The sequence below is a fragment of the Oncorhynchus mykiss genome, chromosome 22 (assembly GCF_013265735.2).
Source record: "Oncorhynchus mykiss isolate Arlee chromosome 22, USDA_OmykA_1.1, whole genome shotgun sequence".
In the NCBI taxonomy this organism is placed as follows: Eukaryota; Metazoa; Chordata; class Actinopteri; order Salmoniformes; family Salmonidae; genus Oncorhynchus; species Oncorhynchus mykiss.
Window position 1 is genome coordinate 47,681,235 of NC_048586.1, and position 72,089 is coordinate 47,753,323.

The window sequence follows — 72,089 nt, forward strand, 5'->3', positions numbered from 1 at the left end:
GGAGGCTCTACGGCGGAGGAGAGAGGAAATGAGGAGGCTCTACAGAGAGAGGAGCGAGGAAATGAGGAGGCTCTACAGAGAGAGGAGAGAGGAAATGAGGAGGCTCTACAGAGAGAGGAGAGAGGAAATGAGGAGGGTCTACAGAGAGAGGAGAGAGGAAATGAGGAGGCTCTACAGAGAGAGGAGAGAGGAAATGAGGAGGCTCTACAGAGAGGGGAGAGAGGAAATGAGGAGGCTCTACAGAGAGAGGGGAGAGGAAATGAGGAGGCTCTACAGAGAGAGGAGAGAGGAAATGAGGAGGCTCTACAGAGAGAGGAGGCTTGGGTTTTGAGCGAAATGGAAAACGAGCAATTGTTACTGGGAAATGACTTCTAAATTAGAAGCTCAGCGGGAATTCACAGAGGTTCTCATCTGTCGTTTCATGACGGTCATGTAGCCTACATCACGGAGTCTTATTGTGACCATGTGTCCTGTTGGCGCTTTCAAGACACACTAGGAACTCTGGGGAAAAAGGTCAAAAGTGGAAGTTCTAGAGCAGGGTTTCCTAAACACGGCACATGTCTCTATTATTCCGGTTGTGCATAATATATCCGCACGTAATAGGTACATGTAGGTAGTGGCGAAGTAGTTATGCACAGATAATAAACAGAGAGTAGCAGAAGCAGAAAAAAAGGGGAGCGGGGGGGGGGGGGGGGGGGGGGGGGGGGTCAATGAAAATAGTCCGGGAAGTAGCCTGTTGATTAGCTGTTCAGCAGTCTGATGGCTTGGGGATAGAAGCTGTTCAGCAGTCTGATGGATTGGGGATAGAAGGTGTTCAGCAGTCTGATGGCTTGGGGGTAGAAGCTGTTCAGCAGTCTGATGGCTTGAGGGTAGAAGCTGTTCAGCAGTCTGATGGCTTGGGGATAGAAGTTGTTCAGCAGTCTGATGGCTTGGGGGTAGAAGCTGTTCAGCAGTCTGATGGCTTGAGGATAGAAGGTGTTCAGCAGTCTGATGGCTTGGGGGTAGAAGTTGTTCAGCAGTCTGATGGCTTGGGGGTAGAAGTTGTTCAGCAGTCTGATGGCTTGGGGGTTGAAGCTGTTCAGCAGTCTGATGGCTTGGGGATAGAAGCTGTTCAGCAGTCTGATGGCTTGGGGATAGAAGGTGTTCAGCAGTCTGATGGCTTGGGGGTAGAAGTTGTTCAGCAGTCTGATGGCTTGGGGGTAGAAGTTGTTCAGCAGTCTGATGGCTTGGGGGTTGAAGCTGTTCAGCAGTCTGATGGCTTGGGGATAGAAGCTGTTCAGCAGTCTGATGGCTTGGGGTAGAAGCTGTTCAGCAGTCTGATGGCTTGGGGTAGAAGCTGTTCAGCAGTCTGATGGCTTGGGGATATAAGGTGTTCAGCAGTCTGATGGCTTGGGGATAGAAGGTGTTCAGCAGTCTGATGGCTTGGGGATAGAAGCTGTTCAGCAGTCTGATGGCTTGGGGGTAGAAGCTGTTCAGCAGTCTGATGGCTTGGGGATAGAAGCTGTTCAGCAGTCTGATGGCTTGGGGGTAGAAGCTGTTCAGCAGTCTGATGGCTTGGGGGTAGAAGCTGTTCAGCAGTCTGATGGCTTGGGGATATAAGGTGTTCAGCAGTCTGATGGCTTGGGGATAGAAGGTGTTCAGCAGTCTGATGGCTTGGGGATAGAAGGTGTTCAGCAGTCTGATGGCTTGGGGGTAGAAACTGTTCAGCAGTCTGATGGCTTGGGGGTAGAAGCTGTTCAGCAGTCTGATGGCTTGGGGGTAGAAGCTGTTCAGCAGTCTGATGGCTTGGGGGTAGAAGCTGTTCAGCAGTCTGATGGCTTGGGGGTAGAAGCTGTTCAGCAGTCTGATGGCTTGGGACCTAGACTCGGCACTCCGGTACTGCTTACCGTGCGGTAACAAGAGAGAACAGTCTATGACCAGGGTGGCTGGAGTCTTTGACAAATTGTAGGGCCTTCCTCTGACACCGCCTGGTATAGAGGGCCTGGATGGTAAGAAGCTTGGCCCCAGTGATGTACTGGGCCGTACGCACAACCCTCTGTAGATCCTTGCGAATGGAGGCCTGAGCATTCGCTATATCCGCCGAGTGTCAGAGAGGGATTTTTTTCTCGTCTGGTAGGCTTGCGTCAGAGCCAGTGTAGTAGGCGTAGATGTTAGTCCTGTATTGATGCTTTACCTGTTTGATGGTTCGTCGGAGGGTATAGCGGGATTTCTGATAAGTAACTTTTTTTGTAGTATATTCTACCTGGTTTTCCTATACATTGGCAGAACAGAACGGCAGTAAACTTAAGGGGGGAGGGTTTCTCTTTGTTAACAAGCCCTGAATGCTGATTGGTTGACACCCGTGGTATATCAGACCGTATACCACGGGTATGACAAAACATTAGTTTTTATGGTTCTAATTACGTTGGTAACCAGTTTATAATAGCAATAAGGCACCTTGGGGGTTTGTTGTATACGGCCAATATACCATGGCTAAGGTCCTTATTTCTTGATTATGTTCCTGCCCCCAACAATCCGCCGAAGAAAAAAATTGGCCCGCGGCTGAATCTAGTTACCAAGAGAGTTTTAATCTATATTTTTAGGTTGTTGCCTATTTATAACCACAAACCAAATGCTAGCACTAAGACCGGACTCAACCAGCTGTATAAGGCCATAAGCAAACAAGAAAACACTAATTCATAGGCGGCGCTCCTAGTGGCCAGCGATTTTAATGAAGGAAAATGTAAATCCTTCTTACCTAATGTCACCTGTGCAACTAGAGACAAAAAAAACTCTAGATCATCTGTATTCCACACACAGAGACACAGTCAAAGCTCTCCCTCACCCTCCATTTGTCAAATCTGACCATAACTCTATCCTCCTCATTCCTGCTTACAAAAAAAAATAAAACTCAAACAGGAAGTACCAGTGAAGCGCTCAATACTGGAAACTGGAAACACTTATCTCCCTCACCAGCTTTAAGCACCCGCTGTCAAAGCAGCTCACAGATTACTGCACCTGTACATAGCCCACCTATAATTTAGCCCAAACAACTACCTCTTTCCCTACTGTATTTATTCATTTATTTTGCTCCTTTGCACCCCCATTATTTCTATCTCTACTTTGCACATTCTTCCACTGCAAATCTACCATTCCAATGCTTATCATTATTATTAACTTGCTATATTGTATTTACTTTGTCACCGTGGCCTTTTTTTGCCTTTACCTCCCTTATCTCACCTCATTTGCTCACATTGTATATATACTTATTTTTCTACTGTATTATTGACTGTATGTTTGTTTTACTCCATGTGTAACTCTGTGTCGTTGTATGTGTTGAACTGCTTTGCTTTATCTTGGCCAGGTCGCAATTGTAAATGAGAACTTGTTCTCAACTGGCCTACCTGGTTAAATAAAGGTCAACTGGCCTACCTGGTTAAATGAAGGTCAACTGGCCTACCTGGTTAAATAAAGGTCAACTGGCCTACCTGGTTAAATAAAGGTCAACTGGCCTACCTGGTTAAATAAAGGTCAACTGGCCTACCTGGTTAAATAAAGGTCAACTGGCCTACCTGGTTAAATGAAGGTCAACTGGCCTACCTGGTTAAATGAAGGTCAACTGGCCTACCTGGTTAAATAAAGGTCAACTGGCCTACCTGGTTAAATAAAGGTCAACTGGCCTACCTGGTTAAATAAAGGTCAACTGGCCTACCTGGTTAAATAAAGGTCAACTGGCCTACCTGGTTAAATGAAGGTCAACTGGCCTACCTGGTTAAATAAAGGTCAACTGGCCTACCTGGTTAAATAAAGGTCAACTGGCCTACCTGGTTAAATAAAGGTCAACTGGCCTACCTGGTTAAATGAAGGTCAACTAGCCTACCTGGTTAAATGAAGGTCAACTGGCCTACCTGGTTAAATGAAGGTCAACTAGCCTACCTGGTTAAATGAAGGTCAACTGGCCTACCTGGTTAAATGAAGGTCAACTGGCCTACCTGGTTAAATGAAGGTCAACTAGCCTACCTGGTTAAATGAAGGTCAACTGGCCTACCTGGTTAAATGAAGGTCAACTGGCCTACCTGGTTAAATAAAGGTCAACTGGCCTACCTGGTTAAATAAAGGTCAACTGGCCTACCTGGTTAAATGAAGGTCAACTGGCCTACCTGGTTAAATAAAGGTCAACTGGCCTACCTGGTTAAATAAAGGTCAACTGGCCTACCTGGTTAAATGAAGGTCAACTGGCCTACCTGGTTAAATAAAGGTCAACTAGCCTATCTGGTTAAATGAAGAAAAAAAAAGAAAAAAAATACAGAAGTGGTCCAATGAAACAGATGCTAAGCAACAGGACTGTTTCCCTAGCACAGACTCGAATATATTACGGGGACTCTTTTTTTAAAAAAAATTTAAATTTTTTATTTCACCTTTATTTAACCAGGTAGGCTAGTTGAGAACAAGTTCTCATTTGCAACTGCGACCTGGCCAAGATAAAGCATAGCAGTGTGAACAGACAACACAGAGTTACACATGGAGTAAACAATTAACAAGTCAATAACACAGTAGAAAAAAGGGGAGTCTATATATACATTGTGTGCAAAAGGCATGAGAAGGTAGGCAAATAATTACAATTATGCAGATTAACACTGGAGTGATAAATGATCAGATGGTTATGTACAGGTAGAGATATTGGTGTGCAAAAGAGCAGAAAAATAAATAAATAAAAACAGTATGGGGATGAGGTAGGTGAAAATGGGTGGGCTATTTACCAATAGACTATGTACAGCTGCAGCGATCGGTTAGCTCCTCAGATAGCAGATGTTTGAAGTTGGTGAGGGAGATAAAAGTCTCCAACTTCAGCGATTTTTGCAATTCGTTCCAGTCACAGGCTTTAGTGACAAAACGGATGGCACAGTGATAAACTGCATCCAGTTTGCTGAGTAGAGTGTTGGAAGCAATTTTGTAGATGACATCGCCGAAGTCGAGGATCGGTAGGATAGTCAGTTTTACTAGGGTAAGTTTGGCGGCGTGAGTGAAGGAGGCTTTGTTGCGGAATAGAAAGCCGACTCTTGATTTGATTTTCGATTTTTTTTTCATCCAATGGGATTGAGGAGTTTACCACATCAGTCACTAGCTTCATTAAGTGCATCGAAAACGTTGTCCCCACAGTGACCAGTGACCAAACGTACATATCCCAACCAGAAGCCATTGATTACAAGCAACACTCGCACTGAGCTAAATGCTAGTGCAATCACTAACGGGCTACCACCTGGTTACTCAACCCTGAACCTTAAATGCTGCAGCCCCATGTACATAGACATGGAATCACTTTAATAATGGAACACTGGTCACTTTAATAATGGAACGCTGGTCACTTTAATAATGGAACACTGGTCACTTTAATAATGGATCACTGGTCACTTTAATAATGGAACCCTGGTCACTTTAATAATGGAACACTGGTCACTTTAATAATGGAACACTGGTCACTTTAATAATGGAACACTGGTCACTTTAATAATGGAACACTGGTCACTTTAATAATGGAACACTGGCCACTTTAATAATGGAACACTGGTCACCTTAATAATGGAACACTGGCCACTTTAATAATGGAACACTAGTCACTTTAATAATGGAACACTGGCCACTTTAATAATGGAACACTGGTCACTTTAATAATGGAACACTGGTCACTTTAATAATGGAACACTGGTCACTTTAATAATGGAACACTGGTCACTTTAATAATGGAACACTGGTCACTTTAATAATGGAACACTGGTCACTTTAATAATGGAACACTGGTCACTTTACTAATGAAACACTGGTCACTTTAATAATGGAACACTGGTCACTTTAATAATGGAACACTGGTCACTTTAATAATGGAACACTGGTCACTTTAATAATGGAACACTGGTCACTTTACTAATGAAACACTGGTCACTTTAATAATGGAACACTGGTCACTTTAATAATGGAACACTGGTCACTTTACTAATGAAACACTGGTCACTTTAATAATGGAACACTGGTCACTTTAATAATGGAACACTGGTCACTTTAATAATGGAACACTGGTCACTTTAATAATGGAACACTGGTCACTTTAATAATGGAACACTGGTCACTTTAATAATGGAACACTGGTCACTTTAATAATGGAACACTGGTCACTTTAATAATGGAACACTGGTCACTTTAATAATGGAACACTGGTCACTTTAATAATGGAACACTGGTCACTTTAATAATGGAACACTGGTCACTTTAATAATGGAACACTGGTCACTTTAATAATGGAACACTGGTCACTTTAATAATGGAACACGGGTCACTTTAATAATGGAACACTGGTCACTTTAATAATGGAACACTGGTCACTTTAATAATGGAACACGGGTCACTTTAATAATGGAACACTGGTCACTTTAATAATGGAACACTGGTCACTTTAATAATGTTTACATACTGCTTTACTCATCTCATCTGTATATACTGTATTCTATTCTACTGTATTTACTCATCTCATCTGTATATACTGTATTCTGTTCTACTGTATTTACTCATCTCATATGTATATACTGTATTCTGTTCTACTGTATTTACTCATCTCATATGTATATACTGTATTCTGTTCTACTGTATTTACTCATCTCATATGTATATACTGTATTCTGTTCTACTGTATTTACTCATCTCATATGTTATACTGTATTCTATTCTACTGTATTTACTCATCTCATATGTATATACTGTATTCTATTCTACTGTATTTACTCATCTCATATGTATATACTGTATTCTATTCTACTGTATTTACTCATCTCATCTGTATATACTGTATTCTGTTCTACTGTATTTACTCATCTCATATGTATATACTGTATTCTGTGCTACTGTATTTACTCATCTCATATGTATATACTGTATTCTGTTCTACTGTATTTACTCATCTCATATGTATATACTGTATTCTGTTCTACTGTATTTTAGTCTACACCAATAGTCTACGACAATGCTCATCCTAATATTTATATATTTCTAAATTTAATTCGTTTACTTTTAGATGTGTGTATTGTTGTAAAATGTTAGATATTACTGCACTGTTGGAGCTAGGAACACAAGCATTTAGCTACACCCACAATAACATCTGTTAAATATGTGTATGTGACCAAAACAGTTTGATTTGATTTAGAGCTGCCTGCTTTTAAGGATAAGGTTCTGGAAGTGTTTTACTTTGACCCGCTACATAGCTCCAATAAACCATTGAACAAAACCTTTTTTATATATAGCTTAATGGTTTATGGAAGCACATATGGCTAGCTGTACATTCATTTCAAACCACTATAAATACACTCTAGTCTAAAATGAAAGCGATCATGTTCATCACAATGCAACAGGCGTACAGGGAAGGGCGACTGCCGTTCCAGAACACTGACATGTTCTAGATCTTCTCAGTCTTCCCTCTCTCCGCCTCAGCTGTTTGTGACGTGGTCACTGGGACGTAAGACAAGAAATAAGCAAACTGTAGAAGTAAAGGTGATTGCGGAGTTATGGTGCCGGTAGCAGGGCACCGAGAAAAACGGGCAACTCATAACGTTAAATAAATATATAATAGCCCTTTAGGTATACCGAATTATATTATTCCGTGGACCAGCTGTCACGAACTGCATTCCAGAAGCTCTCCACAATAATTCATTTCCATTTTAAGAAGAGACAGAGACGGAAAGCATTCGCTGTTACTCCTAAAAAAAGGTACAGTAGTTTATTCATTAATACCCATTATCCATTTATGCGTAGGTCTATTTTTGTTGCTTTGGACATTCCGCCAAATGATATTGACTACCAACAGCAGTGGACTTTGTCTTTCGGTTCAGTCCAAAACACAACGTTGCCATTCCAATGCCGTAGCCCGTAGCATGCTTACCATATTAGGCAATATTTAGTTACAATGTGTCCACGGCTTAAAACATTGTGTCTAGTCTGAAACACACTCCGGCTGGCTGCCATGTGTGTTGGTGGCAGTTGTCGGAAGTCAGGTTTCGGGAGATCGAGTTGGAAATAACCAAATAATATTGTATCCGGCTTCCAGAGAGCTCAGAGGATATGGCCAATATCAGTGGGGTTATACCCGTGGACGGGCCAACATTACCTTACAGTCCCCGCGGTCCGGGGTTTCTTTTGTTGGTGCTGAATAGATTGACCGGGCTACAGGACGCTCCATTCTCAATGTTATCCTTAGTCATTGTCAATTAATACATGACTTCATGAGTCATATCCCACCCGTTGAAGGCAAAACATTAACAGTGTACGGCAATACAACTAGACTAGTGGCCCACTAACAGTGTATTAATAGGGTAATACAACTAGACTAGTGGCCCACTAACAGTATACTGTAATGAAACAGGCAGGGAGTAGGTCTTTAACCCTCGACCTTCTAGCCCAAAGTCCAGCGCGCTATCGACTCTGCCCCAAAAGCATGCTCGTTCGGCAGCGTCGATATCCGCGCTTATAAACCCAGGGTCGTTACAGTATTAATACGGTAATACAACTAGACTAGTGGCCCACTAACAGTGTATTAACACGGTAATACAACTAGATTGCAGCTAACTAAGCCCATAAGGCATTGTTTAAAAAAAAACAAGAATGTAATGGTTGATTTGGAATGACCATTGAACAGCAGTAATCATCACTGATTGTGCCATTAACAAGTTATCCTGTTTTACACAACATGTCCAGCAGTATGTGGACACTCCTTCCAATTAGTGGATTCAGCTATTTCAGCCACACTCGTTGCTGACAGGTGTATACAATCAAGCACACAGCCATGCAATCTCCATAGACAAACACTGGCAGTAGAATGGCACATACTGAAGAGCTCAGTGACTTTCAACGTGGCACCGTCAAATTTCTGCCTTGCTGGAGCTGCCCCGGTCAACTGTAAGTGCTGTTATTGGAAGTGGAAACATCTAGGAGCAACAACAGCTCCACCGCGAAGTGGTAGGCCACACAAGCTCACAAAACTGGACCACCTAGTGCTGAAGCACATAGCTTGTAAAAATGGTCTGTCCTCGGTTAAAACACTCACTACCGAGTTCCAAACTGCCTCTAGAAACAGAGCACAATAACTGTTCGTAAGGAGCTTCATAAAATTAGTTTCCATGGCCGAGCAACCTCACACAAGACTAAGATCACCATGCGTGATGCCAAGTGTCGGCTGGAATGGTTTAAAACTCAGTCATTGGACTCTGGAGCAGTGGAAACTCGTTCTCTGGAGTGATGAATCACGCTTCACCATCTGGCAGTCCGACGGACAAATCTGGGTTTGCCGGATGCTAGGAGAACACTACCTTCCCGAATGCATAGTGCCGACTGTAAAGTTTGGTGGAGGAGGAATAATGTTCTGGGGCTGTTTTTCATGGTTTGGGCCCCTTAGTTCCAGTGAAGGGAAATCTTAACGCTAACAATGACATTCTAGCCGTTTCTGTGCTTTCAACTTTGTGGCAACAGTTTGGGGAAGGCCCTTTCCTGTTTCAGCTTGACAATGCCCCCGTGCACAAAGCGAGTTCCATACAGAAATGGTTTGTTGAGATTGGTGTGGAAGAACTTGGCTGGCCTGCACAGAGCCCTGAACTCAACCCCATCGAACAACCTTTGGAATGAATTGGAACGCCAACTGCGAGCCAGGCCTAATCACCCAACATTAGTGCTCGAACTCAGTTATGCTCTTGTGGCTGAATGGAAGCAAGTCCCCTGCAGCAATGTTCCAACATCTATTGGAAAGCCTTCCCAGAAGAGTAGAGGCTGTTATAGCATCAATGTTCCAACATCTAGTGGAAAGCCTTCCCAGAAGAGTAGAGGCTGTTATAGCATCAATGTTCCAACATCTAGTGGAAAGCCTTCCCAGAAGAGTGGAGGCTGTTATAGCAGCAATGTTCCATCATCTAGTGGAAAGCCTTCCCAGAAGAGTAGAGGCTGTTATAGCAGCAAAGGGGGGACCAACTCCATATTAATGCCCATGATTTTGGAATGAGATGTTTGACGAGCAGGTGTCCACATACTTTTGGTCATGTAGTGTATATCTTAGGGTATTAGGTCAGAGAGAAAAACTGTGAATGACGAATATTAAATGATCTTATGTAGTTTCTTGCAATAGAACTCTCTCATTTGAAAGAATATTTCTCTCAAAACTGATTCCTAAAAAAAAAAAAAATCTTGAGATTTGGTGAACTCTATTCAGATTTGTCTAAAATCCTAAATGAATCAGGAATTAGCAGGGTCAGCTATACCATAAGGACCACTTCTTCGTGACCTCATTACACGTAGTGAAACAAGACCACTCACGGTCTGGAAAGTTCTCTACTTTTGATAGATTTAAACAAAAGTATTGAAATCACCATGGTCACAATCATAAACTGTCACCTCCATCTCCCTGATAGATTAAGATAGGATATGTTTATTTTAATTATGGTTTAGATTTTCATGAAGCAACTGAGGAAAAACAAAATTGTAATTTTATATACCACTTGAATGAGAAAGGAAAATTATATTTTTGTCAAAACAACCCCCCCCCAAAAAAACATAAACTCCCTCAGATTTTTTTGTCTAACATCATCTCTGTCAGAGTGCTGAAAGATCTTTATTAGAATGTTTGTTTTTATTGGGGATTTTCAAATGAATCGTATATTTTTACAAATGTTTGTAATGAACTTTTATTTTAAGAGGAAAAAATATGTACGTTTTGAGTATTTGTTATGAACTCCGTCAGTGGCTTGTCAACTCCTTAAGATCGATATTATAAACACATATTTATCCCTGTTCTGCAACATATGAAGAGTTTATTTCCAAAATGCTATATATCCACCAATTTTTCACATTTGTGTTTTTTACTAGAAATTATTCTGTATTTTTTTTAAATTGACCTTTATTTAACCAGGCCAGTCAGTTAAGAACAAATTCTTATTTTCAATGACGGCCTAGGGTTAACTGCCTGTTCAGGGGCAGAACGACAGATGTACCTTGTCAGCTCTGGGATTTGAACTTGCAACCTTTCCGGTTACCGGCCCAATGCTCTAACCACTAGGCTACCCTGCCGCCCAATGTATGTGTCACGCCCTGATCTTAGAGAGCCTTTTTATGTCTCTATTTGGTTTGGTCAAGGTGTGATTTGGGTGGGCATTCTATGTTTTGATTTCTATGTTTTTGTATGTCTATGTTTTGGCCTGGGTGTGGTTCTCAATCAGGGACAGCTGTCTATCGTTGTCTCTGATTGGGAATCATACTTAGGCAGCCTTTCCCTTTGATCATTGTGGGAAGTTATCTTTGATCGGGGCACTATAGCCCTGTTAAGCGTCACGGTCGTTTCCTCATTTCGTGTTTTGTTGGCGTCATTTTATAAATAAAGGAAAATGTACGCTCACCACGCTGCACCTTGGTCTCAATCCGACGACGGCCGCGACAGTATGGGTATCATGTACGTGTAAAATATTACTGTACTCAGATTTTTTCTGCATAGATTTTAGCTGTGTATTTATTACATATTTTATAACTGTCTCTTTAACTCTATATATCCATTGGTTAGCTGTGTATTACATATTTAATAAATGTCTCTTTAACTCTATATATATCCATTGGTTAGCTGTGTATTACATATTTAATAAATGTCTCTTTAACTCTATATATCCATTGGTTAGCTGTGTATTACATATTTTATAATTGTCTCTTTAACTCTATATATCCATTGGTTAGCTGGAAGGGAATGTTCCTATCCTGTATCTTTGATTGTAAATCCCTCCAGATAAGAGCATTTCATATTACTGTATTGATTCATTCATTTAATTACATTTATTTTGTGTCGATGTCACAAATGTATAATTTGTACAGTTCTTTAATTAAATAGGTTGTAGTTTGATGCATTTGACATTGTAAATTGAAATAACCGAGGCCTTAACACTTGTTGAACGATAAATGTACAAATGAAATGCCTTTTATGTTGTCGGACGGACTTGACATCCATCCACTTAGATTACATCCATCCACTTAGATTACATCCATCCACTTAGATTACATCCATCCACTTAGATTACATCCATCCACTTAGATTACATCCATCCACTTAGATTACATCCATCCACTTAGATTACATCCATCCATGTAGATTACATCCATCCACTTAGATTACATCCATCCACTTAGATTACATCCATCCACTTAGATTACATCCATCCACTTAGATTACATCCATCCACTTAGATTACATCCATCCATGTAGATTACATCCATCCACTTAGATTACATCCATCCACTTAGATTACATCCATCCACTTAGATTACATCCATCCATGTAGATTACATCCATCCACTTAGATTACATCCATCCACTTAGATTACATCCATCCACTTAGATTACATCCATCCATGTAGATTACATCCATCCACTTAGATTACATCCATCCACTTAGATTACATCCATCCACTTAGATTACATCCATCCATGTAGATTACATCCATCCACTTAGATTACATCCATCCACTTAGATTACATCCATCCACTTAGATTACATCCATCCACTTAGATTACATCCATCCATGTAGATTACATCCATCCACTTAGATTACATCCATCCATGTAGATTACATCCATCCACTTAGATTACATCCATCCACTTAGATTACATCCATCCACTTAGATTACATCCATCCATGTAGATTACATCCATCCACTTAGATTACATCCATCCACTTAGATTACATCCATCCACTTAGATTACATCCATCCACTTAGATTACATCCATCCACTTAGATTACATCCATCCATGTAGATTACATCCATCCACTTAGATTACATCCATCCACTTAGATTACATCCATCCACTTAGATTACATCCATCCATGTAGATTACATCCATCCACTTAGATTACATCCATCCACTTAGATTACATCCATCCACTTAGATTACATCCATCCACTTAGATTACATCCATCCATGTAGATTACATCCATCCACTTAGATTACATCCATCCACTTAGATTACATCCATCCACTTAGATTACATCCATCCATGTAGATTACATCCATCCACTTAGATTACATCCATCCACTTAGATTACATCCATCCACTTAGATTACATCCATCCATGTAGATTACATCCATCCACTTAGATTACATCCATCCACTTAGATTACATCCATCCACTTAGATTACATCCATCCACTTAGATTACATCCATCTAGTTAGATTACATCCATCCACTTAGATTACATCCATCCACTTAGATTACATCCATCCACTTAGATTACATCCATCCATGTAGATTACATCCATCCATGTAGATTACATCCATCCATGGAGATTACATCCATCCACTTAGATTACATCCATCTAGTTAGATTACATCCATCCACTTAGATTACATCCATCCACTTAGATTACATCCATCCATGTAGATTACATCCATCCATGTAGATTACATCCATCCACTTAGATTACATCCATCCACTTAGATTACATCCATCCACTTAGATTACATCCATCCACTTAGATTACATCCATCCACTTAGATTACATCCATCCACTTAGATTACATCCATCCACTTAGATTACATCCATCCACTTAGATTACATCCATCCACTTAGATTACATCCATCCACTTAGATTACATCCATCCATGTAGATTACATCCATCCATGTAGATTACATCCATCCATGTAGATTACATTCATCCACTTAGATTACATCCATCCATGTAGATTACATCCATCCACTTAGATTACATCCATCCATGTAGATTACATCCATCCACTTAGATTACATCCATCCATGTAGATTACATCCATCCATGTAGATTACATCCATCCACTTAGATTACATCCATCCATGTAGATTACATCCATCCATGTAGATTACATCCATCCACTTAGATTACATCCATCCATGTAGATTACATCCATCCATGTAGATTACATCCATCCACTTAGATTACATCCATCCATGTAGATTACATCCATCCACTTAGATTACATCCATCTAGTTAGATGACATCCATCTAGTTAGATGACATCCATCCACTTAGATTACATCCATCTAGTTAGATTACATCCATCTAGTTAGATGACATCCATCTAGTTAGATGACATCCATCTAGTTAGATGACATCCATCTAGTTAGATGACATCCATCCACTTAGATGACATCCATCCACTTAGATTACATCCATCTAGTTAGATGACATCCATCTAGTTAGATGACATCCATCTAGTTAGATGACATCCATCTAGTTAGTTCTCAACTCATAGATAGATAGATATCATAGATATCATCCTAACCAACTTGCCCTCTAAATACACCTCTGCTGTCTTCAACCAAGATCTCAGCGATCACTGCCTCATTGCCTGCATCCGTAATGGGTCAGCGGTCAAACGACCTCCACTCATCACTGTCAAACGCTCCCTGAAACACTTCAGCGAGCAGGCCTTTCTAATCGACCTGGCCGGGGTATCCTGGAAGGATATTGATCTCATCCCGTCAGTAGAGGATGCCTGGATATTTTAAAAAAATGCCTTCCTAACCATCTTAAATAAACATGCCCCATTCAAGAAATTTAGAACCAGGAACAGATATAGCCCTTGGTTCTCCCCAGACCTGACTGCCCTTAACCAACACAAAAACATCCTATGGCGTTTTTGGTCTGTCAAAATATATATTTCAAATGTTAATATTTAGAAAAATACTTTTGAAAAACACACACCAATACATTTGTGAAGAGGGCACGACAACACATTTTCCCCCTCAGGAGACTGAAAAGATTTGGCAATGGGTCCCCAGATCCTCAAACTTCTACAGTTGCACCATCGAGAGCATCCTGACCAGTTGCATCACTGCCTGGTATGGCAACTGCTCGGCATCGTAAGGACATAAGGCCTTATCATATTGTTGTTATTATATTGTTGTTATCGTGTTATCATGTTGTTGTCATGTTATTATGATATTGTTGTTATCGTGTTGTTGTTATATTGTTATCATGTTGTTGTTATCATGTTGTTATCATATTGTTGTTATCATGTTGTTGTTATCATATTGTTGTTATCATGTTGTTGTTATTATGTTGTTGTTATCATGCTGTTGTTCTCATAGGGCTGGGCGATATGCCCTAAAATTCCCAATATATATAGTATATGTATTTTTTTTTATATAGTGAAATAAAAATCTAATATATTTTTTATTTATTTACAAAGACAAAAAAAATTGTCAACAACTACAATAAACAGTATGATTATAGAACCACAAATCCTGGGTTATGATAGGGTTAACACAGTTCTACTAAACTAATAAAGCAGTTTGATTGGTTAATCGATTATGCCACAAGATAAGATGCCATGAGGCTTCAAAAAGATCCATCCGTTGAGAAGTATTGTTGTGTATCTCCCATTGATGAGATGTGTGTTGTTGTTGTTGTCAACAGTTGCCGTGACGTCAGTGAAGAAGACATGATGGATTATTATGATGTTCTGGGCGTGTCACGAAGCGCCTCTCCGGAGGACATTAAGAAGGCGTAAGTACAGGACCGGTGACAAGCACTCACCCTACGCTATAATCTGTCTCTTTCCACTCCAAAATAGGCCTATGTAGGGCTTCATGAGACATAATCTCCCAGGCTAACTATTAGCCCTGTGTGGTTCATCTGTGTACCTCTACAGTAGCTATTGAAAGCTCAACCACACTGACTGATAGAGGTACTGGACTTACGCTGAGTGATAAAAACATTAAGAACACTTTTCTAATATTGAGTTGGAACCCCTTTTGCCCTCAGAACAGCCTCAATTCGTCGGGGCGTGGACTCTACAAGGTGTTGAAAGCGTTCCACAGGGATGCTGGTCCATGTGGACTCTGATGCTTCCCACAGTTGTTTCAAGTTGGCTGGATATCCTTTGGGTGGTGGACCATTCTTGATACAATAGTGTTCTATAGTCTTCCATAGTTTTATATAGTCTTCTATAGTCTTATATAGTCTTCTGTAGTCTTCTATGGTGTTCTATAGTCTTCTATAGTCTTCTATAGTCTTCTATAGTTTTATATAGTCTTCTATAGTCTTCTATAGTTTTATATAGTATTCTATAGTCTTCTATAGTGTTCTATAGTTTTATATAGTCTTCTGTAGTTTTCTATAGTCTTCTATAGTCTTCTGTAGTCTTCTATAGTCTTCTATAGTCTTATATATATTTTAGTTTTCTATGGTTTTCTATGGTCTTATATAGTCTTCTATAGTTTTCTATGGTCTTATATAGTCTTCTATAGTTTTCTATGGTTTTCTATAGTCTCCTATAGTTTTCTATGGTTTTCTATAGTCTTATATAGTCTTCTGTAGTCTTCTATGGTGTTCTATAGTCTTCTATAGACTTCTATAGTTTTTATATAGTCTTCTATAGTTTTATATAGTCTTCTATAGTCTTCTATAGTCTTCTATAGTCTTCTATAGTGTTCTATAGTCTTCTATGGTGTTCTATAGTTTTCTATAGTCTTCTATAGTGTCCTATAGTCTTCTATAGTCTTCTATGGTTTTCTATAGTCTCCTATAGTTTTCTATGGTTTTCTATAGTCTTATATAGTCTTCTGTAGTCTTCTATGGTGTTCTATAGTCTTCTATAGACTTCTATAGTTTTTATATAGTCTTCTATAGTTTTATATAGTCTTCTATAGTCTTCTATAGTCTTCTATAGTCTTCTATAGTGTTCTATAGTCTTCTATGGTGTTCTATAGTTTTCTATAGTCTTCTATAGTGTCCTATAGTCTTCTATGGTGTTCTATAGTCTTCTATAGACTTCTATAGTTTTTATATAGTCTTCTATAGTTTTATATAGTCTTCTATAGTTTTATATAGTCTTCTATAGTCTTCTATAGTCTTCTATAGTCTTCTATAGTGTTCTATAGTCTTCTATGGTGTTCTATAGTTTTCTATAGTCTTCTATAGTCTTCTATAGTGTTCTATAGTCTTCTATAGTCTTCTATGGTGTTCTATAGTTTTCTATAGTCTTCTATAGTGTTCTATAGTCTTCTATAGTTTTATATAGTATTCTATAGTCTTCTATAGTGTTCTATAGTCTTCTATAGTCTTCTATAGTGTTCTATAGTCTTCTATAGTCTTCTATGGTTTTCTATAGTCTTCTATAGTTTTCTATGGTGTTCTATGGTCTTATATAGTCTTATATAGTCTTCTATAGTTTTATATTGTCTTATATAGTCTCCTATAGTTTTCTATGGTTTTCTATGGTCTTATATAGTCTTCTATAGTTTTCTATGGTTTTCTATAGTCTTCTATAGTCTCCTATAGTTTTCTATGGTTTTCTATAGTCTTCTATAGTCTCCTATAGTTTTCTATAGTCTTCTATAGTCTCCTATAGTTTTCTATAGTCTTCTATAGTCTCCTATAGTTTTCTATAGTCTTATATAGTCTCCTATAGTTTTCTATAGTCTTCTATAGTCTCCTATAGTTTTCTATAGTCTTATATAGTCTCCTATAGTTTTCTATAGTCTTATATAGTCTCCTATAGTTTTCTATAGTCTCCTATAGTTTTCTATAGTCTTATATAGTCTCCTATGGTTTTCTATAGTCTTCTATAGTCTCCTATAGTTTTCTATGGTTTTCTATAGTCTTCTATAGTCTCCTATAGTTTTCTATAGTCTTATATAGTCTCCTATAGTTTTCTATAGTCTTATATAGTCTCCTATAGTTTTCTATAGTCTTATATAGTCTCCTATAGTTTTCTATGGTTTTCTATATATTTTAGTTTTCTATAGTCTTCTGTAGTCTTCTATAGTCTATTTTAGTTTTCTATAGTCTTCTATAGTCTTCTATAGTCTTCTATGGTGTTCTATAGTCTTCTATAGTCTTCTATGGGGTGGGGTGGGGTGGGGTGGGGTGGTTGTCTTCTGTCTTTGTGTCTATGCACCAGATAGGACTGGTTCGGTTTTTCACATTTATTGTTTTTGTATTTTGTGTTCATGTTGAGTTTTTCTTATTAAAACATGGACACTTACCACGCCGCATCTTGGTCCGATCCTTGCTTACACCTCTTCAAAGGAAGAAATCAGCCGTTACAATTCTACAGTTTTCTATAGTCTATAGTATTCTTTGTTTACATTTTTTGTTTGTTTTCTTTAGTCTTTATTTTCTGTAGTCTTCACGTCACTTGTCCTCTGCTCGCTGTCCCTTCCAAAAAGGAATCGTGTTGTTGTCGAACTTTGCCTCTTGAAATAAGAGGATGCAGACAATTACAGTACATGTACATGTAGCCCAATCCTGCAGTCAAATGACTTAGTGGCCTCAGGGGTGGAATGTTATTGATATTTTTCATAATCTCATAATTAGAATAACAAATTAAAAAAAATACGCAGACAATCTGGTGTTTCTATGTGAAACGGTTGTTTTATTTCAGTCTTCTGTGATGTTTATAAAGTGTAATATTGGGAAGCAAACTCAAAATGTAATACATTTCAACTCCATATCTAACATAGTACAAGTGTCTTCTGTTATTTAAGCCCATAATCATGTGTGTGAGGTGTATACTTTTGTTTCAAAGTAGATTTGTTTAAGACGACCAAGAAACACTCTATGTGACCCTGATTTAGCCCACTGCAGTAGAAGGTTTAAGGCAGCTAATATAAGTTTTGTCAACAGTATTGAAGATGTTGCTGTGTGGGAAAGTTATTGAATGAGATAATAAACTGTATCTATCTTCAAACTCTAATGTGAAGGTACAGGAAGCAGGCTCTGCGATGGCACCCGGACAAGAACCCAGACAACAAGGAGGAGGCGGAGAGGAAGTTTAAGGAGCTGGCTGAGGCCTATGAAGTTCTGTCAGACCGTAAGAGATACCACCACCTGTTAAATCTGTTAATAACTTAATTATTGCCCTTTCTCTACTCTTCCTTGGACTTTAAACCTCTTAAGGCTCCGCCCCTTTTTTCATTTTTTTTTTGCCTCGATTGACCCAAATCTAACTGCCTGTAGCTCAGGCCCTGAAGCAAGGATATGCATATTCTTGGTACCATTTGAAAGGAAACACGTTGACATTTGTGGAACTGTGAAAGGAATGTTGGAGAATATAAGACAATAGATCAGATACAAGATAATACAAAGAAAAAACCAACCGTTCTTTTGTATTTTATTTTTGTTCCATTATCTTTGAAATGCAAGAGAAAGGCCATAATGTATTATTCCAGCCCACGTGCAATTTGGATTTTGGCCACTAGATGGCAGCAGTGTATGTGCAAAGTTTTAGGCTGATCCAATGAACCATTGCGTTTATGTTCAAAATTTTGTATCAAGACTTCCCAAATGTGCCTAATTTGTTTATTAATAACTTTTCATGTTCTAATTTGTGCACTCTCTTTGTGCACTCTCTTCAAACAATAGCATTCTTTCCCTGTAATAGCTACTGTCAATCGGACAGTGTAGTTAGATTATTAACTTGTTGACACTACCCATCCTGGTAGCGTGATAATTGTCATCAGCAACCACTGAATAGCATAGCGCCAAATTCAAATAATATTACTAAAAAATATTCATATTCATGAAATCACAAGTGCAATATTGCAAAACACAGCTTAGCCTTTTGTTAATCCACCTGTCGTCTCAGATTTTGAAATTATGCTTTACAGCGAAAGCAATCCAAAGTTTATAGCCTAGCATAACATCAAGTACACTTAGCATCAGGAAGCTTGGTCACGAAAATCAGAAAAGCAATCAAATTAATCGTTTACCTTTGATGATCTTCGGATGTTTTCACTCACGAGACTCCCAGTGACACAACAAATGTTCCTTTTGTTCCATAAAGATTATTTTTATATCCAAAATACCTCCGTTTGTTTGGCGCGTTATGTTCAGAAATCCACAGGAAAGAGCGTCACGACAACGCAGACAAATTCCAAATAGTTTCCGTAATGTCCACAGAAACATGTCAAACGTTTTTTATAATCAATCCTCAGGTTGTTTTTAAAATATATATTCGATAATATATCAAACGAGTGTGTAGGTTTTTCAATAACAGCGGGAGGAACAATGGCCGCTTTACTCTGTAGCGCAAAAACTCACTCTGAGATCCCCCACCTATCCACTTACGCAATGTGATCTTTCACGCTCATTTTTCAAAATAAAAGCATGAAACTATGTCTAAAGACTGTTGACACCTTAGGGAAGCCATAGAAACACGAATCTGGTTGATATCCCTTTAAATTGAGGATAGGCATGCATAGAAACAGAGAGGTTTCAAAATAAGAGGCACTTTCTGATTGGATTTTCCTCAGGCTTTCGCCTGCAATATCAGTTCTGTTAAACTCTCAGACAATATTTTGACAGTTTTGGAAACTTTAGAGTGTTTTCTATCCTAATCTGACAAGTATATGCATATTCTAGTGTCTGGGGCGGAGAAATGGGCAGTTTCAAATGGGCATGTTTTTTAGCCAAAAACGAAAATACTGCCCCCTACACGCAAAAGATTAACAATAATTTAAGCTTTCTGCTAATATCAGATATGTCTATGTCCTGGGAAATGTTCTTTGTTACTTACAACCTCATGCTAATCGCATTAGCCTACGTTAGCTCAACCGTTGCGTGGAAGGGACACCGATCCCGAAGAAGTTTGTGATAACAGTCAGACAATATGGCCTTATCTTTACAGGAAGCAAGTCAAAGGCGTACGATACCTATGGCAAAGACAGAATGCCCAACAACACAGGTGAAGTAGTCTCTCTGTTCTATCTCTTGGGGTTTTGTGTTCTATTCTGTTTTTGATCAGCCATGTTGGTAGTGTCTATGTTTATCAATCAACATGTATTTACTTATCCCTCCCTCCAGGCTCAAGTAGTCATCCTGCTCCGGAAGATTTCCCAGGGTTCACCTTCACATTCCGCAGTCCTGAGGAAGTGTTTCAGGAATTCTTCAGAGGCCAGGATCCTTTCGCCAATTTCTTCGGTGGGGCTGACCAATAAACTACGGTCCTAGTATCCTAGTATCCTATGTCTTCATGTGCTTCTTAGTCAAGGCTAACTCTGACCCGGGGAAACCAGTCTGTCTGGGAATCTCAGCAGTTCATACACTTCTTCTTCCTGTCTCACTACCTCCTTGTTTTGACTCCCAGACGACGTTGCCTTTGGAAGAGGGATGCACAGTGGCTTCCATGGACATCCTGGCACTTCCAGGCTCGGCCCCAGTCGGTTCTCCTCCTTCCCCTCCACTGGAGGTCAGTAATAAACAATGTTTGTGTCCCCAAAAATGGCACTGTGTAAGCTATGTAGTGCACTACTTTCAACCAGGGCACATACTAGTGCACTATATAAGTGAACAGGATGTCATTTGAGTCACGACCGATAACAACATGGTAATAATACATTTATATCAGCTCCATTCACTGATTAGTTTGTTAGTTCCATTCTGACCGGTCCTCCCCTCCCCTCGTCTTTCACAGTGCATGACTTCACCTCTTTCTCGTCCTCCATGGGTGGAATGAATGGGATGGACCGTATTGGAGGAAGGATGGGGAATTTCAAGTCTGTCTCCACTTCTACGCGCGTCATCAACGGCAAAAGCACCACCACCAAGAAGTCAGTTCTCTGTTCTCTCTCTTTCTCTGTTTTCTGTATGGCCGCTGAAGTGTTTTAGGGAATCTTCTCTTTACTTGCTTCCCAAAATGTGATGATAATGTGGATGATCACATTATCATACAGGATCAAAGAAAACGGTCAGGAGAGAACAGAGATCGTGGAAGACGGGGTCTTGAAGACGGTGCTCATCAATGGTAATCCATCCACTCTGTATCGATCCCTTCCCTCATCCAGTCCCCTTCCAACTGTTCTGACAGGAATGTGTCTGTGTTGTTCTCCCTCCTGACCCCTTCATGACCCCCTTTGTTCCCCTCTTGTTCCCCTCCTGACCCCCTTCTGTTCCCCTCCTGACCCCCTTCTTTACCCCTCATGTCCCCCTCTTGACCCCCTTCTTTACCACTCCTGCCCCCCTCCTGACCCCATCCTGACCCCCTCCTGTCCCCCTCCTGTTCCCCTTCTGTTCCCCTCCTGACCCCCTCCTGTCCCCCTCCTTTTCCCCTCCTGTCCCCCTCCTGTAACCCTCCTGTTCCCCTCCTGTCCTGACCCCCTCCTGTCCCCCTTATTTATCCCTCCTGTCCCCCTCCTGACCCCCTCCTGACCCCCTCCTGTCCCCCTGCTGTTCCCCTAATGTTCCCTTCTTGACCCCCTCCTGACCCCTCCTGTCCCCCTCCTGTTCCCCTCCTGTCCCCCTCCTGACCCCTCCTGTCCCCCTCCTGACCCCCTCCTGTCCCCCTCCTGTTCATCTGCTGTTCCCCTCCTGACCCCCTCCTGTACCCCTCCTGTTCCCCTCCTGTACCCCTCCTGTCCCCCTCCTGTACCCCCTCCTGACCCCCTCCTGTACCCCGCCTGACCCCCTTCTTTACCCCTCTTGTCCCCCTCCTGACCCCCTCCTGACCCCCTCCTGTACCCCTCCTGACCCCCTTCTTTACCCCTCCTGTCCCCCTCCTGACCCCCTCCTGTTCCCCTCCTGACCCCCTGCTGTCCCCCTCCTGTGCCCCTCCTGACACCCTTTTTTACCCCTCCTGTCCCCCTCCTGACCCCCTTCTTTACCACTCCTGTTCCCCTCCTGACCCCTCCTATGCCCCTCCTGACCCCCTCCTGTCGCCGTCCGGTCCCCCTCCTGCCCCCTTCACTACCCCTCCTGTTCCCCTCCTGACCCCCTCCTGTCCCCCTCCTGTTCCCCTCCTGTTCCCCTCCTGTCCCCCTTCTGTACCCCTCCTGTTCCCCTCCTGTCCCCCTCCTGACCCCCTCCTGTCCCCCTTATTTATCCCTCCTGACCCCCTCCTGACCCCCTCCTGTCCCCCTGCTGTTCCCCTAATGTTCCCTTCTTGACCCCCTCCTGACCCCTCCTGTCCCCCTCCTGACCCCACCTTGACCCCCTCCTGTCCCCCTCCTGTTCCCCTTCTGTTCCCCTCCTGACCCCCTCCTGTCCCACTCCTGTCCCCCTTATTTACCCCTCCTGTCCCCCTCCTGTCCCCCTGCTGTTCCCCTGCTGTTCCCCTCCTGACCCCCTCTTGTCCCCCTCCTTTTCCCCTCCTGTCCCCCTCCTGTAACCCTCCTGTTCCCCTCCTGTCCCCCTCCTGACCCCCTCCTGTCCCCCTTATTTATCCCTCCTGTCCCCCTCCTGACCCCCTCCTGACCCCCTCCTGTCCCCCTGCTGTTCCCCTAATGTTCCCTTCTTGACCCCCTCCTGACCCCTCCTGTCCCCCTCCTGTTCCCCTCCTGTCCCCCTCCTGACCCCTACTGTCCCCTCCTGACCCCCTCCTGTCCCCCTCCTGTTCATCTGCTGTTCCCCTCCTGACCCCCTCCTGTAACCCTCCTGTTCCCCTCCTGTACCCCTCCTGTCCCCCTCCTGTACCCCCTCCTGACCCCCTCCTGTACCCCGCCTGACCCCCTTCTTTACCCCTCTTGTCCCCCTCCTGACCCCCTCCTGACCCCCTCCTGTACCCCTCCTGACCCCCTTCTTTACCCCTCCTGTCCCCCTCCTGACCCCCTCCTGTTCCCCTCCTGACCCCCTGCTGTCCTCCTCCTGTGCCCCTCCTGACACCCTTTTTTACCCCTCCTGTCCCCCTCCTGACCCCCTTCTTTACCCCTCCTGTTCCCCTCCTGACCCCCTCCTATGCCCCTCCTGACCCCCTCCTGTCGCCGTCCGGTCCCCCTCCTGCCCCCTTCACTACCCCTCCTGTTCCCCTCCTGACCCCCTCCTGTCCCCCTCCTGTTCCCCTCCTGTCCCCCTTCTGTACCCCTCCTGTTCCCCTCCTGTCCCCCTCCTGACCCCCTCCTGTCCCCCTTATTTATCCCTCCTGACCCCCTCCTGACCCCCTCCTGTCCCCCTGCTGTTCCCCTAATGTTCCCTTCTTGACCCCCTCCTGACCCCTCCTGTCCCCCTCCTGACCCCCTCCTGTCCCCCTCCTGTTCATCTGCTGTTCCCCTCCTGACCCCCTCTTGTCCCCCTCCTGTTCCACTCCTGTACCCCTCCTGTCCCCCTCCTGTACCCCCTCCTGACCCCCTCCTGTACCCCGCCTGACCCCCTTCTTTACCCCTCCTGACCCCCTCCTGACCCCCTCCTGTACCCCTCCTGACCCCCTTCTTTACCCCTCCTGTCCCCCTCCTGACCCCCTCCTGTTCCCCTCCTGACCCCCTGCTGTCCCCCTCCTGTGCCCCTCCTGACACCCTTTTTTACCCCTCCTGTCCCCCTCCTGACCCCCTTCTTTACCCCTCCTGTTCCCCTCCTGACCCCCTCCTATGCCCCTCCTGACCCCCTCCTGTCGCCCTCCGGTCCCCCTCCTGCCCCCTTCTTTACCCCTCCTGTTCCCCTCCTGTTCCCCTTCTGTCCCCCTTCTGTACCCCTCCTGACCCCCTCCTGTTCCCCTCCTGTACCCCTCCTGACCCCATCCTGTCCCCCTCCTGACCCCCTCCTGTACCCCTCCTGTCCCCCTTCTTTACCCCTCCTGTCCCCCTCTTGCCCCCTCCTGTTCCCTTCCTGCCCCCCTTCTTTACCCCTCCCTTTCCCCTCCTGTTCCCCTCCTGTCCCCCTTCTTTACCCCTCCTGTCCCCCTCCTGACCCCCTCCTGTCCCCCTTCCTTACCCCTCCTGTCCCCCTTCTTTACCCCTCCTGCCCCCCTTCCTTACCCCTCCTGTCCCCCTCCTGTCCCCCTTCTTCACCCCTCTTGACCCCCTCCTGTTCCCCTCCTGCCCCCCTTCTTTACCCCTCCCTTTCGCCTCCTGTCCCCCTCTTGACCCCCTCCTGTACCCCTCCTGTCCCCCTCCTGTTCCCCTCCTGTCCCCCTTCTTTACCCCTCCTGTTCCCCTCCTGTCCCCCTCCTGACCCGCTCCTGTCCCCCTCCTTTTCCCCTCCTGTTCCCCTCCTGCCCCCCTTCCTTACCCCTCCTGTACCCCTCCTGTCCCCCTTCTTTACCCCTCCTGTCCCCCTCCTGTTCCCCTCCTGCCCCCCTTCTTTACCCCTCCTGTTCCCCTCCTGTTCCCCTCCTGTCCGCCTCCTGCCCCCCTTCCTTACCCCTCCTGTCCCCCTCTTGTCCCCCTCCTGTCCCCCTCCTGCCCCACTTCCTTACCCCTCCTGTTCCCCTCCTGTCCCCCTCCTGGGCCCCTTCTTTACCCCTCCTGTCCCCCTCCTTTTCCCCTCCTGTTCCCCTCCTGACCCCCTTCCTTACCCCTCCTGTCCCCCTCCTGCCCCCCTTCCTTACCCCTCCTGTTCCCCTCCTGCCCCCCTTCCTTACCCCTCCTGTCCCCCTCCTGCCCCCCTTCCTTACCCCTCCTGTCCCCCTCCTGTCCCCCTCCTACCCCCCTTCCTTACCCCTCCTGTTCCCCTCCTGTCCCCCTCCTGTCCCCCTCCTGTCCCCTTCTTTACCCCTCCTGTTCCCCTCCTGTCCCCCTCTTGTCCCCCTCTTGTCCCCCTCCTTTTCCCCTCCTGTTCCCCTCCTGTCCCCCTCCTGCCCCCCTTCCTTACACCTCCTGTCCCCCTCCTGTCCCCCTCCTGCCCCCCTTCCTTACCCCTCCTGCCCCCCTCCTGTCCCCTCCTGTTCCCCTCCTGTCCCCCTCCTGTCCCCCTCCTGCCCCCCTTCTTTACCCCTCCTGTCCCCCTCCTTTTCCCCTCCTGTTCCCCTCCTGCCCCCTTTCCTTACCCCTCCTGTCCCCCTCCTGTCCCCCTCCTGCCCCCCTTCCTTACCCCTCCTGTACCCCTCCTGTCCCCCCCCGTCCCCCTCCTGCCCCCTTCTTTACCCCTCCTGTCCCCCTCCTGTCCCCCTCCTGTCCCCCTCTTGTCCCCCTCTTGTCCTCCTCCTTTTCCCCTCCTGTTCCCCTTCTTTACCCCTCCTGTTCCCCTCCTGTCCCCCTCCTTTTCCCCTCCTGTTCCCCTCCTGCCCCCCTTCTTTACCCCTCCTGTCCCCCTCCTGTTCCCCTCCTGCCCCCCTTCTTTACCCCTCCTGTTCCCCTCCTGTTCCCCTCCTGTTCCCCTCCTGACCCCCTCCTGTTCCCCTCCTGTACCCCTCCTGACCCCCTCCTGTCCCCCTCCTGACCCCCTCCTGTTCCCCTTCTTTACCCCTCCTGTCCCCCTTCTTTACCCCTCCTGTCCCCCTCTTGTCCCCCTCCTGTTCCCCTCCTGCCCCCCTTCTTTACCCCTCCCATTCCCCTCCTGTTCCCCTCCTGTTCCCCTCCTGTTCCCCTCTTGTCCCCCTCTTGTCCCCCTCCTTTTCCCCTCCTGTTCCCCTCCTGCCCCCCTTCTTTACCCCTCCTGTCCCCCTCTTGTGTCCCTCCTGTTCCCCTCCTGCCCCCTTTCTTTACCCCTCCTGTTCCCCTCCTGTTCCCCTCCTGTCCCCCTTCTGTACCCCTCCTGACCCCCTCCTGTCCCCCTCCTGTTCCCCTCCTGTCCCCCTTCTTTACCCCTCCTGTCCCCCTCCTGCCCCCCTTCTGTACCCCTCCCGACCCCCTCCTGTCCCCCTTCTTTACCCCTCCTGTTCCCCTCCTGTCCCCCTTCTTTACCCCTCCTGTTCCCCTCCTGTCCCCCTTCTTTACCCCTCCTGTCCCCCTCCTGCCCCCCTCCCGACCCCCTCCTGTCCCCCTTCTATACTCCTCCCGACTCCCTCCTGTCCCCCTTCTTTACCCCTCCTGTCCCCCTCCTGTTCCCCTCCTGTCCCCCTTCTTTACCCTTCCTGTTCCCCTCCTGACCCCCTTCTGTACCCCTCCCGACCCCCTCCTGTCCCCCTCCTGCCCCCCTTCCTTACCCCTCCTGTTCCCCTCCTGTCCCCCCCCGTCCCCCTCCTGCCCCCTTCTTTACCCCTCCTGTCCCCCTCCTGTCCCCCTCCTGTCCCCCTCTTGTCCCCCTCTTGTCCTCCTCCTTTTCCCCTCCTGTTCCCCTTCTTTACCCCTCCTGTTCCCCTCCTGTCCCCCTCCTTTTCCCCTCCTGTTCCCCTCCTGCCCCCCTTCTTTACCCCTCCTGTCCCCCTCCTGTCCCCCTTCTTTACCCCTCCTGTTCCCCTCCTGCCCCCCTTCTTTACCCCTCCTGTTCCCCTCCTGTTCCCCTCCTGTTCCCCTCCTGACCCCCTCCTGTTCCCCTCCTGTACCCCTCCTGACCCCCTCCTGTCCCCCTCCTGACCCCCTCCTGTTCCCCTTCTTTACCCCTCCTGTCCCCCTTCTTTACCCCTCCTGTCCCCCTCTTGTCCCCCTCCTGTTCCCCTCCTGCCCCCCTTCTTTACCCCTCCCATTCCCCTCCTGTTCCCCTCCTGTTCCCCTCTTGTCCCCCTCTTGTCCCCCTCCTTTTCCCCTCCTGTTCCCCTCCTGCCCCCCTTCTTTACCCCTCCTGTCCCCCTCTTGTGTCCCTCCTGTTCCCCTCCTGCCCCCTTTCTTTACCCCTCCTGTTCCCCTCCTGTTCCCCTCCTGTCCCCCTTCTGTACCCCTCCTGACCCCCTCCTGTCCCCCTCCTGTTCCCCTCCTGTCCCCCTTCTTTACCCCTCCTGTCCCCCTCCTGCCCCCCTTCTGTACCCCTCCCGACCCCCTCCTGTCCCCCTTCTTTACCCCTCCTGTTCCCCTCCTGTCCCCCTTCTTTACCCCTCCTGTTCCCCTCCTGTCCCCCTTCTTTACCCCTCCTGTCCCCCTCCTGCCCCCCTCCCGACCCCCTCCTGTCCCCCTTCTATACTCCTCCCGACTCCCTCCTGTCCCCCTTCTTTACCCCTCCTGTCCCCCTCCTGTTCCCCTCCTGTCCCCCTTCTTTACCCTTCCTGTTCCCCTCCTGACCCCCTTCTGTACCCCTCCCGACCCCCTCCTGTCCCCCTTCTTTACCCCTCCCGACCCCCTCCTGTCCCCCTTCTTTACCCCTCCTGTCCCCCTCCTGTTCCCCTCCTGACCCCCTTCTTTACCCCGCCCGACCCCCTCCTGTCCCCCTTCTTTACCCCTCCTGTCCCCCTCCTGTTCCCCTCCTGACCCCCTTCTTTACCCCTCCTGTTCCCCTCCTGACCCCCTTCTTTACCCCTCCTGTCCCCCTCCTGTTCCCCTCCTGTCCCCCTCCTGTTCCCCTTCTTTACCCCTCCTGCACCCCTCCTGACCCCCTCCTGTTCCCCTCCTGTCCCCCTTCTTTACCCCTCCTGTTCCCCTCCTGACCCCCTCCTGTTCCCCTCCTGTACCCCTCCTGTTCCCCTCCTGTTCCCCTCCTGACCCCCTCCTGTACCCCTCCTGTACCCCTCCTGTTCCCCTCCTGTTCCCCTCCTGACCCCCTCCTGTTCCCTTCCTGACCCCCTCCTGCCCCCCCTGTCCCCCTCCTGACCCCCAGGTGTGGAGGATGAGTTGGCTTTGTCTCGAGAGCTCAGCAAGAGAGACCAACCGGCCCCTAGTCAACCCACAGCCAGGCAACACCTCCAGCAGCAGGCAGAGAGGATGGTACCAGTGGAGCTCCAGACCCATCCACATCGACCCAGCCCCATCTCCGGCCCCCGGTCTATGGCCCAGCGCTCCTTCAGCTCAGCCTCCTACCCTGACGTCCCCAGTGAGGAGGAGAAGGAAGATATGTCACCACACAGCAGCCCATCTCCGCTGATCCACAGGGAGCTACCAGAGGGGGTCCCAGAGCCTCCTACACACCTCCAGGAGCAGAGAGGCACAGGGGATCCTGCTGCTAAAACCACCAGCAGCAGCAATGTAAAAATGACAAATAAGTGTTGCTGTGTGGTGTGTTGAGTTTATGGTGTGTGTGTGTGTTGATTGTATAGTGTGTGTGTTTGTGTGTGTGAGTGAGTGAGTGAGTGAGTGAGTGAGTGAGTGAGTGAGTGAGTGAGTGAGTGAGTGAGTGAGTGAGTGAGTGTGATGCTCAGGGCAGAGGACAGACAGGAGACCACTGGTCTCAGTTCTAATCTGGTGTTATGCTGACAGTGACCATCATAAAGTATACTGTATATTATAAACTGGTTCGTTTTACCCCTAAATGCTGATTGGCTGACAGCCGTGGTATATCAGACCGTATACCACAGGTATAAAAAAAACTTTTTTTATTTTTTTACAAATTACGTTGGTAACCAGTTTATAATAGCAATAAGGCACCTTGGGGGTTTGTGGTATATGGCCAATATACCACGGCTAATGGCTGTATCCAGGAACTCCGCGATGCGTTGTGCTTAAGAACAGCCGTGGTATGTTGGCCATATACCATACCTCCTCGGTCCTTATTATTATTATTATTTATTTTTTTACGTTTTTACAATAAAAAATATATATATGAATATTCGAAACATACAATATACAATGGGGCAAAAAATAATTTAGTCAGCCACCAATTGTGCAAGTTCTCCCACTTAAAAAGATGAGAGAGGCCTGTAATTTTCATCATAGGTACACTTCAACTATGACAGACAAGATGAGAACAAAAAAATCCAGAAAATCACATTGTAGGATTTTTAATGAATTTATTTGCAATTTTTTTTTGCCCCACTGTACTTGCAGTGAAGCCGCTCAATAACTACATCATACCAGTCATCCAATAGGTTCCCATTCAGAGCGACACACAGAAGCATCCAAGGCCAATGCCCTGCTCAATCCCCCCCACAGTTCCCCAATAGCTGTCCCTCAACCATTCGAGACCCCTCCCAAAGTCCCCCCCCAGGAAGAATGAAACAAAAATACAATTAATTCCATTCCCCACCTTCAAGAACCCCCCCAATGCACCAACAACCAAGATAACTAAAGAGACAAAAGGAAAAGACAGAAGAAAACAACAACAGAAAAACCCCAAAAGTTTTTTATTTAAAACAAAGGACATCAAGGACAACTAAAATCATAACAGCAATGCCAACTGTATATGCTTGTGTGCATGTCTGGCACTATTACATGTATGTGTGTGTTCTTGTATGTGTTGATTTGAATGAGAGTGTGTGTATATGCATGTGTACAAACACCTGCACGGCATCAACCTCAGGAAAACTGGCATTAGTTGTAAAAACACTGCCCTCTTAGTGTCATTCAAATGTACTTTTTATTTTGTTTAGACTTTTTTGTTGTTGTACCTTTACCTTTGACCTTCATACTATCTCTCACACAGCAACTCCACTCCCACCTGTCTCCAATTCCACATCCCTCAGCTTCCCTCAGCCCATCCCATCCCAACCCTCAGCTTCCCTCAGCCCATCCCAACCCTCAGCTTCCCTCAGTCCATCCCATCCCAACCCTCAGCTTCCCTCAGTCCATCCCATCCCAACCCTCAGCTTCCCTCAGCCCATCCCATCCCAACCCTCAGCTTCCCTCAGCCCATCCCATCCCAACCCTCAGCTTCCCTCAGTCCATCCCATCCCAACCCTCAGCTTCCCTCAGTCCATCCCATCCCAACCCTCAGCTTCCCTCAGCCCATCCCATCCCAACCCTCAGCTTCCCTCAGCCCATCCCATCTATCTCTGCTGGCCACCCACTTCGTGTTTCTACACAACACATAACTTTCAACTATGCTATGATGTTTAACGTACAATTTCAATCTATCTAATCGAATAGAGCAGCTTGCGAGTTGAAGATAAACTTTTACTAAGACTATTAGTAATTGACTGACCCGGTCTCTCCTAACAGTACTATTTCTAGGGTCAATTTTAGATCAATGCTGTGCATTTTCAGCCATTCCTGAACCTGAGACCAGAAACAGGCTACCTGAGGGCAATACCAAAATAAATGGTCTATTGATTCTGTATCCTCACAATAAAATCTGCAGAGCTTCAATGATTTTATGCCCCAAATATTCAACATTTTGTTGGTGGTAAGAATTGTATATAATCATTTTTGCTGAAAAGCACGAAGTCTTGAATCTTGCGTTGTTTTATATGTCAACTCATACACCATGGAATTGGTACATCCGAAATATATTCCCAACTATTTTGCAATCTGTATGGCACAGTTGTCAACAACCTGGTCCTCAAATAAAACTGGTATACTTTCCTATTTATTTTTCCTCATTTTATTCCAGACAGACCAGTTCCCTACATCCTCCCACTGCCACCCTCCTCCTCCAATTTTGATCCTTTATATTGGGCAGACAGACTAGTTCCCTACCTCCTCCCGCTGCCACCTGCCTCCTCCATTTTTGGGGTAATGCTGAAATCAATTGGTTGTACTCTTGGATTGAGCAGACCATCCCGTACAATTCTGATAACTCCATGAAGGACATAACTCTACCATTACAATTTACAATATCATTTAAGAACAAAATACCCCTTTCAAACATCTTTCCCATAAACACAGGTATTTTATTTTATCAACCAGCACATTTGAGTTCAGCCATAATATTTGTTTTAATATTTGTTCTATCTTTTCAGGGGGATGAAATTTAAATTGTAGCTGCAATGCTTGTTTGAAAAAGAGAGATACTCTGAAAAAAGTATCATTTTCAATTTTCAATTAATCGAAAATGAGACATGGCAATCTGTACAAAGGCAAAAAGGCCATTTTTATTAAACAATGGATGAGCTTTTCTTAGTAATCTACTTGAGAACCATTCAGGGTTCAAATAAAACTTTTGAATGAGTGAAGCCTTCAGAGAGAGGTTTAGTGCTTTTATATTTTATAATCTCAACCCACCCAGTTCATATTCATTATATAGATAGGCTCGTTTTATTTTGTCTGGTTTAGCGTCCCAGATAAAGTGAAATATTTTTTGCTCATATGATTTGAAAAACAAATCATCAGGTGTAGGCAGCGCCATAAGTAAGTGAGTAAACTGAGAAATGACTAAGGAGTTAATCAGGACAATTTTTCTATAAATAGACAGGTATTTACCTCTCCATGGTTGCAGGATATTGTCTATTTTTACAAGTTTTCCATTGAAATTCATTGTGGAGAGCTTATTTATATATTTTGTCTTAATCATCAGCCCATTTTATAGGTAAACTACAGGGTAATGTAAAATATGTATTTTTTTTAAGGATCCAATACGTAATATTGTACACTTATCATAATTAGGTTTTAGTCCAGAGAGTACAGAAAAGTTATCTAGATCTTTAATGAGACATTGCAGGGATCTAGCTTGTGGACTTAATATAAAACTTGAGTCATCGGCATACATGGACACCTTTGTTTTTAAGCCTTGGATTTCTAATCCTCTAATGTTGTTATTGGATCTGATTTTAATAGCTAGCATTTCGATGTCCATAACAAATAGATATGGTGACAGAGGACACCCTTGTTTAACCCTTTTTGACAATTCAAAACTCTCTGAGAGGTAGCCGTTATTTACTATTTTACACCTGGGGTTGCTATACATAATTTTTTACCCATTTTATAAGAGAATTACCGAAATTGAATCAAATACCTTTTCAAAATCTGCTATAAATACAATTCAAGGCTTCTTTTATGTTTCATGATGTTCTATTATTTCTAATAGTTGTCTTATATTATCTCCAATGTATCGTCCATGTAAAAAACTTGTCTGATCAGGATGAACAATACCTGGTAAAAACCCTTTTAATTCTGAGTGCTATGCATTTTGCTAGTACACAACATTGAAGTGTAAGGGGCCTCCAGTTTTTGAGATAGACCGGGTCTTTATATTTGCCATCTGGGTCTTGTTTTAATAATAGAGAAATCAGACCTTCCTGCTGAGTACCTAACAGATTACCATTTCTATAGGAGTAGTTAAAACAATCTAACAATGGAGCTTTTAGTATATCAAAAAATACTAGATATACCTCTAACGGTATGCCATCAAGCCCTGGGGTTTTTCCAGACGGAAAGGATTTAATAGCCTCAAAAAGTTCTTAGTCTGTAATTTGGCCTTCGTACTGATCTTTCTGTACATTTGGTTAATTTTCCATTTTTATATTATTTGGAAAGAATTCCTTACCGTAATCTTCATTCAGTGGGAGAGGATGAGATGGAAAACAGAACCTCTGCCTAAAATAATTAGCTTCCTCTTTTAAAATGTAATTGGAGATTCAGGAAGAATTTTGTGCATTTTTCTCCATATTCCATCCAGTTTGCTTTATTTTTGTAGTAGATTACATTAGATCGTTCTTGAATAAGTTCCTCAAGTTCTTTGTGTTTTTCCTCTAACTTATTTTGTATCTCTGTAGTATCGTTTTTATTGCTATCTACCTGTACTATTAGTTCATGGATTTCACTGGTTAGTCTTGTTTCTTTAGGAACCATATTTAGGCAGCCATATTCTTTGGGTATTTCGTGGGTGATTGTTTCCTGTCTCTGTGTTTTGCACCAGTTAGGACTGTTTCGGTTTTTTCCACGTTTTATTGTTTTGTAATTGAATTTTGTTCATGTTTTTCATCTTTCTATAAAGAGGAGGACCAAAATGCAGCGTGGTTATGTTTATACATCTTTAATGAAAAATGAACAATATACAAAACAAGAAACGTGAAAAAACAAAACAGCCCTATCTGGTGCAACAAACACAGAGACAGGAACAATCACCCACGAAATTACCTAAAGAATATGGCTGCCTGAATATGGTTCCCAATCAGAGACAACGATAACCACCTGCCTCTGATTGAGAACCACTATAGGCAACCATAGACTTACCTAGACTACTATACTAAACACAACCCCATCAATCTACAAAACCCCTAGACAAGACAAACACATAATTCCCCCATGTCACACCATGGCCTGACCAAAATAATAAAGAAAACACAAAATACTAAGGCCAGGTCGTGACAGATGCCTAGAATTTGTAGGAAACTGGTTGGAATGAATCTGGCGGAGGCCCAGCTACAATTGTCAGGAATGTTTATTTAGAGAGCTCTGCCTATCATTTCCGGAACATTGGTCTATATACCTCACATTTCATCATAAATGTCCCTCCTCCGCTCAGATACAATGGCAATATATTTCACAAGTCTTCTCACATTGTTTGCCACCTGTTAATTAAACAATCTACTACCAGCCCAAGGTCTCCCCTCCCTGGGTGGGGACAGAATGTCCTGTAGGGAACACAGTATTCCAGCCTGTCTGACGATCGCTCCATTTTGTTTCTCACTTACACCCAGCTTACATACTAAAAAGGAACAGAAAGTCCTTGTTCTAATTTTTGACTAAAACTACACACATTAGTTTTATGATTTCTAATAAGTTTCATACAATCATACAGTGACAGGGTAATATTCTGTTAGTTCTAGTTCTACGTTAAATGTATACATCGTTTAGTCATTATTCATAAAGTCCATAACAATCCACCCTATGACTAAATATTATACACACAATCCCACATCTATTTTTATTAGAAATCTCAATTATATCCAAAAATCTAAATCAACCACAACATCAGGGGTGGCAGGGTAGCCTAGTGGTTAGAGCGTTGGACTAGTACTCAGAAGGTTGCAAGTTCAAACCCCTGAGCTGACAAGGTACAAATCTGTCATTCTGCCCCTGAACAGGCAATAATAATTTGTTCTTAACTGACTTGTCTAGTTAAATAAAGATTTTTAAAAAATCGACCACACAATAACCAATATATGTATTTACAATGACTGTTCCAGTCATAACATCATAACTCTTCTCGTCAAGATTTTTGTTATAATATTCATCAAAAAACAGTCTAAACATCAACACAAGAAAAAAAACCTAAACATTAAAAATGGTCTCATGTAACATAGATTCCTCATACGTGAAGTACTGCCCATCTACTAGAACTGGAGTCATGTATTCATCATTCCACTGGTCAGAGCTCGGAATCGGTCCCTATCTTACCATCTGTTGTGTCATCGATTTCTCCAGAGTCCTGGAAATGAGAACCTTTCACGCAACATCCGCACAAAACTAACACACAGAAGAAGGTTGCTCACAACACAGTGATCATGACATTTTTCCATTTTCCAAATATACTGTCAAACCAATTTGTTACCTGCATTATATACCCCAGAGTTCTCTGCCAGAGCCTTGGTCACTGATCCGTCTGGAGCTGTGTCATCGGGGATGAAAGTACAACATTCTGCTCCGAACCTCATACACCCCCCCACCCTTTTCAGTCAGTAACATATCCAAGGCTATCCACTCCAATGCTATCAATGTAAACTATTGTTTTCCCCTCTATTGTTTTCCCCTCTATTGTCTATTGTTTTCCCGTCTGGCCAACACTAGGTCATGGTGTTGGATGAGGGTGAAAGGCATTCCTAAATGTACAAGAGCACATAGGCCTGTCCAATTCACAGGTAGATTTGGCCATGGCGTCATTTCCCCACACAACCAGCAGATGTCAGCCCTGGGCCTCTTTATCTTACTAAAATCCCCAGAGCTCAACCAGCCTGTCAGATCACTCACAGTCTCATCAGTTGTAACATTCTCTGTCCTATTGCATGTACTCACTTCCCCTACGTCTTTCCCATGAGTATTGTACCGGGCCAAACAGTAATAGTATCCTCCTGCCTCTGTGAAGGGAGGGAAGTCTGGATGTCCTGGGCCCATGGGATATAGATAATGCAGATCAATGCAACTGTCAATGTCTGGCTTCCCTGCCTCCATGAACAGCTTTTCCATACAGGCCATTCCCCTGGTTGTATCAATTCCATCAAATGGAAAGGGATTGGTTGTCAACTGAGGTTTTGCTGTGGCGCAGGCATAACATTCTTCTTTCGCTACTGATCTGGCTGTATACTGAATCCATTCTAACCTAAAGGTTAGAATCCCCATAACCAGTTTCCACCTCAATCAGTTCCTTAAGATCTTTCGTCTGAACTATCCACACCGGCCCTTGGCTCTGGACGACTCTGCTGTTTTGTCTGGGGATCTGCTTGTATTCTGGCTGACTATAGAGCTGTCACCTACCCTAACTTATTCTACCCAGAATGGCACTAGGGTGTCAACCGAAACCTGGTCAAAACCAACATATCATAACCCTAGATCCTCTTTCTTTGTGATTTTAACGGTAATTCGTACCTTTATGCAATACTTCTCTCCCTTCTGATTGCAGTCAAAAACCCTCACCTTCACTATACTCCACCTCCTCCCATACTGTTTACCCAGATCAAGTAACCTCATCGTCTAAACTATGGGTCAAGTTACCACTTTCTGCATTCTCGGGATGGGTCATGGTGTATTTAGGAATATTGCTCCCACAATAAGACAGCTCAGATCAATCAGCTCTCCTGTAAAGCCCCACCCTTTCCCGGAGAACATATCATCATCTAGACGCCAGCCCACACTTCCACTTCTATGAACAGGGAGGACAGGACGGGGTTTAGGGAATCTTCGTTAGATAGTTAACCTCCAAACCCTATTGGTTTCGGTTCTTCTCCTAACTCTGTGATTTGGTTAACAAACAGTCTTCTCCTTTGTTCTGCTAGTATATCTTTAACTTCTATGCCTACTCGTTAGCTAGAATTTTTAAATGTTATTTGTTCATTATCCAATAGGCCACAAAGTGTCCTATCCTAAGCCCCTCTAGGCCACGTCCTATCCTAGGCCACAACTACCCACCCCCCCTTTGATACCTGGCTCCACCCAGGTAACAGCATTGCCGCATTATCTAAACAATTGACTTAGGTGAGATTAGTAAATTATCCTTAGGTCAGACATTATCATGTAGGAGCGCCCCTTTCATTCTCCACATGTCCAATTTTCCTCTATTCTGTATCAATTCTCTGTCAAGTGTCTTATCTACTTTAAGAGTTGTCTGTGCTGCTTTGTATGGTCTTAGATATATATAGTGCTTGTCTATGTAAACAGTAACCTTTCTCTCCTTTCTTATCTCACAGGCACCGGGCAATGCTACTATTTCGGCCTGCTGTGCCGAATCATTTCTGGGCAATGTTTCCGTGTTTAACACTATAGTTTCTGAAACCAACTAAGCTTTCATTCCCCCTTCTGTCTCCACTCAGTAACTGCTATCTACCCATTCTGTGTCACTCCTATCTTGCTCATTTTCTGGCCCCCCTTTTCCACCTTCTCTTCTCTGCTCTGAAACCTTCAAGGTCTCAGCAGTGCGGGGAGGGCTCCTCCGTCTGCCCTTTCCCCTATCTGTCTGTAGCTCTTTCTCATAACAGTCAGAACAAATATGTGTTGTTTCCAAACATTAACTAAGTGTCTCACTGTTTGGATTTATCTGAACTCATGGATTTTTAGAAAAAACATGTCTATGTTGGCAATCTCTAAAGTAATTACATTGGTTGATTAAGGTTGTCTCGATCCTATCAATAATCCTGAATCACCACAGATGTCATATATTCCTGTCCTGTTGGCCTGGATTAGGTTCTAAATACTTAAGTCTACCATTAATCCAGGGCTATGCCGTTTCTTTCTTCTCATTGTTTTAAATTACAACTATGTCAAGGAACTATAAACTCGTTCATAATTATCAGTTACTCAATTTACCTTAATATCAGTATCACAAATGACCTGAAATTCATTATCCAAATGGCCCTTCCTTGAGGCTGATCAGACCACAAGGGAAAACCATGATAGAGGTCAAAGGTTATACCACCCTTTTACAGTCGTGTTCCATACTATATTAGACAAATTTAAGAACTCTTTATCTAAAGAATTCACGTGTTTATTTAAAGCTCAGAAAATAAAACTTCTAATACTCCGTATTTGAGTATACCCCTTTAAGATATATTGTCTCTGGGAAATATGGAAATCCCCCCCAAACCCAAACGTTTACTACAAACAAAACCTAATAATAATGATAATTCTTTTGTACTCCCTCAAATCATTAGTTTTAAATTTCCTCAATGGTTATATCTAAAAACCCATTCAGTCTCTCTTCAAACAGTCTCTCCAAAATGCTTGATAGGAATACCCTGCCATTAGACACACACAACTGTGATAAACGTGCACTGTCCCTTTAAAATAAAATCAACTCAACCTGCAATCCACTTTGCGGACCTGTCATGGTTCCCCCTTATGTGAAACAGATTATAATGTTAGTATACCTTAACTTCCTGTTAAATTTCACTGGTGTCACCTAAACAATCAAACTAAAAATCTTTTACGATTCAACTATTCAGACCTCACTCTCTTACAGCTAAATATAGCCCAGGGAGCGCTACCAACTGTCCTCTTCTTACCAGTGGACAAAAATATAACCTCTCCTCCAACCACGTTCTGCCTTACCGCTATCGTACGATTAAAACCAAACTTTACAAGTGTCCCTTCTTTCGGCTTCACCCTTATGAATTGATCCAGCCTTAAAAGTAATATGCAAATTGCCTAAATGTATAACCTACATCAGTCAATCCATAAGAATAAAAACACATTTCGATGGGCACAACTCTATCGTAATTATCTCTTTTGTTATTATTTCAAATTCATTCATTTTAAATACGACTCCATTCCTAGCGGACCATTTGGGCAAGACAACGCATTCCATCGAAATTGCCCCGCAATTATTTAGAATGGATTAGTCTTTCAATTGAACCTAAACAAGCTATTAAAACCTTTTGTGACTAGGGGGCAGTATTTTCATTTTTGGAAAAATAACGTGCCCGTAGTAAACGGGATATTTTGTCAGGACAAGATGCTAGAATAGGCATATAATTGACAGCTTAGGATAGAAAACACTCTAAAGTTTCCAAAACTAACTATAAAAATATTGTCTGTGAGTATAAGAGAACTGATGTTGCAGGTGAAAGCCTGAGAAAAATCCAATCCGGAAGTGCCTCATGTTTTGAAAGCTCTGTGTTCCGATGCGTAATAGTCCCTATTGAGCAGTGAATCGGCTATTAACCAGATTACTTTTTCTCCATATTCCCCAAGGGGTCTACAGCATTGTGACGTAGTTTTACGCATTTATGTTGAAGAATACCCGTAAGTGGCTACATTGCGCAAGTGGTCACCTGATGCTCCCAGAGAGATACTCGCGTAAAATACAGAGGTAGCCATTACTCCAATCGGTCCTACTGAAAAACGAATTGTCCCGGTGGATATATTATTGAATAGATATTTGAAAAACACATTGAGGATTGATTATAAACAACATTTGCCATGTTTCTGTCGATATTATGGAGCTAATTTGGAATATTTTTTGGCGTTTTCGTGACTTCAATTTCCGGGCGATTTCTCAGCCAAACGTGAAGAACAAACGGAGCTATTTCGCCTACAAAAATAATATTTTTGGGAAAAAAGGAACATTGGCTATCTAACTGGGAGTCTCGTGAGTGAAAACATCCGAAGCTCATCAAAGGTAAACAATTTAATTTGATTGCTTTTCTGATTTCCGTGACCAAGTTACCTGCTGCAAGCTGGACAAAATGCTATGCTAGGCTATCGATAAACTTACACAAATGCTTGTCTATGCTTGTCTAGCTTTGGCTGTAAAGCATATTTTGAAAATCTGAGATGACAGGGTGATTATCAAAAGGCTAAGCTGTGTCTCAATATATTTCACTTGTGATTTTCATGAATAGGAATATTTTCTAGGAATATTTATGTCCGTTGCGTTATGCTAATTACTGTCAGTCGATGATTACGCTCCCTCATGCGGGATGGGGAGTCATTAGAGGTTAAAGCGTTCCGTTTACATCCTAAACAAACACTAAATAATCATATCTCTCCCGGCAAAACATATCAGTATTTGAATTACAATCAGAATGAAGTCTATCGGTGCCAAGGCTGAGATACGAACCCCGAGTCTCCTGCGTTGTAGGCAAAAGTTTTACCACTGAACCACCATTGATTGAGACAAAAATAGCCCTAATTTAAATGGTCCAAGCATTTCCCCAGAGAGGATTCTCCCTACTCTCGCTCTTCTTGTCTCTGCCTTTTCGCTTTCTCTCCTGATTGTCGCGCCTGACCTTCCCTTTAGTTGAATTACAATTTCGGTGGTTGTGCCCTACTCGGTCACAATGTTTACAGGGAGCATTACACTCCCGGGCAAAATGTCCTGTCTCATTGCAATTGAAACATTTTCTATCGTCTGATCCTGTCCATTTTTTCCCTTATCTCTTAGGTCCCTTCCCCTTAAGGCCTCCTTTATGTTTGTTTACAATTACCACGATAGTTACTGTCAATTGCTCCGACTCAACCTGTTCGCTCTTTTCACAGTCTCGGTGGTTATGGCCTACTTTAGTGCAGTGTTTACACGGTGCCTCACAATGTCTAGCAAAATGACCCAGTTTGTGACAGTTAAAGCATCTATCTCCCCCTTTCTTTTGACTGTCTCTATCCACTTTTCTCAACTTTTTCCCAATTCTCTACCCAATCCACTTTCTCAATAAGGTTGCTAAATCCTGTCCTCCTTCCCCAGCCCGTGGATTCGGTAAGGCACTTAGGGGATATTCAGTGACCTCTTCTGCTTCCTCGGCTTCTAGCCTCTCTGACTCTACTCTCCCTTCTCCCTGGGCTTATTATGTGTGATTGTATTGTATTATGTATATTGTATTGTCTGATTATGTGACTTCACCCCCTTTTCTCCTCTTCCTGTCGCTTGTTTACCCTGCGTCCTAGTTCAGTTAAATATTTTCTGACTTTCCCTAGGGCAGCTAGCCCTATCCTTTCCTCCTCCCGCTTGCTACTTACATCTTCCTTCTTTTTTTACTTCCTTTTTCTTTCCTCCCTCCGCGCTCTTCCTCGCCTCGGCTAACCATACCCTCGCTGTGTCTGGCCCCTCTGCTCGTTGTTTATCTGCCTTGTCTCCACATGCCTTATGTATCTGTTTTTATAAGCAATTCTAGCTTTTCTACATCTAGACGCCCATCAAATTCATACTTCTTTCTCAATTTTTTTTAACCAAAATCAAGATTTATTTTATCTTTCAGTTCCATATAGCGCTCATCTCCCGTTAATTCCAGGACCTCCTCTGAGGATTTACTACCCATGTTTAATAAACCCTTGTAGTCACTATGTTATTTATCACAATCTACAGTGCCTTGCGAAAGTATTCGGCCCTAAGTATGTGCTCTTTTTCCCCCGTTATCCTATTACTATAGTTGCTCTCCTGACTTTAAGTGTGTCTCTTCATGCTCACAATCTATGTGTGAGCATGTTTGATGTGTGTTTCTCTTTCTGGAAACTTTATCTATAGGATTGACTGTCGATCGGACATTAGGTCTCACCCGTAAAATTATAAGCTATTATCCAGAGGTCTTAAATCCCTAGTTAACATCCTTTCATGTTAACATCCTTTCATTTCATGTTTCATGTTCATGTTTAAAGTTAATATCTTGTAACTTACTCCGCTATATAGACTGGGAAAAGCAATGTAGGTTGGATCACGTCACCGTCTCTGCCGACCTTAGGTATATACCGGCCTCTTATGGAACCCCAATGTCAGGTCTTTAATGACCCGCCCGTGTACGGTATTTCGGCGTGGTACCTTCGGACGGCAGGGACCGGTATTGAGTTTCGGCTCTCGAAGGACCAATTGTCAAGAGAATTATGTTCTCAGTGTTCATAAACCCAATTGAATTGATTACTCATCCTGATACCAATAATTTGTAGGAAACTGGTTGGAATGAATCTGGCGGAGTCCCAGCTACAATTGTCAGGAATGTTTATTTAGAGAGCTCTGCCTATCATTTCCGGAACATTGGTCTATATACCTCACATTTCGTCATAAATGTCCCTCCTCCTCTCAGATACAATGGCAATATAATTCACAAGTCTTCTCACATTGTCTGTGACCTGTTAAACAATCTACTACCAGCCCAAGGTCTCTCCCCTCCCTGGGTGGGGACAGAATGTCCTGTAGGGAACACAGTATTCCAGCCTGTCTGACGATCGCTCCATTTTGTTTCTCACTTACACCCTGCTTACATACTAAAAAGGAACAGAAAGTCCTTGTTCTAATTTTTGACTAAAACTACACACATTAGTTTTATGATTTCTAATAAGTTTCATACAATCATACAGTGACAGGGTAGTATTCTGTTAGTTCTAGTTCTACGTTAAATGTATACATCATTTAGTCATTATTCATAAAATCCATAACAATGTGCCAAGTCCACTGTCTCTTTTTCAAAGAGGATGAGTTGGAGCATAGAAATAGAATGCTGTGAGTTTTCAAAAGGCCCTGGTTAGAGGGGCTTTTCCTCTTTCTAGTCATTCTATTTCTAGGAGTTGGATAGTTTTCACTAGGAACTACATCTTGCATCAAATCATTCCAGACTATTTATTTACACATTCAGATCGAACACTTTTGATAATTAGTATCATCACACCCTTTGAGCTCCTTTGTCCATGACATAAAATTATTTCACCACATCAATCCTTTTTCCATGCAACTTCATCTAAGGATGTAGAGTGAGTTTCCTGTAAACAACTTCATCTAAGGATGTAGAGTGAGTTTCCTGTAAACAACTTCATCTAAGGATGTAGAGTGAGTTTCCTGTAAACAACTTCATCTAAGGATGTAGAGTGAGTTTCCTGTAAACAACTTCATCTAAGGATGTAGAGTGAGTTTCCTGTAAACAACTTCATCTCAGGATGTAGAGTGAGTTTCCTGTAAACAACTTCATCTAAGGATGTAGAGTGAGTTTCCTGTAAACAGTAAATGTTATATTCCTTTTCTTTTAGCCACATAAAGACAGATCTTCTTTTTTTATAATCTGCTAAACTGTTACAATTATAACTAGCTATACTTATTTCACCCCTTGCCATAACTAGATATTATTCTCAGTCTAAATTGACCATAATTAGTGCTTGTAAAGTTATCTTCACTGATTGTTGCATCTGTTAGGCTAGCTTTGGATTGATGTCTATCACGGGTGCTTCTATCTTTCATATACATCCTCTGTCTGTGTGCCTGCCTGACTGTGTGTTTTCCTGTCTGCTCAGTGCTGTGTGTTTTGGAGGTGTTTCAAACACCCATATGGAATGTGCCCCTGACGCAGAACGTATTTTTCAAGGGAATTTGTCAGAACCTCGACACAAGTTTTTACAGCGTGACAACTTCACTCCGTTTATATTGCTGCAAAAAATATAAATAGATATCAAATGTTTCAAATGTTAAATTAATATAATTATATTGTGGCTTTTAAACAGACATCTATACAAGTATAAAGTATAACTATCATGGCTCTTATTTGGGATTCTATAAATAGGTTTAAATGAGGTCCAAAACAGCACTTTCTAGAATGAGATGTAGGATCTTAATTTGAGCCAATTTGCTGCAGCAGCAACAGGAAATACTAATTATTATGTGGATTATAATTCATCAACATTTTGGTAGGGGTTGACACATTTTTCATAAGTGAAAATCAAGTCTGAAATTTCTAAGTGGAAATTACAAACTTCAGAACCCTTTTTAAACCTCAAATTACTCTACATTTAAAAAAAAAATATCCTCCTGGAACAATGTGATCAAATTGAGATCCTACATCTGTTGGTGAAATTCAATATATTTTGATGTAATCAATGTATCTAAAGCAAAAAGGAAACATTTATTTGACTATAATTTTATATTATTAACACAGAAACACCAAAGAGTTAATGTACAGTACCAGTCAAAAAGTTTGGACACACCTACTCATTCAAGGGCTTTTCTTTATTTTAACTATTTTCTACATTGTAGAATACTAGTAAAGACATCAAAAACTGTGAAATAACACGTATGGAATCATGTAGTAACCAGAAAAAGTGTTAAACAAAATAAAAATAGGTTTATATTTGACATTCGTCAAAGTAGCCACCGTTTTCCTTGATGACAGCTTTGCCCACTCTTGGCATTCTCTCAGCCAGCAACGTCCGACTGGTATGTATAGTGCCTTTGTTTGTGTGAATGATGCATGATGTGTGTTTCTGCCATTTTTAAATGTGCCAAGTGATTATTAGAAAGCTCTCAATCAATCATACAATCCACCACAATGACCTTTCATTTCAAATGTTGTCAGAAGGGAATGTTTTGAAGGAAAAGCAGCGTTCTCAGTGGCAGGACAAGAGGAGGGAATTGCAGAATGTCTTCTTATAAACAATAAAATAAACAAGGAAGGAAGGAAACAAGGAAGGAAGGAAGGAAGGTCTTCACTCATTAATTTAATGTGAACCTTATAAGTGAAGACCTTCTTTCTTGCTTCAATTAAAATGTTTTAAAAGGAAAACAGCTTCCTCAGTAATGGGGACGGGAGGTCATGTCTATTTAGGCCTATTTATGGAATACTAAATTCAACAACCTTGTGTGTGTGTGTGTTTGCCAGACTGACATCACCACCAACCGGATGCCACTGGAAACAGCTCCAATAGTTTCCTCCCTCTCCTCCTCCTCACAGCAGAGATAACTGAGTGTTATTATGTCATGGATGATTTGGATCTATAAATGGGGTTAGGATTTTATGTGGAGTTCATTTTTAAAGTAAGAGAGAGTGTAGCCAAATATTTGTAATGTAATTCAGACAACTATACAAGAGTGTTGTCTTTCAAGCGCACCTCTGTCTATTGACATTGACATTGCAGAGAGGAGAGAGACCAGTACTGTAAGGAGATAGAGGTAAACTACACTAACTGTAAGGAGATAGAGGTAAACTACACTAACTGTAAGGAGATAGAGGTAAACTACACTAACTGTAAGGAGATAGAGGTAAACTACACTAACTGTAAGGAGATAGAGGTAAACTACACTAACTGTAAGGAGATAGAGGTAAACTACACTAACTGTTAGGAGATAGAGGTAAACTACACTAACTGTAAGGAGATAGAGGTAAACTACACTCACTGTAAGGAGATAGAGGTAAACTACACTCACTGTAAGGAGATAGAGGTAAACTACACTAACTGTAAGGAGATAGAGGTAAACTACACTAACTGTAAGGAGATAGAGGTCAACTACACTAACTGTAAGGAGATAGAGGTCAACTACACTAACTGTAAGGAGATAGAGGTCAACTACACTAACTGTAAGGAGATAGAGGTAAACTACACTAACTGTAAGGAGATAGAGGTAAACTACACTAACTGTAAGGAGATAGAAGTAAACTACACTAACTGTAAGGAGATAGAGGTCAACTACACTAACTGTAAGGAGATAGAGGTCAACTACACTCACTGTAAGGAGATAGAGGTCAACTACACTAACTGTAAGGAGATAGAGGTCAACTACACTCACTGTAAGGAGATAGAGGTAAACTACACTAACTGTAAGGATATAGAGGTAAACCACACTAACTGTAAGGAGATAGACGTAAACTACACTAACTGTAAGGAGATAGACGTAAACTACACTAACTGTAAGGAGATAGAGGTAAACTACACTAACTGTAAGGAGATAGAGGTAAACTACACTAACTGTAAGGAGATAGAGGTAAACTACACTAACTGTAAGGAGATAGAGGTAAACTACACTAACTGTAAGGAGATAGAGGTAAACTACACTAACTGTAAGGAGATAGAGGTAAACCACACTAACTGTAAGGAGATAGAGGTAAACTACACTAACTGTAAGGAGATAGAGGTAAACTACACTAACTGTAAGGAGATAGAGGTAAACCACACTAACTGTAAGGAGATAGACGTAAACTACACTAACTGTAAGGAGATAGACGTAAACTACACTAACTGTAAGGAGATAGAGGTAAACTACACTAACTGTAAGGAGATAGAGGTAAACTACACTAACTGTAAGGAGATAGAGGTAAACTACACTAACTGTAAGGAGATAGAGGTAAACTACACTAACTGTAAGGAGATAGAGGTAAACTACACTAACTGTAAGGAGATAGAGGTAAACTACACTAACTGTAAGGAGATAGAGGTAAACTACACTAACTTCTTGTTTCTTTACATTTTGTCAAGAACTGCAAGGAAACAAAATAAATAGTCACCCAAAAAAGAATAACCTGGATATTTATCTATTTTCTTCAGAAAACAAATCAACTTGTGGCAGAAATACTGTGTTTCATAGAAATGCTACGGTAGACAACTTTCTCTGGCTTCATTTGATGGTCTGTTTGAGTACACGGTAAAAGAAAAGGAAGACTCTTGCTAACATTAGATGGTACATTGCGTCTTGTTTTTTCTAAAGCTTATCAAACACAACCTCACGTCTCTGTCATTCTATCTGCTCACCCCGTAGAAACTATTTCTCTATGTGCACCCTTTGACTGGTTACGCTATACAGTTTTCTCCATTCACAGGCCCGATCACACCTAGCATCAACCATATGGCACCCACCATATTCATGTTATGGTGTCTATGGAGGCTGTATCAAGTCACAGCCCACTGTACCAGTGTGTTTGCTGGAGTTTTTTTTTTCAGCCATTTTCTCAGCAAGGGATTATTATTATTATTTTCAGCTTCTTCTGAGCAGCCACCTTCTCTGAAACGCTTCACACTTTGTGAATACAGGTCCTGATTAAGACCTAGATTCAAAAAGGAGCTCGGAAAATCTGAGTAAAGCTCAATTTGGATTTCAAGGGAATTTTTTCCGCTTTCGCGGAGACTGCGTTCAGAGTAAAATCAGCATTTGGCTCAATTGGACATTTACATTTCCAAACTTCCGAGCTCTGAAATAAATCTAATAAATCTTTTTCATTTATGTATCTTTTGTTCTGGTCTCTTGTATCTGTGTCAATCTTTTTACTTCCTATGTCACTCTTCCTGCTTCCTGTTTCAGACTCAGACTTCCAGGCTTTCACAGGCTGATCTGATTGGCCGATGCCAATCTGACCCCTATCCTTTGAGCCTGAGGTAAATCCCAAACAAAACTTCAGCAGTTCCTCCCACCTTCACTGTGGCATCCTCCTCCCTATCACCCCAAGAGGACCCCACCACTATCACCATAGACTCTGAGCACCTTAATTCACCCTATCTCACCAACTACTTTCAAATCAAATCAAATCAAATGTATTTATATAGCCCTTCGTACATCAGCTGATATCTCAAAGTGCTGTACAGAAACCCAGCCTAAAACCCCAAACAGCAAGCAATGCAGGTGTAGAAGCACGGTTGCTAGGAAAAACTCCCTAGAAAGGCAGGAACCTAGGAAGAAACCTAGAGAGGAACCAGGCTATGGGGGTGGCCAGTCCTCTTCTGGCTGTGCCGGGTGGAGATTATAACAGAACATGGCCAAGATGTTCAAATGTTCATAAATGACCAGCATATAATAATAGTAGTAGTAGTAGTGGTAGTAGTGGTAGTAGTAGTAGTAGTAGACCTGAGTAGTAGTGGTAGTAGTAGTAGACCTGAGTAGTAGTGGTAGTAGTAGTAGACCTGAGTAGTAGTAGTAGTAGTAGTAGTAGTAGTAGACCTGAGTAGTAGTTGTAGTAGTAGTAGACCTGAGTAGTAATAGTTGTAGTAGTAGTAGTAGAAAACCTGAGTAGTAGCATAGTTAAGTAGTTGTCGTACTACAACCTGATATCAGGATAGCTGTTAGGTAGTTAACGGGATAGCTAGTTAACAGGATAGTTTGTATAACCAGGATTAACAGATTGGGATAGATAGGTATAGATGTAGACTAGGGAAAGATGTATGCTGTAGCTCCAAGCCTCTGCGTGATCCATTTGCTCCCAACAGGTCAATGGTCAAATTTCCCATGGTGCATCTTGTCTCTCAGCCCTGCTGAGGTCGACTGCTGATCAACACATTTCAAAGTTTTATTTGAAAAACAAAATTCAACGGAAAAATACAAATGCATGTACTTCTATGTGTGAGTGTGTGTGTATATAGCTAAATATAGCTAAATGGTTCTTTCTAGCGTATTTTGAATTACAAATAACTCATCCACATTAAATCAGTTGCATTTTAAAATGTCATAAGATAATGTGTCCTGGAAAGAATTTTAAATCACGACTACATGTTTCAATACCATGGAACATTTTTTAAATATTTGCCTCAGTTGTCATGTCTTTACTATCATTAAACTGAAGAATTATAGTTTTTATCAAAAGATTATCTGATTCTTTCGGTATTACGCGATCAAACTGATTAATCATGTAACTGTAATTAACTAGGAAGTCGGGGCACCAAGGAAAATATTCAGATTACAAAATTATTATTTCCTAATATAACCTTTCAGATATTTCATATCTGATCAATTAGTCTTCTGATTAATGAATTATTTACCTTACCTCACATTAGTCTCATTCCAAACGTCGTAAATTGTTGATTATCTGCACGAACCCAGTCTTCACTATGAGTCATCCATACATCAATTGTCTTAAATCATTTATTTATTAACTAACTAAACAATCACAGAAGTGCACACAGAAACAAACAAAGTAAATATGGTTACAAGAAATTATAGGGGAATGTGTCCTAGTGGGCTGAACTGGCATGGCGGCTTGTTAGACAAAAGGGGAAGTGGGGGTCGACTAAGAAGTCACTACAGAGTTAATAATAACAATTGAAATGCTAATCCTTTACACATGAACGCTCACTCATTCGGGAACAATTGCAATCAATATATATATTTACGCTCAGTGAGTCGTCTTGATCGCTGTTGTAAAGTTAGTTTCAGTTGGAGTTTTCATCCTCTCTCTCTCTCTCTCTCTCTCTCTCTCTGTTAGAGGGGATAGTTCAGAACGACATCAATTCATGTTGTAGTAGAATGGATGTTTTGGCGGTTGTCGTTCTTCGCGTACAATGATACCGAATACCTAGCTGCAGATGTTACGCCCCTGAAAACAGGGGAGAAATAATCACGAGAGTGATATGGTGTTGTTTTCTCAATTACACTTTTAGTTCAAACATTTTACAAAAGTAACACATTACAAAACATAAAACCCATTATACAAATAACACAGCAAAATATCTTATTAACAACGCACATGTTCATTCACAATCGACATAAAATGGCAGCTACTCTCAGTACGATGCTATTCTTCGCTACAACCGAGCAGGGCTAATATTTCTCTCTTCAAACTTAACTCTAACTTCCTCAAGATGTTACTAAAATACACCTTAAACACTCTTAACATGTTAGTGAGTTATTACATTTAAATTACTCTTTTTCATCATCAATAACATACCTGAAAACAGGGGAGAAATAGTCACGAGAGTGATACGGTGTTGTTTTCTGAATTCAACTTTTAGTTCAATGAGAAAAGACCGCGATTTCCCCAGGAATATGGGTGGAGACCAGAGCAATCGATATCCGGCTCATAGATTAAGAGCATTTCGTAGATCACAGATTAACACTTTTAGGCACCACAAAATAAAGTAATCAATATCATGTTTACACATTACTCTCACAATTCGTACCCTTTGTACGCTTGACGGATTTGAACTAACACAATTATATGAATGTTATCAATCTCTATCAACTAATACTGAATGCATCTTTTTAACCTTAGATGTTTTAAGATCCTCACATACTATGAACTTATTAATACTTTTTAATGTATAACAGGCCATGAATATGGGCTCAGGGGCGATCCCAGGATGTCTGACCCTAACTGGGCTCAGGGGCTGTCCAGGATGCCTGACCCTAACTGGGCTCATGGGCAGTCCAGGATGCCTGACCCTAACTGAGCTCAGGGGCAGTCCCAGGATGTCTGACCCTAACTGGGCTCAGGGGCGGTCCAGGATGCCTGACCCTAACTGGGCTCATGGGAGGTCCAGAATGCCTGACCCTAACTGGGCTCAGGGGAGGTCCAGGATGCCTGACCCTAACTGGGCTCAGGGGCGGTCCCAGGATGCCTGACCCTAACTGGGCTCATGGGCGGTCCAGGATGCCTGACCCTAACTGGGCTCATGGGCGGTCCAGGATGCCTGACCGTAACTGGGCTCATGGGCGGTCCAGGATGCCTGACCCTAACTGGGCTCATGGGCGGTCCAGGATGCCTGACCCTAACTGGGCTCATGGGCGGTCCAGGATGCCTGACCCTAACTGGGCTCATGGGCGGTCCAGGATGCCTGACCCTAACTGGGCTCATGGGCTCTCCAGGATGCCTGACCCTAACTGGGCTCATGGGCGGTCCAGGATGCCTGACCCTAACTGGGCTCATGGGCGGTCCAGGATGCCTGACCCTAACTGGGCTCATGGGCGGTCCTCTGATTTAGTTCAACTCAAAAAGGGAATTGGAGTTTCCTTCATTAAACAGTCCAAAATCACATTACACAATTTTACAAACAGTATCATCCTCACTCATTCATCTTATACAACAATTAGATGTAAACCTCATATCTGAGGCTATTATATAAACAGCGTTATGGTAATGTGGCCACACCGTCTCCCATGAGCTTCACCAAAATGTACCAAACGGACCAGTTCGTAGCTGGATTCTTCACCGATCTTTTATACCTTCTCCGGAACATAAGTGTTGTTCGGACCTCAAGTACTGTGAGGTGGAAGAAATTCCTTTGTTCTCTATGAAACGTCACTCTCTCTCTATACTGTGTGGACATGAGGCAGGGTCTTCCTTAGCAATTTACGACCTCTCTGACCACAGCATCCTGGTTGAAAGAGCAGAGAGAGGGGGATGGTGCTTGCTGTACCCAAAGAGGGCAACGTCATGACACAGTTCATATAAGGAAATCAGTCAATTGAAATACATTCATTGGGCCATAATCTCTGGAATTCACGACTGGGAATACAAATATGCATCTGTTGGTATCAGATACAGTACCGTAAACAAAAAGTAGGGGAGTGGATCAGAAAACCAGTCCGTATCTGGTGTGACCCACCGTTTGCCTTATGCAGAGCGACACATATCCTTCACAAAGAGTTGATCAGGTTGTTGATTGCGGCCTGTGGAATGTTGTCCCACTCCTGTGCGAAGTTGCTGGATGTTGACGGGAACTGGAACACGTTGTCGTACACGTCGATCCACGTCGATCCAGAGCTCAATAGGTAACGTCTGGTGAGTATGAAAGCCATGGAAGAACTGGGACATTTTCAGATTCCAAGAATTGTGTACAGATCTTTGCGACATGGGACTGTGCATTATCATGCTGAAACATGAGGTGATGGCGGCGGATGAATGGCACGACAATGGGCCTCAGGATCTCATCACGGTATCTCTGTGCATTCAAATTGACGTCAATAAAATGCCATTGTGTTCGTTGTCCATAACTTATTCCTGCCCATACCATAACCCCACTGCCACCATGGGGCACTCTGTTCACGAAGTTGACATCAGCAAATAGCTCGCCCAAACGATGCCATACACTCTGTCTGCCATCTGCCCGGGAACAGTTGAAACTGGGATTCATCCATGAAGAGCACACTTCTCCAGCGTGCCAGTGGCCTTCGAAGGTTAACATTTTCCCACTGAAGTCGGTTACGACGCCGAACTGCAGTCAGGGCAAGACTTTGGTGAGGACGACGAGCACGCAGATGAGCTTCCCTGAGATGGTTTCTGATAGTTTGTGCAGGAATTCTTTGGGTGTGCAAACCCATAGTTCTTCGGGTGGCTGGTCTCAGACGGTCCCTCAGGTGAAGAAGTCGGATGTGGAGGTCCTGGCCCTGCGTGATTACACGTGGTCTGCGGTTGTGCGGCCGTTTTGTACATACACTGCCAAATTCTCGAAAATTATGTTGGAGGCGGCTTATGGTAGAGAAATTAACATTCAATTCTCTGGCAACCGGTCTGATGGACATTCCTGCAGTCAGCATGCCAATTGTCCGCTCCATCAAAACTTGAGACATCTGTGGCATTGTGTTGTGTGACAAAACTGCACATTTTAAAGTGGCCTTTTATTGTCCCCAACACAAGGTACACTTGTGTAATGATCATGCTATTTAATCAGCTTCTTGATATGCCACACCTGTCAGGTGGATGGATTATCTTGGCAAATGATAAATGCTCACTGACAGGGATGTAAACAAATTTGTTCACAAAATCAGATAAATACTTTTTTTGTGCGGGTGGAACATTTCTGGGATCTTTTATTTCAGCTCATGAATCATGCGACCAACATTTTACATGTTGCGTTTATAATTTTTGTTCAGTGTAGCTGTAGACATTGGTTCCTAATGGTTACTAGTCAGTATCATGTGATATAGGCATTGGTTCCTAACGGGTACTAGGTAGTATTATGGGATGTAGGCATTGGTTCCTAAAGGTTACTAGTCAGTACTGTGGGATGTGAATAAAAATAACACAGTCAGACCACTCTATGCTGTTGCACCACATCACAATAGAGATTTAATTACATACATCGAGTTAAAAATATTTTTTTATAGTTGTTTTCTATGTTTGCTACATTAATACACATTTAAGAAATAAATCAGGTGAATTATTTACAATAAATCACAGAGGTTTTACAGTAACACCGAAGACACTTATTGATATGATTCAGATGTGAGTGATTAGGTAGTCAGTGTACAGTAATAGTTCCATTACAAAATGGATAGAAATAAATCATTAGGTTTAGAGTTAAAGTTAGAGGTATAAACCAGCTCCTTAGAGAAACTGGTGTAACCTATAATACACTAGTATGTCACTCACTTCACCCTCGCCATAGTCAGGCTTTGTTGTCATCTTGCTTATACAAGTGTATGAGCCTTGGGCCTTATATGCTGTTATGCCAAAAGGATGACTCCCTACTAGAGTACAATGACTGGTTTTACATCTCCATGACAACAGATCAGGAGGGAGCATGGTAAAATAACATCTCCATGACAACAGATCAGGAGGAAGCATGGTAATACAACATCTCCATGACAACAGATCAGGAGGGAGCATGGTAATACAACATCTCCATGACAACAGATCAGGAGGGAGCATGGTAAAATAACATCTCCATGACAACAGATCAGGAGGAAGCATGGTAATACAACATCTCCATGACAACAGATCAGGAGGGAACATGGTAATACAACATCTCCATGACAACAAATCAGGAGGGAGTATGGTAATACAACATCTCCATGACAACAGATCAGGAGGGAGCATGGTAATACAACATCTCCATGACAACAGATGGTAATTGTAGTATCACTAGTGAGTAAGGAGTAGAGGTACAGTATCAAGTCACAGTCCTACTGTCCATTTGAAGTATTCTTGTCTGATCGGAATAATCTCGAGGATTCTTTGAAACCACATTTCATTTAGATATGAAAGCATAATAACAGAACCTTGATTCTAGATCTGTTAATGCTGTATTGGTGTGACAATGACTAAAAGAGTTGGCGAGGCAACACAAACCAGGCTTCAGTAATAGTAATTGCACTCTGGGAAATGTAGTTCCTCCCTGGTTTGTGGCACCGGTGGTAGAGGTGGTAGAGGTGGTAGGGTTCACTGCGGCAGAGCTTTCAGGATGGCATTGACCTCTTCTGCCACGGCGGTCAGGGCAAACTCAAACTGGTCCTGAGAGGGAGACAGAAAGGGAGGGAGACTGTCAGAGACACACACAGAGGAAATCAACCAATCCTCTGTCGTGAACACAAGGGAAAGGTCAAATGCTTTATTATCTAAATGTTGAAAGTGTGTGGACGACGTAGAAAAATGAAATGTTGCAGGTCGAGGCCATGTGGCAGAGAGTGATGCTGGAGATTTACTTTACTGACTTTATTGTCCTCATGGGGAAATGTTGCAGTTCGAGGCCATGTGGCAGAGAGTGATGCTGGAGATTTACTTTACTGACTTTATTGTCCTCATGGGGAAATGTTGCAGTTCGAGGCCATGTGGCAGTGAGTGATGCTGGAGATTTACTTTACTGACTTTATTGTCCTCATGGGGAAATGTTGCAGTTCGAGGCCATGTGGCAGAGAGTGATGCTGGAGATTTACTTTACTGACTTTATTGTCCTCATGGGGAAATGTTGCAGTTCGAGGCCATGTGGCAGAGAGTGATGCTGGAGATTTACTTTACTGACTTTATTGTCCTCATGGGGAAATGTTGCAGTTTGAGGCCATGTGGCAGAGAGTGATGCCTGAGATTTACTTTACTGACTTTATTGTCCTCATGGGGAAATGTTGCAGTTCGAGGCCATGTGGCAGAGAGTGATGCTGGAGATTTACTTTACTGACTTTATTGTCCTCATGGGGAAATGTTGCAGTTCGAGGCCATGTGGCAGTGAGTGATGCTGGAGAGTTACTTTACTGACTTTATTGTCCTCATGGGGAAATGTTGCAGTTCGAGGCCATGTGGCAGAGAGTGATGCGGGCGCTGGAGATTTACTTTACTGACTTTATTGTCCTCATGGGGAAATTTTGTTCCAGTGTCATGTACACGTTTAATGTGCCGTTTCAATACAAAACAAATTGCCAATACAACTTTCATAACAGTTACATACCAATAAAAAGACACTGGCCTTACTGGGTGGATAGGAACATGAGCCTGCTGGCCTTACTGGGTGGATAGGAACATGAGCCTGCTGGCCTTACTGGGTGGATAGGAACATGAGCCTGCTGGCCTTACTGGGTGGATAGGAACATTTGCCTGCTGGCCTTACTGGGTGGAAAGGAACATTAGCCTGCTGGCCTTACTGGGTCGATAGGAACATTAGCCTGCTGGCCTACAATAGTTACCTTTATTCAAACTATCAAAGAACCGTCAGACCTAGAGCTCTGAAACTTTAGAAACCTGTTCGAGAGCTCAAGTTGATAGTGCACGGTGGGTTATGTGACTCTGGAAGGTTCTCAGACCGAGAAACAGCCTTGTACATTTGCAATAACTTCAATTCATTTTGACCCTCACGAAAATGACGACATTTAGAAAAGTCCCAGAGTCGCAAGACTAGGTGCATTGAAACTGCCTCGACCCATAGAGACGGAACTTAACGTTTCTGTCCGATAGCTAATTCAAGGATCCCATAGCAACGCCTGGAAAATTTTGATTTTCAGCACCAATTAAGGTCGCTGCTCGGGCTCCAAATTACCTATCGAGCCGAAACTTGGGATTCGGGGTCACCTTAGCTAGGCCTACACATACTGTCAGAACTGGACCCACAGCTAGAACGTAACTACATGTTTATGTTTTTATTATGGTTTAAACAGAAGGCGCTGTGAATTTTGGGCCTGCTCTGAAATATGTGATAGCTTCAAATCGAGTTGGAAAAAGTGGGTGTGGTGTCAGTTTGTATCAGTTTGGTGTCAGAATGATATCTAATTGACTGATGGACGGTGACTTGCTGGCTGACTTTTGTCCATTTGCAATATGTTTAAACAGTGTTAGACTATCACTAAATTGACATTCTGAAATCAACACCAACAAGTGATGAAAAGGAACCAGAATGCCCGGCCATCCCGAGTTCATCGGGCCAGTCAATTTCTCATTCCTGCAGTATTTTTGAGCATGTCAAATTCGTGATGGTAAATGCCCATTGAAACATATTGCAAATGGACAGCAGTGCGCTTGGTGATTGGAACGTGTTACCAGGAGAACATTTTTAAAATTGTTTTTAATGCCTTTAGAGGGTTGCAGGGGGTCCACGGTTGCAGGGGGTCCCGTGCCCATCCAATAGGGGGCACCCCTGGTCATTTTGGACGTGTTTCAAATTTTTTTTTGAAAACAACACAGCCCCACTTCTCTCATGTCACCATCGAGCGATGGAGAGGAACCACTATCACTGCCCGGCCATCCCGAGTTCATTGGGCCAGTCAATTTTGCATTTCTGCAGAATTTTTAAGCTTGTCAAATTCGTGATGGTAAATGCCCATTGAAACAAATTGCAAATGGACAGGACATCAAGGAGATGGAGTTGTGAGCAAGTGGGTCTGGGCAAGGGAGATGTTGTGGATGTTTGTGTATGTTGTGGATGTTTGTGTGATGTTGTGGATGTTTGTGTGATGCTGTATATGTTTGTGTGATGTTGTGGATGTTTGTGTGATGTTGTGGATGTTTGTGTGATGCTGTATATGTTTGTGTGATGTTGTGGATGTTTGTGTGATGTTGTACATGTTTGTGTGATGTATATGTTTGTATGATGTGGATGTTTGTGGATGTTGTGGATGTTTGTGTTTATGTTGTGGATGTTTGTGTGATGCTGTGGATGTTTGTGTGATGTTTTGTATTGTTTAAATAACATTCGATTTGATTTGTTGACTCCAATGCTTCCAACAGTTGTGTCAAGTTGTGTCAAGTTGGCTGGATGTTGGCTGGATGTCGTTTGGGTGGTGATACACATGGGAAACTTTTGAGGGTGAAAAACCCAGCGGCGTTGCAGTTCTTGACACAAACCCGTACACCTGGCACCTACCACCATACCCCGTTCAAAAGCACTTCAATCTTTTGTCTTGCCCGTTCACTCGCTGAGTTGTCTCCTCCCCTTCATCTACACTGATTGAAATGGATTTAACAAGTGACATCAATAAGGGATCATAGTCTCTGATGTCTCTCTGGAATGCTGCTCGGATTTCATCAACCTTGTTTGTCAAGAGACAACAAGCAGGTGTCCATAAGGTTTTGTACGAACTGTGTAGTTTGAGAAGGCCATACCTTGGTGTGAACTAAGCTCGGTCTCTGGTCTCGAATGTGTTCCAATGTCGCAGCAATATCGATCTCCTTCGCGCCTGGAAACACATCATATGAATCATGACGTGAAAAATCGTATTCACCAACATGGAGTCAATGATTCACAATGCTGTATAAGTGTCTATCTAGTGATATAAAACTACACGGGCAAACTATCAAAGACGTCTGACAAGATCAAGATGTCTGACTCACCCTTAGCCATGCGATTGATGACCATGTCAATAAGGATGTAGGTTCCCGTTCTGCCAGTGCCGTCACTGTACGAGACAGAGAATACATCATCAGGTCACACAGCACGTCATAAAGACTGCAGAAATAGAATCTATAGAACGGGCTTCCCCATTCAAGTCAACGATGGCATAATGGGTGAACTGACATCCATTGCAATGGATGACTTTGACTTTACCAGTCAAATTGTCAGAGTTAGAGGTTCCAAGCCTTTTCTATAATGATATTCCTATGATAGAGACACACAGTAGAGGAGTTTGATTTGACAGACTGAATATAAAGCACAGGTAGTCTCTTCTAGCCCGGTCCCACATCTGGATGGGCTGTACAGCCAACTCCTATGGTCCATTGTCAATGAAAATGACAATTGAAGTATAGTAAGACAGTACAAACAGATCTGGGACCAGGCTAAGTCTTTACCTCTGTATAGAGAAACTAGGTTAGAGCTGTAGGTTTACCTGCAGTGGACGATGATGGGGCAGGATCTACCTCTGTAGCACCTATTCACCTTCCTGTTGGAGGGAGACAAGATGGGAAGGAGGGTAGGAGAGAGGGAGGGGGGGTGGGAGAGAGGGAGGGAGGGAGAGGGAGGGTGGGAGAGAGGGAGGGAGGGTGGGGGAGAGGGAGGGTAGGATAGAGGGAGGGAGGGGGTGGGAGAGAGGGAGGGAGGAGGGGGGAGAGGGAGGGTAGGAGAGAGGGAGGGAGGGGGAGGGAGGAGGGGGGAGAGGGAGAGGGGGGGTGGGAGAGAGGGAGAGAGGGAGGGAGAGAGGGAGGGTGGGAGAGAGGGAGGGAGGGTAGGAGAGAGGGAGGGGGGGTAGGAGAGAGAGAGGGTGGGGGGGAGGGAGAGGGGGGAGAGAGGGAGGGGGGGTTGGGAGAGAGGGAGGGGGGGTAGGAGTCAGGGAGGGGTGGAGGTAGGGAGGGAGGGGGAGGGAGGGTGGGAGGGAGGGGGGTAGAGAGGGAGGGAGGGAGGGTAGGAAGAGGGAGGGAGGGAGGGTAGGAAGAGGGAGAGAGGGAGGGGGGAGAGAGGGAGGGGGGGTGGGAGAGAGGGAGGGAGGGAGGGTAGGAAGAGGGAGGGAGGGTAGGAAGAGGGAGAGAGGGAGGGGGGAGAGAGGGAGGGGGGTGGGAGAGAGAGAGGGAGGGTGGGAGAGAGGGAGGGAGGGAGGGTAGGAAGAGGGAGGGAGGGAGGGAGGGTAGGAAGAGGGAGAGAGGGAGGGGGGGAGAGAGGGAGGGAGGGTAGGAAGAGGGAGGGAGGGAGGGTAGGAAGAGGGAGAGAGGGAGGGGGGAGAGAGGGAGGGGGGGAGGGAGCGAAAGAGGGAAAGAGAACAATATCACTAAATGTAATGTTAACGGACAAGTCTAGATTGGATGCTGCATACAAGTACTGTTTCTGCTTTACTGGTCTTAAAATACACACAGAAAACAAGGTTCCCATCTCTGCCTGTCTGGAGGCCTGGATATGAATTACAGTTAGTTACAACATATTAGTCTTTGAGGTTAGAGAAACTCAACCCATCAGTGGAAAGGACAGAAAGTCAAGAAGGAAGGAAGGAAGGAAGGAAGGAAGGAAGGAAGGAAGGAGGGAGGGAAGGAGGGAAGGAGGGAAGGAAGGGGGCGACGGATGGACTTATCCGGCCAGCGTCGACTCCTGCTGCAGTCACACCTACCAATGATCATTTTTGTGACTATGCAACTGGACCCAGACTACTAGCTGCAAATCACAAAAATGCCACTGGGAGATGTGGAGAATCCCAAGGGCCAATAGCTGACCACCATCACTGAGAGAAAGAGGTAAACAATAACGAGGTACAGAGAGAGGGGGGGCTGAGAGAAAGAGAGGGATAACCAATAAGGAGGTAGAGAGAGAGGGGGGGGACTGAGAGAAAGAGAGGGATAACCAATAAGGAGGTACAGAGAGAGGGGGGGCTGAGAGAAAGAGAGGGATAACCAATAAGGAGGTACAGAGAGGTACTGAGAGGGGGGGGGGGGGGCTGAGAGAAAGAGAGGAGGTAGTGAGGGAGGTAGGTAAAGATTTACTAGGAAAGAGAAATGGATTAAGTAAAGGAAGAAATCAGGGAAGGTCAAAGAAGTGGAAAAACATGATCTCAAACAACAAATTAAGGCAACACTACACACTTGCTTCATTAATCTTACAAGGTTCAAGCATCACTTCATATTACATAGGACAGTATTTGGAGTGGCCACACAGTCATTACATAGGACAGTATTTGGCCACACAGTCATTACACAGGACAGTATTTGGACAGGCCACACAGTCATTACATAGGACAGTATTTGGCCACACAGTCATTACACAGGACAGTATTTGGACAGGCCACACAGTCATTACACAGGACAGTATATGGACAGGTCACACAGTCATTACACAGGACAGTATTTGGACAGGTCACACAGTCATTACACAGGACAGTATTTGGACAGGTCACACAGTCATTACACAGGACAGTATTTGGCCACACAGGACAGTATTTGGACAGGCCACGCAGTCATTACATAGGACAGCATTTGGACAGGTCTCACAGTCATTACATAGGACAGTATTTGGCCACACAGGACAGTATTTGGACAGGCCACACAGTCATTACACAGGACAGTATTTGGACAGGCCACACAGTCATTACATAGGACAGCATTTGGACACACAGTCATTACACAGGACAGTATTTGGACACACAGTCATTACACAGGACAGTATTTGGCCTGATCACACAGTCATTACATAGGACAGTATTTGGACACACAGTCATTACATAGGACAGTATTTGGCCTGATCACACAGTCATTACACAGGACAGTATTTGGACAGGCCACACAGTCATTACACAGGACAGTATTTGGACAGGCCACACAGTCATTACATAGGACAGCATTTGGACACACAGTCATTACACAGGACAGTATTTGGCCTGATCACACAGTCATTACACAGGACAGTATTTGGCCACACAGTCATTACACAGGACAGTATTTGGACACACAGTCATTACACAGGACAGTATTTGGACACACAGTCATTACACAGGACAGTATTTGGCCTGATCACACAGTCATTACACAGGACAGTATTTGGCCACACAGTCATTACACAGGACAGTATTTGGCCACACAGTCATTACACAGGACAGTATTTGGACACACAGTCATTACACAGGACAGTATTTGGCCTGATCACACAGTCATTACACAGGACAGTATTTGGCCTGATCACACAGTCATTACACAGGACAGTATTTGGACAGGCCATACAGTCATTACACAGGACAGTATTTGGACAGGCCAAACAGTCATTACATAGGACATCACTGCTCTGACTAGTGTCACTGTTCTGACTAGTATCACTACTCTGGCTAGTATCACTGCTCTGACTAGTATCACTGTTCTGACTAGTATCACTGTTCTGACTAGTCTCACTGCTCTGACTAGTATCACTGCTCTGACTAGTATCACTGTTCTGACTAGTATCACTACTCTGGCTAGTATCACTGCTCTGACTAGTATCACTGCTCTGGCTAGTATCACTACTCTGACTAGTATCACTGCTCTGACTAGTATCACTGTTCTGACTAGTATCACTGTTCTGACTAGTCTCACTGCTCTGACTAGTATCACTGTTCTGACTAGTATCACTACTCTGACTAGTATCACTGCTCTGACTAGTATCACTGTTCTGACTAGTCTCACTGTTCTGACTAGTCTCACTGCTCTGGCTAGTATCACTACTCTGGCTAGTATCACTGCTCTGACTAGTATCACTGTTCTGACTAGTATCACTGTTCTGACTAGTCTCACTGCTCTGGCTAGTATCACTGCTCTGACTAGTATCACTGCTCTGACTAGTATCACTACTCTGGCTAGTCTCACTGTTCTGACTAGTATCACTGCTCTGATTAGTATCACTGCTCTGACTAGTATCACTTCTCTGACTAGTATCACTACTCTGACTAGTCTCACTGCTCTGACAAGTATCACTACTCTGGCTAGTCTCACTGCTCTGGCTAGTATCACTGTTCTGACTAGTATCACTGCTCTGACTAGTATCACTGCTCTGACTAGTATCACTGCTCTGGCTAGTATCACTGTTCTGACTAGTATCACTGCTCTGGCTAGTATCACTGCTCAGGCTAGTATCACTGTTCTGACTAGTATCACTGCTCTGACTAGTATCACTGCTCGGACTAGTATCACTGCTCTGACTGGTATCACTGTTCTGACTAGTATCACTGCTCTGGCTAGTATCACTGTTCTGACTAGTATCACTGTTCTGACTAGTATCACTTCTCTGACTAGTATCACTGCTCTGGCTAGTATCACTGTTCTGACTAGTATCACTGCTCTGGCTAGTATCACTGTTCTGATTAGTATCACTGCTCTGACTTGTATCACTGCTCTGGCTAGTATCACTGCTCTGACTAGTATCACTGTTCTGACTAGTATCACTGCTCTGACTAGTATCACAACTCTGACTAGCCTCACTGCTCTGACTAGTCTCACTGCTCTGACTAGTATCACTGTTCTGACTAGTATCACTGCTCTGACTAGTCTTACTGCTCTGACTAGTATCACTACTCTGGCTAGTATCACTGCTCTGACTAGTATCACTGCTCTGACTAGTATCACTGTTCTGACTAGTATCACTGCTCTGACTAGTATCACAACTCTGACTATTCTCACTGCTCTGACTAGTCTCACTGTTCTGACTAGTATCACTACTCTGACTAGTATCACTGATCTGACTAGTATCACTACTCTGGCTAGTATCACTGCTCTGGCTAGTATCACTGCTCTGACTAGTATCACTGCTCTTGATAGTATCACTGCTCTGACTAGTATCACTGATCTGGCTAGTATCACTACTCTGACTAGTATCACTGTTCTGACTAGTATCACTGCTCTGACTAGTTTCTCTGCTCTGACTAGTATCACTGCTCTTGATAGTATCACTGCTCTGACTAGTATCACTGCTCTGACTAGTATCACTGTTCTGACTAGTATCACTGCTCTGACTAGTTTCTCTGCTCTGACTAGTATCACTGCTCTTGATAGTATCACTACTCTGACTAGTATCACTACTCTGACTAGTATCACTGTTCTGACTAGTATCACTGCTCTGACTAGTTTCTCTGCTCTGACTAGTATCACTGCTCTTGATAGTATCACCGCTCTTGAATAACCTTTACGTCTCGGCCTCAAGGCCTTCGTCAGACCCGTATCGGGGGTCTGTAAAGCTTATTAAAAAGCATTGATGCTAGCAAGCACAGTGAGACTGTCAAGAGCAGCGATACAATCAAGAACAGTTAAGTTGCAGTGAATTAAGTGATACTGCCAATTGGTGTACTGTATGTCAAGCTGCACCAATAGACAGCGTCTGCAGTACCTGCGGAAGTCCAGCAGAGGGCGTGTGGAGGTAGGGATTCCGTTGGCGGGCCAGCTGAGCAGATGGAACTGTGTCAGGGTTCGAGTCTCCTGGGTCTGAACGTTCTTCAGGTAGAAACTACGAACCAGGAAGTCCTTACACCAGATGTGTTCAGAGACCAAGTTCACCTTGTAGGGAAACAAAGATAATTTAATATCACCGAGTGGGCACCTGAACAAGGCAGTTAATCGACTGTTCCCCGGGCGCCGTAGACGTGGACGTTGATTAAGGCAGCCCCCCCCCCCCCCCGGTACCTCTCTGATTCAGAGGGGTTGGGTTAAAATGCGGAAGACACAGTTCAGTTAAAAGCATTCAGTTGTACAACTGACTAATGCTTTTTGTCTTAATTTTTCTTTTTGGGGGGGAGGGGGGGGGGGGGGGGTTAACCGCCCAAACATAATCATTTCAAACCTTGCTTACAAATGTATACGATCACATCTATCACTCTATTATTATCTCTATTATGCAGGGAATACCTTGGGAACACATTTCCAAAATGAAAATCACTCGGAGCTGATTTGCTGTTGTTTTTACAGTGTTTTAAGTCAACAACAAAATCACCCGTGGGCCAGTTGGTGTACCCTGCTGTAGTTTTATCTGACGTTTGATCTCCTTTCCCTTTTTACCACAATATAATTAGAAGGACTGTAGTAGAATGGTGGGTGGATCGACTATGTGTACTCAGGACTGCATATCCAATTACCATAGAGTCTGAGAGGGATTTTTCCTTCTTCATCTGTACCACATTGCAAGTGCTTCTCCATCCTGGTCCCGGGGACCCAAACGGGGTGCACATTATTTTTATTTTATTTTTTTGCCCTAGGACTGGCCACCCCACATAGCCTGGTTCCTCTCTAGGTTTCTAATCTCCACCCCACATAGCCTGGTTCCTCTCTAGGTTTCTAATCTATACCAGGCACAGCCAGAAGAGGACTGGCCACCCCTCATAGCCTGGTTCCTCTCTAGGTTTATAATCTCCACCCAGCACAGCCAGAAGAGGACTGGCCACCCCACATAGCCTGGTTCCTCTCTAGGTTTCTTCCTAGGTTTTGGCCTTTCTAGGGGAGTTTTTCCTAGCCACCGTGCTTCTACACCTGCATTGCTTCCTGTTTGGGGTTTTAGGCTGGGTTTCTGTACAGCACTTTGAGATATCAGCTGATGTACGAAGGGCTATATAAATACAATTGATTGGATTGGAACTACACACCGGATTGAAATCATCAACTCGTCATCAGATTTAGATGATTTGAATCAGGTGTGTAGTTGCTAAGGACCAGGAACTGAGAACTACTGATAACGATATGCACTGTATATGTAAACCCCTCACCTCGTAGATGTGGTAGAGGGACGATCCCTCGTCAGGCCAGTAGCGAACACACTGAGTCTCTCCGTCCTCAACCAGGGCAGTCATCATCACTATCACTGTGCAGCCATTCTCCCACACCATCTATATTACAACAACACACTGTCACTGTGTAGCCATTCTCCCACACCATCTATAGTACAACAACAACACGCTATCACGGTGTAGCTATTCTCCCATACCATCTATAGTACAACAACAACACGCTATCACGGTGTAGCTATTCTCCCATACCATCTATAGTACAACAACAACACGCTATCACTGTGTAGCTATTCTCCCACACCATCTATAGTACAACAACCCACTGTCACACAGCGGACTGTACTGGTATATACTGTGATTGACATGCTAGACTAGGGCTGTACTGGTATATACTGTGAGTGACATGTTAGACTAGGGCTGTACTGGTATGTACTGTGATTGACAAGCCAGACAAGGGCCATAGTTACTGCCCCATGTCCTTCTACATCAACTGTGTCACTATAGCTGCGTTTACACAAGTAGCCCTGTTCTGATCTTTTCCAAGTTTCAGTTTATTAATGTGCCATTAAAGCGCTTTCCTTCAAGCTGACACTCAAGCTAAAAGTTCCTCAGAGTACTATGTGTTCCACTGACCTGCCAGAAGTCAGCGATGGTGTGTGCCAGTGGTCCCTGGGTGGCGATGTAAGCAGGCAGTCGAGGATCGTGGTCAATCTGGGGTTTTACAGATAGAGGATATTAATGACAGCTGTGTCAACCATCACCATCACAAGAGTAGCAGTCAGAGATCTTACTATGATGCTGGCGTTAATGTAGTCTTCCTTGGTGGAGTTGCTCTCTGTCTTCAGTTTCACACGGGAGTGGTCATCTAGAACAGAACAGAGAGTAACTAACCAAGCTCTAGAAGAGGATCGTAGATGTAACATTAAGTCCTGGATTGAATCTAACGCAGACGAACGGCCTGCGCACAGCAATAGGCTTGTAAAAAAAGGCTATTTTTCCCCCGACGTTTTGCTGAGATCTCGCTTGTCTCTAAATGCTACGGATGCCCAGCTCAAGCAGAAAAAAAACCACTTGACCGTTATTATGTGATGTTTGAATCCCAGCCCAAGACTAGAGGATAAACCCGAGGAGAGGTAAATGAGACTCACAGGGAAGAGACTCAGGGCAGCGGTTTTTCTCCAGGTGGGATTCACTCTGCCCGACGGTGACAGCACTGGGTTCAGCCTGGTAGGAACGTAGAGCGTTCCATTCCTTCATCAGACGGTCCTTATCCTTCAGATGATCCTCCATGTAGGCCTGAGGAGAAGGACACGAACGTTATGAACAGAGTTCAGAATATCTTTGCCATGGGATATTAAAGACTTGTTGTTATGGTGTATTTGATGAGAGCTCAAAGGCATTATCCTTATTAAATAACCAGGGCCCATTTCCTGGACACAGATAAATATAATGACCCCATACCCTTTGATACTGACCAGGAGTGAATTTTTTTTTTTTTTTACCTTTATTTAACCAGGAAAGTCAGTTAAGAACAAATTCTTATTTACAATGACGGCCTAGGAACAGTGGGTGAACTGCCTGTTCAGGGACAGAATGACAGATTTGTACCTTGTCAGCTCTAACCACTAGGCTACCCCATACCCTCTGATACTGCCCAGTACTAAATACTGACCTCATACCCTCTGATACTGACCAGTAGTAAATATAATGACCCAATACCCTCTGATACTGACCAGTAGTAAATATGACCCCATAAACTCTGATACTGTCCAGTAGTAAATATAATGACCCCATACCCTCTGATACTGTCCAGTAGTAAATATAATGACCCCATACCCTCTAATACTGCCCAGTAGTAAATATAATGACCCCATACCCTCTGATACTGCCCAGTAGTAAATATAATGACCCCATACCCTCTAATACTGTCCAGTAGTAAATATAATGACCCCATACCCTCTGATACTGACCAGTAGTAAATATGACCCAATACCCTATGATAATGTCCAGTAGTAAATATAATGACCCCATACCCTCTGATACTGTCCAGTAGTAAATATGACCCAATACCCTCTGATACTGTCCAGTAGTAAATATAATGACCCCATACCCTCTGATACTGACCAGTAGTAAATATGACCCAATACCCTCTGATACTGTCCAGTAGTAAATATAATGACCCCATACCCTCTGATACTGTCCAGTAGTAAATATAATGACCCCATACCCTCTGATACTGTCCAGTAGTAAATATAATGACCCCATACCCTCTGATACTGTCCAGTAGTAAATATAATGACCCCATACCCTCTGATACTGTCCAGTAGTAAATATAATGACCCCATACCCTCTGATACTGACCAGTAGTAAATATAATGACCCCATACCCTCTGATACTGACCAGTAGTAAATATAATGACCCCATACCCTCTGATACTGTCCAGTAGTAAATATAATGACCCCATACCCTCTGATACTGTCCAGTAGTAAATATAATGACCCCATACCCTCTGATACTGACCAGTAGTAAATATAATGACCCAATACCCTCTGATACTGTCCAGTAGTAAATATAATGACCCCATACCCTCTAATACTGTCCAGTAGTAAATATAATGACCCCATACCCTCTGATACTGTCCAGTACTAAATACTGACCTCATACACTCTGATACTGACCAGTAGTAAATATGACCCCATAAACTCTGATACTGTCCAGTAGTAAATATAATGACCCCATACCCTCTGATACTGTCCAGTAGTAAATATAATGACCCCATACCCTCTGATACTGTCCAGTAGTAAATATAATGACCCAATACCCTCTGATACTGACCAGTAGTAAATATGACCCAATACCCTCTGATACTGTCCAGTAGTAAATATAATGACCCCATACCCTGACACTGACCAGTAGTAAACATAATGACCCAATACCCTCTGATACTGACCAGTAGTAAATATGACCCAATACCCTCTGATACTGTCCAGTAGTAAATATAATGACCCAATACCCTCTGATACTGTCCAGTAGTAAACATAATGACCCCATACCCTCTGATACTGTCCAGTAGTAAATATAATGACCCCATACCCTCTGATACTGTCCAGTAGTAAATATAATGACCCCATACCCTCTGATACTGTCCAGTAGTAAATATAATGACCCCATACCCTCTGATACTGACCAGTAGTAAATATAATGACCCCATACCCTCTGACACTGTCCAGTAGTAAATATGACCCAATACCCTCTGATACTGTCCAGTAGTAAATATAATGACCCAATACCCTCTGATACTGTCCAGTAGTAAATATAATGACCCCATACCCTCTGATACTGACCAGTAGTAAACATAATGACCCCATACCCTCTGATACTGACCAGTAGTAAACATAATGACCCCATACCCTCTGATACTGTCCAGTAGTAAATATAATGACCCCATACCCTCTGACACTGACCAGTAGTAAATATAATGACCCAATACCCTCTGATACTGTCCAGTAGTAAATATAATGACCCCATACCCTCTGATACTGTCCAGTAGTAAATATAATGACCCCATGCCCTCTGATACTGACCAGTAGTAAATATAATGACCCCATACCCTCTGATACTGTCCAGTAGTAAATATAATGACCCCATACCCTGACACTGACCAGTAGTAAATATAATGACCCCATACCCTCTGACACTGACCAGTAGTAAATATAATGACCCCATACCCTCTGATACTGTCCAGTAGTAAATATAATGACCCCATACCCTCTGATACTGACCAGTAGTAAATATAATGACCCCATACCCTCTGATACTGTCCAGTAGTAAATATAATGACCCCATTCCCTCTGATACTGACCAGTAGTAAATATGACCCAATACCCTCTGATACTGTCCAGTAGTAAATATGACCCAATACCCTCTGATACTGTCCAGTAGTAAATATAATGACCCAATACCCTCTGATACTGACCAGTAGTAAATATGACCCAATACCCTCTGATACTGACCAGTAGTAAATATGACCCAATACCCTCTGATACTGTCCAGTAGTAAATATAATGACCCAATACCCTCTGATACTGACCAGTAGTAAATATAATGACCCCATACCCTGACACTGACCAGTAGTAAATATAATGACCCCATACCCTCTGATACTGACCAGTAGTAAACATAATGACCCCATACCCTCTGATACTGCCCAGTACTAAATACTGACCCCATACCCTCTGATACTGTCCAGTAGTAAATATAATGACCCCATACCCTCTGATACTGACTAGTAGTAAATATAATGACCCCATACCCTCTGATACTGACCAGTAGTAAACATAATGACCCCATACCCTGACACTGACCAGTATCATGTGACCAGTAGAGATGTCCATCTTGGACTGGGCGGGCTCCTCGCTCCAGGAGGGCGTACTGCTGTGTGAGGAGGGGCTGTGTTGTGGGCCGTCACTGAACTGGGACGACACACTGCTCACCCTGGAGGTGTCTGTCCCCCTCCGACCCCCCGCTCCCACACCCACCGCCTCCTGACGACTGAGCGAAGTCTTGGCTGCCATGTGCTGCCGGCAGAGCTCCTAGGAAGTCGACAGAAAGATATTACCCGTTAGTCAAAGTGTGTCTCCGGTTCCAAATGGCACACTATTCCCTATCTAGTGCACTAATTTTAACCAGCCAAATGGCACAATATTCCCTATCTAGTGCACTACTTTTGACATAGGGTCATAGCGCTCTGGTTTAAAAAGAAGTGCACTACATGGGGATTAGGGAGTGATTTGGGACACTCAGAAGTGTCTCCTCTCCTCTACCTGGTAGTCAAAGTGTGTCTCCGGTCCACCCTCTGGTCCGAGGCCCAGTTTCCTTGAGGCCGGCTGCTGGGTGTGGTGTCTGAGACAGGCGATGGTCAACGCTACCACCACCACGCCGCCCACACATGCCATGGACACCAGCGTCAGTACAAGCCCACTGGAGCCCTCCCTCACCCGCGTGGCATGGGGCAGCCCATGACCCTCGCTCCTCTGTAGGGGGAGAGAGAGAAATAAAGAGGAGAGAGAAAAATAGAGAGGTCGAGATGGAGGAAGAGATGACAGAGAGGGGAGAGAGACAGAGAGGAGAGAGAGAGAGAGTAGGAGGAAGAGGAAGAGAGAGAGTAGGATGAGGCGGAAGAGAGAGAGTAGGAGGAAGAGAGAGACAGAGAGAGAGTAGGAGGAAGAGATGACAGAGAGGGGAGAGAGGCAGAGAGGAGAGAGAGAGTAGGAGGAAGAGGAAGAGAGAGAGAGAGAGTAGGATGAAGAGGAAGAGAGAGTAGGAGGAAGAGAGAGACAGAGAGAAAGTAAGAGGAAGAGGAAGAGAGAGACAGAGAGAGAGAGTAGGAGGAAGAGGAAGAGAGAGACAGAGCGGAGAGAGAGAATAGGAGGAAGAGGAAGAGAGAGAGTAGGAGGCAGAGAGAGACAGAGAAGAGAGAGAGTAGGTGGAAGAGGAAAAGAGAGAGTAGGATGTAGAGGAAGAGACAGAGTAGGAGGAAGAGAGAGACAGAGAAGAGAGAGAGTAGGAGGAAGAGAGAGACAGAGAAGAGAGAGAGTAGGAGGAAGAGGAAGAGAGAGACAGAGCGGAGAGAGAGAATAGGAGGAAGAGGAAGAGAGAGAGTAGGAGGCAGAGAGAGACAGAGAAGAGAGAGAGTAGGTGGAAGAGGAAAAGAGAGAGTAGGATGAAGAGGAAGAGAGAGAGTAGGAGGAAGAGAGAGACAGAGAAGAGAGAGAGTAGGAGGAAGAGGAAGAGAGAGAGTAGGAGGTAGAGAGAGACAGAGAAGAGAGAGAGTAGGAGGAAGAGGAAGAGAGAGAGTAGGAGGAAGAGAGAGACAGAGAAGAGAGAGAGTAGGAGGAAGAGGAAGAGAGAGACAGAGTGGAGAGAGAGAATAGGAGGAAGAGGAAGAGAGAGAGTAGGAGGAAGAGAGAGACAGAGAAGAGAGAGAGTAGGAGGAAGAGGAAGAGAGAGACAGAGTGGAGCGAGAGAATAGGAGGAAGAGGAAGAGAGAGAGTAGGAGGAAGAGAGAGACAGAGAAGAGAGAGAGAATAGGAGGAAGAGGAAGAGAGAGAGTAGGAGGAAGAGAGAGACAGAGAAGAGAGAGAGAGTAGGAGGAAGAGGAAGAGAGAGACAGAGAAGAGAGAGAGTAGGAGGAAGAGGAAGAGAGAGAGTAGGAGGCAGAGAGAGACAGAGAAGAGAGAGAGAGTAGGAGGAAGAGAGAGACAGAGAAGAGAGAGAGTAGGAGGAAGAGGAAGAGAGAGAGTAGGAGGAAGAGAGAGACAGAGAAGAGAGAGAGTACGAGGAAGAGGAAGAGAGAGACAGAGTGGAGAGAGAGAATAGGAGGAAGAGGAGGAGAGAGAGTAGGAGGAAGAGAGAGACAGAGAAGAGAGAGAGTAGGAGGAAGAGGAAGAGAGAGAGTAGGATGAAGAGGAAGAGAGAGTAGGAGGAAGAGAGAGACAGAGAAGAGAGAGAGTAGGAGGAAGAGAGAGACAGAGAAGAGAGAGAGTAGGAGGAAGAGAGAGACAGAGAAGAGAGAGAGAGTAGGAGGAAGAGAGAGACAGAGAAGAGAGAGAGTAGGAGGAAGAGAGAGACAGAGAAGAGAGAGAGTAGGAGGAAGAGAGCGACAGAGAAGAGAGAGAGAGTAGGAGGAAGAGAGAGACAGAGAAGAGAGAGAGTAGGAGGAAGAGGAAGAGAGAGACAGAGCGGAGAGAGAGAATAGGAGGAAGAGGAAGAGAGAGAGTAGGAGGAAGAGAGAGACAGAGGAGAGAGAGAGTAGGAGGAAGAGAGAGACAGAGAGGAGGTAGAGAATAGGAAGAAGAGGAAGTGAGAGAGAAAGGAAGGAGAAAGTAGGGAAAAATTGATTATTATTTATATCAACAAAGATACTTGTTTGTTTATAGAGATGATGTTTGAACAAGTTAGTTGTCGTCAGAGAGTTGACTATAATGATGTTTGTTAATTGAGATGTTAAGAAGTTAGTTGTCTTCAGAGAGTTGACTATAATGATGTTTGTTAATTGAGATGTTAAGAAGTTAGTTGTCTTCAGAGAGTTTACTATAATGACGTCTGTCTCTTCCCCACTCGTAATGATAGAGCAGGACAATGACAAATGACAGCGAGAGACAGCTGTGAACTACCAGCTGTGAAACAGGGAAGGGACTCAGGGGGTATGCTAATTTGGTATAGAGCAGACCTAACTAACTCTATTAAATTAATAAAAACAGGATATTTGACATTTGTCAAAAAATTCTAAAATGTCCTCCTGTGTTCTACCTATATACCCCCACTAGAGCTAAGGATGATGTTAAAAACACATTCTTATTTTACAATGACGGCCCACCCAAGGCCAAACCCCTCCCCTAACCCAGATGACTCTGGGCCAATTGTGCGCCGTCATATAGGACTCCCGATGACAGCTGGTTGTGATACAGCCCGGGATCAAACCAGGGTCTGTAGTGACGCCTGTAGCACTGAGATGCAGTGGCTTAGACAGGTGCGCCACTCGGGAGACCGGAAGTGATTTGGAATTTGTGGTTAGTATATTTTATCATTTTATTTAGGATACCATCAACACCACAGGCCTTTTTGGGTTGGAAGAGTTTGTATTTTGTCCTGTAGTTTATTCAAATCAAATCCAATTTTATTAGTCATATGCGTCAAATACAACCTTACAGTGAAATGCTTACTTATGAGGCCCTAACCAACAATGCAGTTAAAAAAATAAATATACGAATAAGAATAATAAATAAGAAGTAACAAGTAATTAAAGAGCAGCAGTAAAATAACAACAGTGAGACTTTATACAGGGGGGGGGGGGTACCGGTACAAACCCAATTTTGATAAACTCCCATATCTACTGGGTGACATTCCACAGTGTGACATCACAGCAGCAAGATGTGACCTGTTGCCACAAGAAAGGAGCAACCAGTGAAGAACAAACACCATTGTTGTTACAACACTATATATATATATAATATGACATGTGTAATGTCTTTATTGTTTTGAAACTTCTGTATGTTTAAAGTTTACTGTTCATTTCTGTTTATTTCACTTTTGTATATTATCTACCACACTTGCTTTGGCAATGTTAACACGTTTCCCATGCCAATAAAGCCCATTGAATTGAATTGAATTGAATTGAATTGAATTGAGAACACCATTGTAAATACAACCCATATTTATGTTGATTTATTTTCCCTTTTGTATTTTCACATATGACTTTTGAAATGTCTTTATTCTTTTGGAACTTTTGTGAGTGTAATGTTACTGGTCATTTTTTGATTATTTCACTGTTGTTTATTGTCTATTTGTCACGAGCTGTTTATTCTCCATGTTGGTAGGGTCGGGGTGTGATTTAGGGTGGGTTATCTAGGGGTTATCTAGGGGAATTGTATATGTATGTTGGCTGGGTCGGGGTGTGATTTAGGATGGGTTATCTAGGGGTTATCTAGGGGAATTGTATATCTATGTTGGTAGGGTCGGGGTGTGATTTAGGGTGGGTTATCTAGGGGTTATCTAGGGGAATTGTATATCTATGTTGGTAGGGTCGGGGTGTGATTTAGGGTGGGTTATCTAGGGGTTATCTAGGGGAATTGTATATCTATGTTGGTAGGGTCGGGGTGTGATTTAGGGTGGGTTATCTAGGGGTTATCTAGGGGAATTGTATATCTATGTTGGTAGGGTCGGGGTGTGATTTAGGGTGGGTTATCTAGGGGTTATCTAGGGGAATTGTATATCTATGTTGGTAGGGTCGGGGTGT

At 43.6% G+C, this 72,089-nt stretch overlaps 2 protein-coding genes across 4 annotated transcripts in view; one reads left to right on the forward strand and one right to left on the reverse strand.

Annotated features, from left to right (window-relative positions):
• The first annotated feature begins 7,409 nt into the window (after positions 1–7,409).
• Positions 7,410–29,245, forward strand: dnajb2 (DnaJ heat shock protein family (Hsp40) member B2). Of its 2 annotated transcripts, XM_036959455.1 has the most exons (10): positions 7,410–7,731; positions 15,442–15,531; positions 18,732–18,841; positions 20,657–20,713; positions 20,833–20,949; positions 21,116–21,217; positions 21,443–21,578; positions 21,702–21,772; positions 28,360–28,793; positions 28,876–29,245. In XM_036959455.1, the coding sequence occupies exons 2-9, from the start codon at positions 15,467–15,469 to the stop codon at positions 28,761–28,763; spliced, it is 1,062 nt and encodes a 353-aa protein (XP_036815350.1). In that variant the 5' UTR covers positions 7,410–7,731; positions 15,442–15,466; the 3' UTR covers positions 28,764–28,793; positions 28,876–29,245. The 2 variants fall into 2 exon arrangements, with proteins under 2 accessions (XP_036815350.1, XP_036815351.1); XM_036959456.1 differs by lacking the exon at positions 28,876–29,245 and having other exon boundaries at positions 7,410–7,730; positions 15,440–15,531; positions 28,360–28,854.
• A 22,739-nt stretch (positions 29,246–51,984) lies between these two features.
• ptprna (protein tyrosine phosphatase receptor type Na) overlaps positions 51,985–72,089 on the reverse strand; it is a 101,036-nt gene continuing 80,931 nt past the window's right edge. The window contains exons 13-23 of one of the 2 annotated variants that reach the window (XM_036959457.1): positions 68,116–68,325; positions 67,645–67,884; positions 64,440–64,587; positions 64,083–64,156; positions 63,925–64,002; positions 63,271–63,390; positions 61,905–62,071; positions 56,971–57,024; positions 56,477–56,541; positions 56,249–56,322; positions 51,985–53,176 (exon numbers count right to left, since the gene is read on the reverse strand). In XM_036959457.1, the coding sequence (XP_036815352.1) occupies positions 53,105–53,176; positions 56,249–56,322; positions 56,477–56,541; positions 56,971–57,024; positions 61,905–62,071; positions 63,271–63,390; positions 63,925–64,002; positions 64,083–64,156; positions 64,440–64,587; positions 67,645–67,884; positions 68,116–68,325 (1,302 nt within the window). In that variant the 3' untranslated portion in view covers positions 51,985–53,104. The remainder of the gene's footprint in view (positions 53,177–56,248; positions 56,323–56,476; positions 56,542–56,970; positions 57,025–61,904; positions 62,072–63,270; positions 63,391–63,924; positions 64,003–64,082; positions 64,157–64,439; positions 64,588–67,644; positions 67,885–68,115; positions 68,326–72,089) is intronic. The other variant, XM_036959458.1, reaches the window with a different exon arrangement.

Excerpts from the sequence above, each read along its gene's own strand:
- dnajb2 (XM_036959455.1), top strand. The coding sequence starts at position 15,467 with ATGATGGATTATTATGATGTTCTGGGCGTGTCACGAAGCGCCTCTCCG. Across the intron at positions 18,842-20,656 it reads CTATGAAGTTCTGTCAGACC|GAAGCAAGTCAAAGGCGTAC; the intron begins GTAAGAGATACC and ends TTATCTTTACAG. Across the intron at positions 20,714-20,832 it reads CAGAATGCCCAACAACACAG|GCTCAAGTAGTCATCCTGCT; the intron begins GTGAAGTAGTCT and ends CCCTCCCTCCAG.